The 72089-nt window shown below is 34.1% G+C and overlaps 1 long non-coding RNA gene across 1 annotated transcript; it reads left to right on the top strand.

The window, feature by feature from the left end:
- Positions 1 to 13938: 13938 nt before the first annotated feature.
- LOC148109286 (uncharacterized) lies at positions 13939 to 63382 on the top strand. The gene is made up of 3 exons (XR_015726015.1): positions 13939 to 14085; positions 45896 to 45958; positions 63223 to 63382. It is a non-coding gene; the product is annotated as an uncharacterized LOC148109286 (long non-coding RNA).
- Positions 63383 to 72089: the final 8707 nt, after the last annotated feature.

Genomic DNA, 72089 nt, shown 5'->3' with positions numbered 1-72089 from the left:
ACAATGGGCCCCCTGCTCCGTGGAGATCCACTTCTCCCTCTCCCTCTGACCCAACCCCCTGCTTGGGCTCTCACTCTCTTTCTCTCTCTCCCTCTCAAATGAATCAATAAAAAATATTTTTTAAAAAATGAATGGTATTCTATCTACATATGTAAGTGATAGATAGACGCAAACCCTTGTCAGTTCCTGCCTACTTACCCAGCATCTCTTGGTTCACTGAGACTCTCCTTTTCTTGTTCCTGTGGTATAAATGATACAAAATTACTTGTCTGGGAAAGACAGCTTCATTACTTTCCTGAAAATTCTACACTATCTTGAAAACCCTGATGACTTTTAATTGTGTCTTTTTTTCCTAGATGTTTTTTCTCACTTCTATTTTTATGAGATTACAATGACAATCTTAAAAACTGAGAGCACATAAATAACATGATTATATATCCCCCAATTTGATTAATAAAATACATTTTGGAGAGACTGAATGACATTTTCAAGGTCATGCAGTCTACAAAGCCATGGCTAAAATAAGAGAAGCCTCTTCACAGAAACCATTTATAAAATATACTTTCTCAATCGAGTGCTTTTATTTTTTCACAGACTATGGTTAAAAAAAAAAAAAAAGAATAAATAGATTGTAACCCCAACCATTAGATACAAATAATTCTCAGTCACTTTTAAGTAGAGTACAAAGCATTGCAATTGCTAGGCTTTGGTATTCAAAAAAAAAATAATCTATTTCTAGAAAAGATGTATTCTAGAGATTGAGAGAATGGTTATAGCAAGACCAGGTATGGCAATAGAACACTAACCCACAGCCTTGTCAGCAATCCAGCGGAGACAACAAACAATAATCTCTGTAGCAATTGGCCCAGAATGGTCAGGACTTGGTCAATGAGTGCCAACTTCTCTAATTGTTACCTAGCTCTTAATTCGGGATCAACCAGAGAAAGCCAAATATGCTCTTCAAACAATCACACAGGATGCCCTGCTCCTGGATAGCTTGCCTGCAGCTTCCGCAGGACAATGACCTCAATCAGACCATACTTAAAGCCTTCTCTTTTTATTGCTATAAAGCTCTTCTCTCCCCTGCCTGTCTTTGAGTCTCTGCAAAACCCAAGTGTTGGTGGCTGATTCACTTGCAGTAGCAAGCTCTGAATAACTAGCCTTTGTGTGTTCTCATTTGGGTTGTCTTAATTTATTTCCACCAGGTAAACCTTAAAGAAATGACCTAACCTGAGAGTCTATCATAAAATTTGAAAGAATAATTTTACTTAGAAAAACTTGCTTGACTTCCAAGGCCTAATATAATCAAAACTTCAAAGGCAAAATTTTCTTAGCTGTAATTTGAGTATAGCACCTAGCTAAGTGTTCTTATTCTATCTATAGATATGCATGGTCTGTGTGACTACACTTCCAGATGAGTTTGCCTCAGTAGACTGAGGTCAGACTAATACTAAAAGGGAAGAAAAAAAAAGATGAAAATAAAGCTCTTGAGAGTCAAATGGGCTTTTTTTAAAAAAGAAAATCCAAATTACAGCTAATACAACTGGAATTGAAATGAACCAAGAATACCTTTAAGCCTGGAACAAAGGCCAGTAAAAAAAAGAAAGATCCCAGCTATTGAAGAAAGAAAAGTATCCATCTCTAATGTGGCAGAAGTTGGTGAAATATTCAACTCCTGGAGCAATACAAAGCAAAGAAGAAATCATTTTTAGATAAGAGGACAAAACTAATGGATATTCTCAGCAAGCCTAAAAGCTATGTTACCACAATAGTGGAAAGATAATGGTTTCTACCTCTACAATTCCTTTCAGTGATTGTTTTGCCAATATACAGTGTAAAGGAAACAAAGACTAATAATTGCTTGTCAGTATTGACGAAGCATGACTGGCATCGTGAGGGGGAAGAGCTGGGGGAAGGTGGGTGCCACTTCACAGCTAGAGTGGATGCTAACAGGCTGTGCTATAGTCACACCAAAGGAATGAGAAAGGAAGGAACATTTGAAGGTCAAGTTAAATGAGCTGTTTACATCTTTCCAGTTAAAACACATTTCAAAGGCCAAAGGATTTGAGTCATTGAGGAAATTTTAAAAGGTGCAAAATGATGCAACACATCACATTAAGAGTTCGAACTCTGTGTGCCAGGCTCAGCTGCAAGTGTGTCGAGAAATCTTGACGGCAGAATCCTATAAAGCAAAATTGTAACCATCAGGTCTTTCTGGGCGAAATGGCCTATATTATACTGAAGACTAATTCCACACTGATATGTGATACGAAACACTCAGATTTAAGTAACCAAAAGGGAGCTGAGATTCCTCAATAAAATGAAAATACAGTACATAAAAATTAGCATCTTCACTTTCAAATAAAGTAGCCTTAAAAAAACAAGGACTAAAGAACCCTACCTTTAAGCAGGTACTGAGTTCTGGTTATATCCATCTAGAGATATAAAGACGGCCTGGAACTGGAGGGACCGACAGTGTACAGAGAGTAAAATTAGACAATCGCGAGTGGTAAATGTGTAGTTCGAGGCATTTAGTAGTTCCGTATTCCATAATAGGAATCTCGTCTTTCCCAGCAAGACCTCACAACACAAAGAGCTGTAAGGAGATGGATGCGTATGCGGAATTTAAGAAACAAAGCAGACAGCAAAGGGAAAAAAGAGAGGAAGAGGCAAAGCAAGAAACAGACTCTTAACTTTAGAACATACTGATGGTTACCAGAGGGGAAGTGGGTGGGAGGATGGGTGGAACAGGTGATGCGGATGAGGGGGGGCACCTATGATGAGCACCAGGTAGAGTATGGAAGTGTTGAATCACTATATTGTACACTTGAAATTAATATTCCATTGTATGTTAACAATAACAACCAAAGAATACATATAAAAATAGTAGCTTGATATCCAGTTGTTTAAAGGACTTCCCTAGGGATTTTTTTTTTAAAGATTTTATTTATTTATTTGAGAGAGAAGGAGTGAGCAAGAGAGAGAGCATGAGCGGGGTGGAGGGACAGAGGAATAGAGAGAAGCAAACTTCCTACTGAGCAGGGAGCCCGATGGGGGCCTGATCCCAGGACCTAAGCCAAAGGCAGAGGCTTAATCAATTGAGCCACCAAGGCGCCCCTTCCCTAAGGTTTTTAAACAAATTTATTTTTATATCTTCTGCCTTCCCCTGATGTAAGAGTTCCTGAAGTACCTGGAATTGAAAAGCATCATCTGTTTCTCACTAGATTTATCTAGTCATGTGTTTTTGTTGACAGCAATACCCAAACATCTTGAATATAAAAAATAATCAATAACATTTAATTATGTCATGGTCAGACTCGCCATACATTACCTTTGCCATTACCTACCGGCATATCAACAGTAAGGCTCATTTGAGAGGTATTTTTCTTCTGGCTCACCCTTGCTGCAGTTCACTCAAGGATACTGAGGCAATGGAAAAGTTAGCAAACATTCTCAGGAAACAAATGTGATGCTATGTAAATGTGCTGTTCTGTGTGTATGCTTACTCTGTGCGCCCCTCCTGTTCAACAACCATCCAGATCCAAGGAAGGTGAGAGTTAACCTCTCTAGGTTTTACTGCCTACAGAAAAATTCAACAGTAAAGCATAAATAGGATTTCATACTCCTGAAAATGCTCCTCTCCAGTGTTAACTGGAGATTCTTCTCTGTTAAGTTTTAAAATACAGAAAATACATTCATTTTATTTAGTGGCTTCTTCAAACAGTCTCAGAGGGACAGTACAAATAATGACATCATCCACTTTATGCCTAAACTTCACAAGAGTTACATTCTTGCTTCATAGATGAAACGCAGATCGAATTCTTCCATGTGCCAGGTAGCTTTTGTTTTTCTTTTAAGATTTTACTTATTTGAGAGAAAGAGAGAAAGAGAAAGAGAAAGAGAGCAGGAGCAAGGAAAGGGAAAGAGGGAGAAGGGGAGGGAGAAGCAGACTCCCTGCTGAGCAGGAAGCCCAGGGTGGGGCTAGATCCCAGGACCCTGGGATCAGGAGCTGAGCCACACACAGACACTTAACTGACTGAGCCACCCAGGGAACCCCAGCCAGCTTCTTTATTAAGCACACAGACACATTAAGGAATCTTCTAATACCTGCCTCCCCTTTTGCTTGCATTATTTCCCTATTTTCTTCTTTCCTTTACCATCAATATTATTCAAAGACTTGTGTCTATTTGGTATATTTTCTCAAATTACATTTACATTAAGGAATCAAAGTCTCTGTCTTTCAACAGGAAATGGCCTTCTTAGCTATTACACGAACGACTCTTTATTAAAGCACCCCCTTCTGCAAACTCTTTCTCATCCAGAATTTAACTAGGGTCCTCATATGTCTCACTGGGGCATTTCCAAACCCAACTGGCTGCTGTCTCTTTCTACGGAAGTCCACCGTCAACACTGCTACCTAAGTTATTTCCCAAAGACCAACACATGTTCATGTCACTTTCTGCTCAAAAACCTATTGTTGACTCTTTATCAACTACAGATGAAAATCAACATTTCAGGGCACCTGGGTGGCTCAGATCATCAAGTGTCTGCCTTTGGCTCAGGTCATGATCCCGGGGTCCTGGGATCCAGCCCAAATCCCGCTCCCTGCTCAGTGGGGAGCCTGTTTCTCCCTCTACTGTTCTCCCTGCTTGTGTTCTCTCGCTCTGTCAAATAAACAAATAAAATCTTTAAAAATAAATAAATAAAATAAAATCAACATTTCTTACCTTCACAAAGATTATCCCCAAGAATGCATTTCCACCTTTGTCCTTCTTTCCTGGTACACAGACATGAAACTCCAGCTAGCCGATACAATTCCACATGTGGAATATACCCATCCGTGGCTCAGTTGCAGATAGCAAATAGCATGGAATACTGTTCCTGAACTAACTCTCATTTCTCTTGCACATGGCAAATCTATTTTCACTGTAAGGATGAGCTCAAGTTTTACCTTTTGGTAGGCCTGGATCTCTTAGAATTTTATCTTCCTCTGATTTCTGAAAGAGCTTTTCCATACAAATACTCTAATATCTAGTTCCTGTAACTTTAATTTATATATGTCTGCTTCTACTTATTTCACCAATTGTAATCTTCTGAAAGGAAAAGCCTATTCATTTTTGCATTTTAAGACCTTGCTTAGAACATCCAACATCCATGCTATCCATAAGTATTAACATTGGAATGAATGAGCACGTGGATTAATTATTATCACTCTATGGCTACACACTGTGCACTAATCTTTACAGTCTTTTGATGACCACAGAAACCAGAAAATAGATGAAGCAGTGTAAGATCATCTATGTTAAGGATAAAAAAAAAAAAAAAAGATGACATCTGAAAATATGTGAGGAACACATACAGAATATACAAGAACTCTTTCGATTAGGAAACAGTAACTTTGGTATGTTCTCATATCCCTTGAAGGGTCTCATGCTTGTCAGCCCCTATCCTCCATACTGTATTGTCACTTTGCAAAAGGAAAAATCCAAAAGCTTTTCACAAAATTGACTTTCTCCTTTGGGACAGATGGATAAGTAGTCGTTCCTGACTTCAAAAAATAGGGACACTCTTAATTTGAATATATTACATACATTGTGACGTGAATATATTCTAGAAAGTATCCTAACTTTAAAACACTCAGTGATTTTAGGAGATTATTAGTAAAAGATGAAAGATCTACCAACAGCATTTGACTTGCTTTTCATTCAGAGCTAATTATTCTCATGTCATATGAGATTTCATGTATTCAATTTCCTCACTCCCATAATTCATTTATTACTACTTCAATTAAGCTATAATTTTTGAAAATAGTAAAATAATTAAAGTAGGAGAAATAGTCATAACTTTCAGTGTAAGCAATTTTAAAATACCACTTGTGTCAGTAACTTTCCAGAAATTTATTCAAGAACAACAATTCTTCTTAACAAGAACAAAACAAAACCATGGTAATTTTAGAAATATGTATTTATTCAAGCTCTTTTAGATGTCCATGAAGATACGGAATACATAAGAAATATGGATATCACATCACAGGAAGACTTCAAGAAAGATGGTAATCACTACTTATCAGGAGTGTGAAGGAGAAAAAGGAGTACAAGCAAACAAACAAACACTAATATCCAAGATTTTAAAATCACACTGAAAGGTTTGCCCCAGGATCCTAGTAGGTCCCCTTGGGGAGAGTGCTTGTATGCTTTTTTATATTTGGAACACAGAATCCGATAAATGTTGTTTGCTGAGTTAACAAAAACTTGACTTCAATTTTATTTGCTGGAAGTTTAAATTTGTCATTTTTATTTTCATTACCTTTTATTTTTCTACCTATTTCACACTTATATTTCTTCCCTTTCAACATCACGTTAAAGATAGCAAGCTTGAAGTTTTTGCAGGCCTTAGAATTATTTAAATAACATATCATTTAGTTTTCTACACAAACATATTTTTGATGATGAGTTAATTTAGGAGTTCATAAAGAGGGGAGGCATTATTTAAAAACATTAATCTAAAAATTCAAAGTCGTCTTTTCTTTCTTCATAACACTGCAATACAGTTTGTAACTCTTCATTAATACTCTACCACTATCAGGGTATTATTTCCCAAAGGGCTTGAGAAAGAAGCTACATAAACAATTTGATGATGACAAATTAGCATCATAGAGTACTCTCAATATGGAAGGCATTATGTAGGACAGACTTGCTAATTATGAAATGTCTCCATAATAAAGCAAATAGTCATAGTCATGTTTATATAATTCCTTGCCACCTCAGGATTAAACCCCACCAACAGAGGCAAATAGGCTAACAAAAAATTAAGGTGTTTCCTCTGTGGAGTGAAGACATTTTACCTGCTCCCCATATCTTTCAATAAATGTGGTTTAAAAAAGTTGAGGAAGGGAAAGAACAGATAAGCTTGTAAGAATGGAGTGAGTGGAGTGAGCAAACCTAGAATTAAACTGCAGGGGTAGCCATGAAGAAAAGGGCCTTCAAATATTTTGTATAAGACTTAGTAGTGAGAAACTTACTAAATTTACTAAGAGGCATAAAAAATACTTGAATCAATATAGGCAAATTAAGTGGAGATGATCCATGCTATAAATGAATAATCAATGCTCTTCAATATTATTGATTTTAGTTGCCTTAATAATTCAGATAGGTACCCCTCTGTACCACACAACTTACCTTGTGAACGTATGTTCATGGGCGCCCATTATCCTTCCATCCTTCTCCTTTTATATTATAGGGGAAGTTCTTCCCTGACAAGTTGTCTCTCCTCCCCATTTTTAGTAGATTTTGTTCTCTCCTGTCTTTTCAGGAAGCTTTACTATTGGATATTCTTTCTCTTAATTCCCTCTCAAAAAGACGTTTCCCCTTAGTTTTAAAAACACTGAATTCTTCCTACTAAAAACAAACAAACTTTGTTCTCACTTTTTTCTGTTTTCTCTTTGCATTCATAAATTCTTGAAAAGTCTTTTTTGAAAATATCTTTGTTTCCTTAGCTGCCATTATTCACCCCATTCACCCTTATCTTTCTTTTCCTACCCATCATAGCTCTTGTTAAGATCACCAATGACCTCGAGGTCCCTGGAACCAGTGACCTTTTATTCTCCACTTAATACATGAAACTATGCTATTGGCACACATTTCCTTGAACTTTTGTAACTATTACATTTGGCCTCTTTAACCATCTCTATGTCCGAAAGTTCCAAATCTGTATCTCCAAATTTCTCATTTGAATTATAGACCTAATATGTTCAATTACTTTCTCTCTTTAAATACCCCAAAGGTGCCACAAGCTGTACAAGTCCAAATTAATGATGCCCCGCTCCGCTCCGTCACTACATTAATTTTTTAAATTTCTGTTTATTTATGTACTTATATATTTATTTTTTATAGCATAGCATTTAAGAACATGAGCTCTTAGGCAAATATCTGAGCTCAAGTGCTTGTTTTACCACTTAAAAAGCTAAAAATTTGGATAAATTATCTATTCTCTGTCTTGGTTCTCTTCTATAAAATACTTTAAATTCATTTTCAAAATTAAGTGACTTAAATAAGTACAGCTGAGAACATTACCTGGCCTAGTATATACTTAATAAATATTACCTATTTTTAGTTCCTATTTCACCATTCCCCTACCTCTTTGCTAGTTACATGAGAGAGAAATCTGAGAGTCATGCTTGAAATGTGCCTACACTTACTTCTGTACTGATTCTACCACCAAGCCCCAGTGTTTAATGTCCTAAAGAACTCTCAAAAGTGTCCCCCTCACTCTCTATCAGTTCTAGTGTAGTACAGACCATCATTAGAAGTCACTTTATTCTTTCCCACTATTGCCAAACCGGAGTTTGCATTTTCCATATTAGAATCTTTTTGGAGGAAATAAAATCTGTTTAGTTTTTACGTAACTATGAAACCAAGCAAACACTTCAATTCAAAACTGTACTTAAGTAGTTCAAATGTATTTGCAGTATGTCATTTACATACATAAAATATGTACTTACAAAGAAAAACAAAGGGTTTTACGGTTAAGTAACTTTGGAAAACAATGTATACTATTCCCTTTCTTAGAGATTTACCATCTGTTAGTTCTAGAAGAGGCACTACTTATTTTGTGCGACCTAGTATGTCCCAGTGGATTTGGCCATCCTACTTTATGGTGGGGTAATATTATTAGCACATGTTGGGAGATGCCACTCCATATAATGAGGATCTATAAATATTTTAGCAGGGAAGAGACAGGAATAGAATTGTGTTTTAGAAAGACAACTGGCAGTGACATGAAGAATGGACTTGATGTTATATAAAAGATATGTACATCACTAAAGGCAGTATTGTACACTTTTCCTTACACATGTTCATATAAACTACTAATTCATCTTTTTCAAATGCTAACTAAACCATTCTCTCAGTCACTATTTATGTCTTGATTCTCCTGCATTTACCAGATACTTGCCAGTCCCACTGCTGTCACACCCTTTAAGCTCTCACTATCTTTAAAAAAAAATAATTGAAAAAAATCCCAATTTCAACCTCTGTCCATATTATACATCTGAGCTAGACTAACTTTATTAAAGCAGCTACCGAATAGGTGATTTCCCTATAAATGTCACAGACGGCTTTTCAAATTTGGCCTGTGGAAGGAAGGCAGGTGTGGGCTTTAGGTGAGGAGTAAAATCACTTTAAGAAGAGGCAGAGTGCTTCCATCCCCAGGGATTTACCATGGTACCAAGAGCAGCTCTGAGGCTCAAAAATAGGTGCGCTTCATTGCTGATACGGTCAAGTAAAGACCCCTTTGCCCCACAATCAAAGTTCACCACAGTCTGGCACAGTCTAACTTTTCAGTGTATATTTCCACAGTGACATAGCACAGACTCCTCTCTCTAGGCAGTTGTAGATGTCTGCAGGATAGAAAAGTCTAGCACAGATTCATATCCAGCTGTCCTTTCTTTCTTGATATCTTGGAAGATTAAGCTTCCCAGTGTCTTGCAAATAGGCAGGTCCTTGCAACAAGTTGTGGCCAATGAGCTGTAGGTAGAAATGATGTATATCTCGCTAGGCCAAGCATCAAATTGCCAGGGCAGTATCTTTCAGTTCTCTCTCTCTCTTGCTGCAGAAACTGTGAAAAGACACCTATTCTACATAGCCCAGCTTCGCAATGGTGGTATCTTGGCCAACCTGCATCCATGAGTAAAGCTGTGGAGCAAAGTGCCCCCACTGACCCTTGTGGGACATTAGAATTAGAAGGAAATACATTTTGTCCTGCTTAGCCACTGAGATGTGGGAGTAGTTTGTGATCTCAGTGGAACCTAGCCTACCCGGACTAATACAAGTACTTTATTAATATCACCTCTAAATTTTTATAGGAAATTTGGCTACAAATTATTTGCATCCTTTCCTTAGTAAAACAGGGTCATGTTGTTTGGGGCAAGGAGAAATAAGGTATCTTAACTCAGAAGAGAAAATAGAACAAGTCATGTTTAAAGAATCCTAGGATTATCCTGGGAAGTACCCTCTAGTAAAAGCCGGTATATCATCAGTAAAGAAGCATGTGAGATCTTTTTTTCTTGCCTTTTCTTGTATTTGTTTTTTTATGATTCTATACAGCTACAGAAAGAACATCAGTCTTAACAATATCAATCTTCAAAGTAATCAATTCTACACATTTTATTACCGTCATTTTACTTAAAGAAAAGAAGTTAGTTCTGAAAATAAAAATATCTGAAAGAAAGAATGTTCACAGGAGACACATCAACAAAATATCAAAAAGCCAGACAAATGAAAAAAGAGGACTCTTCTCTGTGCTTATAGGAATAAACCCTGCACATTCTTTCCTGAGCCTTAGGACAGTTTAAAGTCAGTATGTCCTTGTTATCAAGGACAGAAAACTTGATTATTTTCCTCTGGTGATTTTGGCGGTGTGTTGTCTGACATGAAGCAGATATTTTCCCCTCTTATTTGTATTTACCTTCTTAGGGATTTTCTTTGTATTTAGTTATTTGAAGTATTTTGGGGCAGAGTGATTTGAAAAAGATTACCACTCACTCTTTCTTCTTTCTGTCCTATTTCCTGGAGTCCTTTGCTAGTAGTAAAATGGCTTCATGCCTTTCAAGTATGAAATGACTCTCAGCCCACCTTTAAAAAAATTCCCATTACTTTATTAGAAATTACTTTATGTCTCATTGCTCTGCTGCCATGATGTTACATTCAACTATCTGTGCACCCAAGAAAACCAGCTAGGACATGCCCTAGATGAGATAAAGAAAGACCACTGCATGCTTCCATGGTTTCTCATTTAAGGATATGGGAAATAGAGAAAGTAGATCAGTAGCAACAACATATAGACAGATTAGGTAGGGAAATCTTTTCTACTGCAACAGCTCCAGCTTTCTCCTCCATATACGGATCCTATTAATTTGTAAAACTCTACAGCATCCCACCTCACTCATCCAGGGGAAAACTGGGTTGGATTATTTTAAAAGATAAATTGTCCTCATATATGAATATTGAAACAAAATTGGATCATTTTCTAAATTTCATTTGGCTTTAATAGCCTTAGGTTAAAAATGAAAATTTAAAATATGGCCTTGGCTTGACCTTTGCTTTCTTATTTCAGATGGTCATTGTGGAAGGTTTTAAATAAGAGATGATCATATTAACTGAGCCTTCTTCAAAGGTCAGGTTGTCTATTTGTCTGAATAGTTTTGTTATTTTAAGAGACAGTTGTGTTTTCATTTGGGGGCCATCCATATGCATGGCTAAATAGTATTCATTGTTTCAAAATTGCAATGCCATGGTTTGTTTAAAATATAAAACATCAGTTAGGAAACTCCAATATGAGTTTCCTGCATTCCTGGCTGCTATAAGAAGAAGCCTAGGCAATGAGGAAAGAGTGGCTTCCTTGGGAACCAGAGGAAGTGCCCAAAAGGATGTGCAGGGAGGACACAAAAGGAGGTTTTGCCTACTTCTCAATTCTTTTCAGGAATAGTTCTCGCCACGTTAACAGTGTTTCCTTATATATACTTACATGTAAATAAGTTGAGATTCACACAACAAAGAATGGCTCAAACAAAGTCCAACCTGAAAATTAACTCCATATTCAAGGAAATAGGACCATGAATGTGCTGGACGAGAGACAAGTTGACTTTAAAATACTTGGTTTGTGACTATTGACCAGAAATATTTATTCAATGTCCCCATGAGCATGAAGCTGTGGTAAGTTAAATATCGTGTGGGGGAAGAGGAAGGGAAGAACATATTTAGCATGGTTTTCTGAAGAATTTCCTTGAAAGGAGGAACCTCACGTAATTCTGCTTTTTAACCAAAGGAAACAAGTAAAATTATGTAACTATAGTAATACTCTCTTAACTTGAAAATATTGAAATTTTAGTGTTATATATTTCCATTCCATTTAGAAAACACTCACCAATGCTGTTGTTCAACATATGGAGTCAGGGGATAGAGATATACAGAGACTACCGTCCTTTCCCTCAAGGAACTTCAAGTAAACCATAACAACAGCCATGGCCACATGGACAATAAAGGACTTTTATTTTCAGGTACATAAACTCATCTTCCATGTGTAAGGCTTTTATGACTATGTTGTGAACTCTGGGATGCATCTTTTAAAAGTGTGGTAACTAAAGCATTCTAAACCTATCCTACTTGATTTGAAAGAGCCTGACCTAGCAAGACAGAAATAAAAAAGAACTGTAATTTTATACTGTTTCAAAGTGCTATCTGTGACTGCAATCGTGCCAACCTGAGAAGTTAGAATTGATTTCCAAATGACTTCATATTTTTTTCTTCTTTTGTTCGCACAATGTTCTGGGTCACAGGAAACGAAATAGAATTTGTCAGAAGAAAATTTTAAAATCAATCTATCCATATTTAGTTTTAGGTAAATTAAATTCTACTCCATTTTAAGGCAGGTACCAATTTCTGGTGTGTGGAAATAATTTATAACTAAAAATGAAAGCTATTTTGATATTAAAATTAAAAATAAAATAATTTCTTACATGCCATTCTCAAATTTTATATAAAGTGGGTTTTTTAATGCCTAGAAAATAGGGCTGGGGAAAATAATTTGAGCTTCCTTGCTTATAGTAGTACAATATAAATGTCTGGTTCAAATTTTATTTCAAGCCCATTATATTTTCATGTTACATATTTGTATTATACCCTATACACATTTATAAAATCGTTCAGTGTGAGTGAATCTATAGTAAACTGCCATTCTGAAGAATAGCACTGTTAATCAGTTCAGGAAAGGTCATGCTTTGTTTGCTGGTTCTATAAATCATGCATACATTTCTTCTAAGTGCCTTAAAAATGTGCAAGGTCTCAATTCCACCAAGCAAAGTAACTGCATATTTTTCAATGAAAATTTTCAACAGTTATAATGGACGAAGTGACATGGTTCACATTCTACATAAAAACAACTAATAGAACTTGCAAGGGCAAAATCAGCCTGTGAAGATGAAACCAAAATGACTGGAAACAGAAGGCACACACTAAGGTAGTCATTGATTGATTTAGTTGGGAGGGTCCCAGTAAAATGCTGACGTTGATTTATCTTTTAATCTAACAGAATAACAACAAATCTTAAAGCAATCAGTTTTAATGGTCTTAATAACTCCAATCAAATTATTCACCTTCCACATTAATATAGGAGGTTGGCTTCATATTTATTAATCAGATTTGTCAAATAAATATCACTGTGTGCCAAACTAAACCCTAGTCCTTCAGTTCTAATAGATTCTATTAGCTTTCCATTTTTAATTGCCGTCCCCTCATAATTCAGATGACCGTAGGTCCCAGTTTTCCAGGCATGGTCATGGTTCTTGTTTAGGCTCTTTGCACCAGCATAATTTTAAGAGACTCTCCATTTTCTGAAGTGTCCTGCTTTGAAAGAGAAGGTAGGTGGCCACCATGCTCGTAACTCTGCTTTTATCATTCCCTGTTTCTTTAGGGCCGATTAAAGCTAAAATTCTTCTTTAAGATTGGTGTGACCAAATGTATAAAAAGACCACAACTTAACAAATCTGATATTTCCACTCCTGCATGGAGAAGGATCTTTTCTCAGCTCTACCACATGTCTGAGTCCTCGAAAAGAGGAGCCTGGCAAGGTAAAACTTTGCCGATGGGCTGCTCTCTAAGCTCTTTATTTCAAGGACTCCATCTGAAAATAAAAAGTTGAGTTTTCTGTTTGCTTGTGGTTTTTTGTTGTTTGTTTTCTGTCCTTCTGACAACAGCAGAAACGACGGTGATCCTTGTGAGTGAATTTTTAAAAAGGAAAGCTGCTTGATTTTGTTTATTTGATCTGAACAGTCTTAATATAAACTTTAAATGTCTAAGATGGTGATGTAATGAAATCTTAGCACTGTTTACTAATATTGATTACATTTTGCTTTGGTTTTATGTTCTGTAACTACAGGGGTTCTATCAGTGATGAAAATGGTGAGCACACGGGAATCTTCAGGACTCTGTTGGAGTCACAATGAGGCTTTCACCATCAACGTCATGATTCCTCTTAGAGATGTGCTACAGGGGACACCTGCACCTGCGGCTCTCCAGGAGGAGATGATAGGTGAGTAAAATTGACAGATGGACAGGAAGGAGGGTGTGCTCCATGAATATAAGGCAAGGTTGATACCGGGAAAGAGAAATCAATGTCACAGCGATACAACTTCTACAGAGTTTCCAACCTAATGGATTTCTCATTTAGCTAGACTGTAAATTTGATCCTGTGCGACATTTACTTTCTTTATTTAGATCAGGATTAAAACGGAACACCTAAAAAGGCCACATAGGATAAAGAGACTGTGAGATGCCTTCAAAGGGATAAACATTTCCCGGAGGATATAAATAGATTGTTGTTTTGATCCATTAAAAGGTCATTAGTCAAATGTTCTGTTTCTTTCTCTCTCCCTCCCATTTTTCTCCATCTCTTTCTCAAGCACAGAGGCATGTATCAAAAAAAAAAAAAATTAAATCAACAAAGTCAAGCCATCCCTAGTTCTAACAACAAAACACAAATTTAGGATTACATTTTTAGTGGTTTCAAAATTCAAGTTCCACGTGGATTTTGGATAAAACCAATCTTTTTTATATAACTAAAATTCACTTAAAATAATTCCAAAATTAAGGAACTAATGAACAAGGGCCCTCTTTCAACCATAAAAATTTGAGAAATAAGGTTGGTAACTTCTATACTCTTTCTAAAATCATAACCAGATAAAGCCATTAACTTGAAGTGTTCTCCTCTATTTAAATTTTAGGGGTGCCTGGGTGGCTCAGTCAGTTAAGCATCTGCCTTTGGCTTAGGTCATGATCCCAGGGTTCTGGGATCTAGCCCCTCATTGGGGCTTCCTCCTCAAAGCGGAGTCTACTTCTACCTCTCCTTCTGCCCCTCCCCCCACTCATGCTCTCTCTCTCTCTCTCTCTCTCTCTTTTTCTATCTCTATCAAATAAGTAAATAAGTAATCTTTAAAAAAATCAATTTTATTTAAAGGATCTAACAAATTACTACTAGCTGATAATCATCAGGTTTTACCAGGTTTACAAAGCCAATTTTGAGGTGCTAATAGGCCCTATGGGGGAAATCAGTCCTTCAGTTAAATAAACAAATCATTAGGTTTGAAGTAGAATATTTAATATGGACACAGAGTGCAAAATGGATAATCTCATTTGTAGACTAAAATATTGCTCAAGTGAATGCTATAAAAATTACGTGATCACTATGTCAGGCGGATGGACAATGCCAAAAAAGGAGAAGATATAGTCCTTAACCTTGAGTTATTTATATTTAACTGGGGAGACATGCATAAAGCAACAGAGAATAATTTCAAGCAAACTGTGCTACACTAACATTTGATTATAAGCCCCCAGTGTGCATGACCTATGTCTTAAATAAACAGTATTTAATATTTAACAAATATTTATTAAATACGGATTATCAGGCACCGTATTGGGCACTGATGTTATGCCAGCAATCAAGGTAAAGTCCTTCTTATTGAAGAATTTACCTAACCTTAGTGGAGAGAATCCTGAGTCAACAGGAAGCTTCCCTGTGGAGGTGACACACACACTGGGACCCTAGGTGGGGAGTAGAGAGATCAGAAAAATAAAGGGTGTACATGGCAGGGCAGAGGAAGGGCAAATGAAGTGTACAATTTCCCAGAGCTGAGACAGCATGATTACCACCCCAGAAAATTTGACGCACCTTGAAAACAGAGTTGACGCGACACAATCTGTGCTTTTCCTTCTGCTGCAGCTCGGAGCAAGGATTATATTATAAAGTAGGTCCTCAAGGAAAATGTTTGAATTAAATTGTGAGACTTTCTATTAAAAAAAAAATACCAGGTAAGTTATATGGACACTTTTAAATCACCATCACTCTGTTCTGCCCTGGATTCCCAAACCCCCCTCCCATTTGTTTCCCCTACACTGAGCCATGGGTACCTTTGTAAGCCACATGTAGCCTCCTGAATGTCCCACTTGACAGGTCTAAAACCTGGGCTCATCATCTATTATTCCAATCCTGATCCTTCCCTGGTATGCCATATACTAGTGAAGACCACTTAAATTCATTCTGAATCGAAGCAAAAAGCCAGGTAATCTTCCCAGGGTCCTCCCTCTCCTTTATCTTGCCAAAACATGGGTTATCAAATTATTTTAATTTTACCTCCTAAATATAGCTCTAATTAGGTATTTTTCTCTCCATCTGCACTGACTATGTTGATTCAAGCCTGGTATCTGTGATTGTCTCCTAAAATTTAATGGTGCTCATTATTTTGCAAACTGCCCTGCCAGAATAATCTTTCCAAAACGTAACTTGATCAAGTTATTCACCTGGTGAAATGCTTTGGTGGTTGTGCAAGATCTAGAGGATTCTATGAAGGCTCCATGATCTGAATGCCCCAAGACATCGGAGTGCTGTTGCCTTGCACACCATGTCTCTTTGCCTAGAATCTACCCCATCACGTATGACAGTGCTCTATATACTTCTACAATAACACTGATCACGTTGCATTTATTTGTAATTAAAAAGTTTTAAAGTATATTATGATTTAATTTTAACATGTAAGGAAAAGTAAAAAGAATATAATCTTCATGAACCAAAAACCAGACCACTTGAACTTCAATATTTTGCTGTATTTTTTTCATGACTTTTATTCATCTAGGTTCTCTAGAGAAACAAAACTGGTAGGCTGGATAAGTAGATAGGTAAATATATAGATGGATGGATAGATAGATAGATAGATAGATAGATAGATAGATAGATAGACCCAAGATGGATGTGAGAAAGAAAGAGAGAGATTATAAAGAATTGGCTCACCTGTTTTTGGAGGCTGAGAAATCCCAAGATCTCCAGTCATTAAGCTGAAGATCCATGAGGGGCCAATGGAATGGCCTAGGCTCAGAAGTAACAAAACAACTCTCATATTTTTTTAATTGATTGAAGCTGTCATAAGCCCACCCAGATTCAAGGGAGGGGACATAGACTGAAAATCCAGGTGGAGGGAATGTCCAAAAAAGTTGTAGTCACATTTTAAAACTACCAAAATCGACATGTCTCTGATTATGAATGTGAATCTTTTCATATAATCTTCTCTATGTATGTATCCTTTCCTTCAAGTTGCTGCTCTTTATTGTTATTAGATAGTTGTTTATCATTCATTGATTAAAAGGAATCTTCATATATTTTATTTCATATGCTTTGGGAATGAGACAAAAAGAAGTATCTTCTTTTCATGTTTTAAGTTTGTGATATCTTTTCTGCCATTAAATCAAACTAACAATAGTAAAGTATACAACTTTATTCCTTTAAGGATTATACATTTTGTGGCTTGTTAACTATCCTTACTCAGAGGTAACAAAGTTATTCTATTATAGCTAATATCAAAATGTTTTAAGGTTTCGGTTCAAAAATTAATTTATTTTTGTGTTTCATAGACTCTATTCTGCTTCTTTGGTCTATGAGTTTCTCTCTTTTTCTTTCATAAATATATAGAGATATATATGCACGTACAGTATGTATAGACATATATACACGTTATAAGTGCATATACACTGCATGAATATATATTATCATGTGATGTGCATTCTTATGTGTAGTACAGTTATATACAAATACACATTTCTGTATATATGCATATTTCTGTATATATGTATGTGTGTATCTTTATACCAAAACTACTATATCTTTATCCTAAGTTTTGCTATCTGGTAGTGCAAATATTCTTTTATTCTTCAAAATTAACTGTACCGTTCTTTTTCATATGAATTTCAGGATTAAGTTATCTCTGCCTATTTAGAAAAAGAACTCTGTTAATTTTTTAAAAATAATTGCATTAAATATAAACATTATTTTAAGGAGAACTGACATATTTGTGGTATTGAGACTTCCCATCTGTAAGCATGGCTTATCTTTCCATTTAATAAGTATCCTTCAACCAAGTTTTATGGTTTCCTCCTTCCAGATGATTTTGTGGTTTTTTTTGGTAGAAATATTCTGAAAAAACTTATTTTTTGAGTAATGGGATGTTTTATAATTGCTATTATCTAACATTGTCTAATTACCGTTCCTGGTAGTAATGCTATTCATTTTTGCATATTGATTTGGCTAAAGTCTATTATTAGTGCTAACAGCGCGGCTAGCTTGTTGTTGTTGTTGTTGTTGTTGTTTAAGATTTTATTTATTTATTTGACAGAGAGAGAGAGACAGCCAGCAAGGGAGGGAACACAAGCAGGGGGAGTGGGAGAAGAAGAGGCAGGCTCCCAGCAGAGCAGGGAGCCTGATGCGGGGCTCGATGAGGGGCTTGATCCCAGGACTCCAGGATCACACCCTGAGCTGAAGGCAGACACTTAACGACTGAGCCACCCAGGCGCCCGCTAGCTTGGCTTGTTAAACAGACAATCCTCTATCTGTGAATGATGGCAATTTTACCTCATTCTTACTTAAAATCAGGCCTGTTTTCCAGAGGCATAATTCCATATTACACATAATATGCCATAGTTATTCATTGCGGCAATTCTGATTATAACTCTTTTTTATTTCTTTGTTCTTTTTGTTTTGTTTTACAGTGATAAATTAGAATTAGTGATACTAGATGCTATTGTCTTGGCCTTGTCATTAAGCAGGTTACTTCTAAGGATTCACCACTACCTATGATGAATTGCTAGGTATTTTTATTAAAAGTCTTCATACGGTTAAGGAAATTTCTGCCTTTTTCTATTTTTCTAAATGGCTTTTTGCATGAATGTGTGTTCTACTACCCTAAATAAGTTTTTTTTAGTCAATGGAGATGATCATACTTTTTCCTCTTTTAATCTACATAAATAAATAAACTGCATTAAAAGATGCTAACCCATCCTTGTATTAATGGAACAGATGCCACTTCATCAGGATATAAATATCTATTTTATATATTGGGAGATTTAATTTGCCAAAAATTTCACTCTATTTTTATTATTTAAGATTTCTGAAACTTTATGAGTCTGATTGGCCTGTAACTTCCCTTTCTTGCACTTTCTCCCTGTTTCTGGTAACAATGCAGCCTCATAAGAGTAACTGGGGAGCTTTGGTCTATAAATTTTTTAGAAATATATAACATTAACAACAACAACAATATCCACTACAATAATAATTTCCTAGCTCTATGTGCCAAACATTATTGTAAACTCTTTACATGTATTAATTAATTCATTCAATCCTTGTAAAAATCCTATGTCATAGATATTATTATTATTACTATTATTATTCCAATTTTAAAGATAAGGAATATAAAGTATTAAAAGTTTAAATAACTTGTTCAGAATCAAATAGATATAAATTCAGGTCTCCAATTCCAGGCAATCTTGTTCCAGAATTTATAGAAAAGAGAAAGCATTACCATTGAAGTAGACTAGAATCCTTCCGGATGGTAGAGGGTTAACTCCTGGGCACAGACCACATCACTCCCTACTTCTTTCTTCATAGTCAGATCTCTTAGGGTACGCTTATCTTAAAATGGTTGCATTTTGTCTTTGATTTCTGAAAGATAGATCATAGGGGTTATAAACTTGTCCAGCACTTTATTTTTTTTTCTGGGGACACTGGAACTTGAACATTACTACCTTGGCTCCTGGCTGTTAAAAAGTCAGCCATCCTCAAATACGTTATTTCTTTTTTATATAATATGCCCATTATCTTCCTCTCTCTCGTTTAATATCCTTGTTCTATTTCATATTTTCAAGTTTCACCTCCTGTACTTACATACGAATTGCTTTTACTTTTTATTCTTTGGCAAACATTGTGCTTTTTATGTTTGGTCTATACCTCTATTTGTTATATAATATTCCCAGGAATTATCACTTTGAATATTGGTTCCCCCCCATTCTCTCATCCCCGACTCTGTTTTGGAATTCCAATTAGATATTTGAGGACTTTTGCCAATCTAACCTTTCTGTCTTTTAATCTCCTTTTCATATATTCTGTCTCCTTATCTCTGTCTTCTTTTCTGAGCTATCTCTTCAACTTTATCTTTCAGTTTACCATTCCTTTCTTTAGAGATGGCTAATCTTATGTTCACCACACCCATTGATTTTTTTTAAATTTAAGAATTATAGATTTTACACATAAAATGTATATGCTTCTTTAAAAAAATTTATCTGATCATTTTAGATAGTCTCTCAGTGCCCTGGTTATCTTTCATTCTGTTGTTTCTTTGTACACATTTGAAAAATAGTACTTAATGGTTTATCTGATAATTTCATTATGAGAACTCATGTGTTGTTCTGCTGAAACTCAATCAGGCTAACTTTCCTTCTGGGTTTGGTAATTGTTTGTCTCATTGGGAACCCATATTTGGTGGAACACAACCTGTGGGAATCCGGAGAGCCCTTCCACCAGACAGGATTTGTGCTGGCCTCTGCTGAATGGCAGATAGTGTCCCCAGCCTAACACCGTGTTAATTTAATATCTCAGCTTGAGGTTTCCCTGACTAAACAGTTAGTGTACATTTGAACACCAGACTCATAGGAGAGTAGGCTAATGACTATAAATTGTCTGTAAAGAGTGTTATTAATAATATTTTCCCCTGTAGCAACCTTGGAAATGACAAATTTCCTGTTAGGATCTAGTTTCTCGATGGAATTTTTTTTTCTAGCCCACCCCTTCACTACAGGGATAGCCCCTTGGGGGGTCCAGCCCTAATTGAGGATCCTCAGGCTTGAATTCCCAACCTTGCAGGGGCTGCAAGGCTTGGTCTCCAGTTTCTCATGCTTTCAAAGTCATCTATAGTTCATGGCTCTAGTTTCACCTGCTTCTTAATTTTTTATTTGTGTGCTCACTTGTTTGTTTTGGTCTCTATTGAGTGCCGATATATTGTTCCTACCACAGCAGCGAATTAAAACATTATCCTGAATCTATTTATATGTGTAGCATGAGAACATTTTTAAAGAATCTAGCTTGCTCTGCAGCCAAAGCTAGAAGAGCTCCTCAAAGTGGGGGACAGTATTTTGTTTCGTTTCATTTTTTAATAATATTTCTAGTAATGTGGACCACAAGGTAAAATCAAAATGAGTTGAAATATATAAAGAAATTTTTAACATTTTTTGTTATGTTTTAAAATTCATTTTAGAAAAGTTTTATCATGTTTTAAAATTCATTTTAGAAACATTTTAGCAGCTTTATTGTGGTATCACTGACCTATAAACAATGTACTTATTTAAAATGTTTAATTTGGTAAGTCTTGACATATATACACCTTCATGAAACCGTAACTGCAATTTGGATAATGAACATATTTACCACACCTCAAAGTTTCCTTGTGTCCTTTTATAATTCTAGCTTCTCATTATCACCCACCCATCCCTAGGCCAACACTGATCTCTTTTCTGTCCTTATATATTGATTTTAGATAAATTGAATCCTCCTGTATGTAATCTTCTTTTGTCTGGCTTCATTTACTCGGCATAATTATTTTGAGTTTCCTCCGCATTGTAGTGTGTGTCAACTTCTTCATGTTTCTGCTGAGTAGGACTTCACCGTAGGAACATTACACTAGTTGTTTAACCCTTCCCTTGCTGCCAGACATTTTGGTTGTTTCCAGCTTCAGGCTCTTAGAAATAAAGCTGCTATGAAGATACATGTACACGCATATGGAGACACATTTTTATGTATCCTGGATAAATATTAAGGAGAAGAATGGCTAGACCATATGGCACGTGTGCATTTAACATCATAAAAGGCTGTCAAACTGTGTTCAGACTGGTTTTTGTCAATTTCATTCCAGTCAGAAGAATCTGAGAGTTCTGATGACTTCACTGCCTAGGGAACACTTGGCGTGGAACCATTGTAATCGATATGTGGGTGTGGCTCTTTGTAGTTTTAATTTCCGTTTCCTAATGATCAATGAGGTTGAGCTCTTTATCATACTGCGCATTTGCCATCAGTATGTCTTCTTCATTCAAGTGTCTAAGTCTTTTTACTCATTTCTTTTTTTTAATTTTATTTTAAATTCCAGTATAGTTAGCATACAGTGTTATATTAGTTTCGGGTGTACAGTCTAGTGATGCAATAGTTCTGTATGCCACCCAGTGCTCATCACAAGCGCACCCCTAACCCACATCTCATCTTCGCACCCCCTCCTCGCTGATAGCCGTCAGTTTTTTTTCTATAGTTAAGAGTCCATTTCTTGCTTTGTCTCTCTCTCTCTCTCTCTCTCTTTTTTCCTTTGCTTGTTTCTTTTGTTGTTATTTCTTAAATTCCACATCTGAGGAAAATCACATGGTGTTTGTCTTTCTTCGATTGACTTATTTCACCTACCATTATACTCTCTAGCTCCATCCATGTTATTGCAAATGGCAAGATTTGATTCTTTTTTATGGTTGACTCATATTTCATTGGGTATGTACATTTAGAAGAGAACACAGGCAGTCATTTCTCTGACATTGACCATAATGACATTTTTCTAGATATGTCTCCTGAGGCAAGAGAAATAAAAGCAAGAATAATCTATTGGGATTACTTCAAAATAAAAAGCTTCTGCACAGTGAAGGAAATAATCAACAAAACTAAAAGGTAACCTACTGAATGGGAGAAGATATTTGTGAATGACATATGTGATAAAGGGTTAGTGTCCAAAGTATATAAGGAGATTATACAACTCAACACCCCCACAGACACATAGAAAGATGCTCAGCATCACTCATCATCAGGGAAATGCAAATCAAAACTACAATGAGATATCACCTCACACCTGTCAGAATGGCTAAAATCAACAACAAATGTTGGCAAGAATGTGGAGAAAAGGAACCCTCAATGCACTTTTGGTGGGAATGCAAACTGGTGTAGCCACTGTTCCTCAAGAGTTAAAGATAGAACTACCCTATGATCCAGTAATCACACTACTAGCTTTTTACCCCCAAATACTCATTTCTTATTAGATTGTTTTTCTTATTATTAAATTTGAGGGATTCCTTTATATGTACTGTAGTAAGTCCTTTACCATATAAATATTTTATCCCATTTTCTGGCTTCTCTCTCTATTCTCTTAAAAGTGTCTTTCAAAGAGAAGAAGTTTTTAATTTCAGTGAAATCAGGTTTAGTAATTTGTTCTTTTATGCATTACATTTTTGGTGCCATATCTAAGAAATCTTTACCTAACTCAAGATCATACCTTCACTTTTAGAAGCTTTTAATTTTAAATTTTATAGTTAGGCTCATGATTATTTTAGTTCATCTTTGAATATGGTGCAAAGTATAACGTGAAGTCCATCTTTTTGCATGTGGACATGGAATTATTCAAGCAACATTTGTTGAAAGACAATAGAAAAACCTTTTCTGGTGATTCAAAACTTATAATGGAAAGTAAGGACAATATTATTTGTGGTACATTCATATTACAGAAACTCTTGGAAGAGGATTTCTCTTCCATTTAGTAAATTGTACGTAGAGCTAAGAATTGTCAAGAAAATCTGTGTTCCTTCCAGAGAAGACCATGGAGAAGTCTATGTTAGAGGAATTTGAATTCGCAAAAAAAGTACATATGCAATCACTGCTACATAAGGGTGTTTCATCCTAAGTTCAAAACACTAATTTTAGGTCATTTTTAGAATAAAACATAGTAATGATTATATCTTTTCCATTTAAATTTAAAGTCAATAACTTTGCAAAATATCTCTTTGTTCCTGCATCTTTATCTAATTCTTTATTCTATTATTATATTCATCAGATTGGAGCTAGTATCACAGACAGCTCTTTTTCCTCACTTACAAACATCCACAATTTGCAGAACCACATACTATTGATTGACAGTCCATCCATGTTAGAAAAATATTGTGTCTCAGAGATGTTAAACTGCCCGAAATCAGTCAATTAATTATAAAATAAAGATGAAAAGCCGAGTGTAATAGTGTAATAAGACACTTAGAAATAGTATAGTCTATCTCTCTTTTTGTTTTCCACCATTTTTACTGAGATATAATTGACATATAATATTGTACATTTAAGGCTTATAATGTGGTAATTCGATAAATGCATATATTGTGAAATGATTACCACAAGAAAGTTAATTAATACATACATCACCCCCACATAACTAGGGTGTTTTTTTGTGTGTGTGGTCTACTCTTTTGGCAACTTTCAATTATATAATACAGTATTACCTATAGTCACCATGCTGTACATTAGATCCCCAGAACTTACTCATCTCACAACTGGAAGCTTGTACCCTTTGACCAACATCTCACCACATCCCCCCCACCTCAGCCCCTGGTAGCCACAAATCTACTTTCTATTTCTATGAGTTTGGTGTTTTTATTTTCTAAATGTTTTTATAGCTTCATTTGTATTTTTTTATTTTTTTAAATTTAAATTCAATTAATTAACATATAGTGTATTATTAGTTTCAGAGGTAGACTTCAGTGATTCATCAGTCTTATATGATACCCAGTGCTCATTACATCATGTGCCCTTCCTCCCTTCCTCTATGATCCTCTGTTTTGTTTCCTAAATTCAACATGTGAGTGAGATAATGTGATAATTGTCTTTCTTTGATTGACTTATTTTGCTTAGCATAATATCTTATAGTTCCATCCACATCATTGCAAATGGCAAGCTTACTTTTTTGATGGCTGAATAGTGTTCCATTATAGATATATACCACATCTTCTTTATCCATTCATCTGTTGATGGACATCTGGGCTCTTTCCATAGTTTGGCTATTGTGGACATTGCTCCTATAAAAATTGGGTTGCAGGTGCCCCTTTGGATCACTACATTTGTATCTTTGGGGTAAATACCTAGTAGTGCAATTGCTGGGTTATAGTGTAGCTCTATTTTCAACCTTTTGAGGAACCTCCATACTGTTTTCCACAGTGGCTACACCAGCTTGCATTCCCACCAATAGTGAAGAGGGTTCCCCTTTCTCTGCATCCTCGCCAACATCTGTCATTTCTTGACTTGTTAATCTTAGCCATTCTGACTGATGTGAGGCGGTATCTCATTGTGGTTTTGCTTTTTAGTTCCCTGATGCCAAGTGATGTTGAACATTTTTTCATGTGTCTGTTGGGCATTTGCAAGCCTTCTTTGGAGAAATATCTGTTCATGTCTTCTGCCCACTTCTTGATTGGATTATTTGTTCTTTGTTGAGTTTGATAAGTGCTTTATAGATTTTGGATACTAGCCCTTTATTTAATTCCGCTGTATTAGTGAGATCACAGAGTATTTGCCTTTTCTGTCTGACTTATTCTACTTAGCATAATGCCCTCAAGATGCATCCATGTTATCACAAATGGCAAGATTTCCTTTTTTTTTAAATGGCTGATCAATAGTCCATTAACTGTGATATATATACTATATATGATATGTCTATAATATATGATATATATTATATACTATGAAATTACTATCTTGAAGAGATATCTGAACCTCCATGTTCATTGCAGGATTATTTACAATAGCCAAGACATAGAAACAATCTGAGTGTCCACTGATAGATGAATAGACACACACACACACATATATATATATGTATATGTATATATATGTATATGTACCATATATATGATATACCATATATATGTATACACATTACAATCCAAGTAAAAAAATTGAAAAGAGAAACATCTGAAGATATTGGCTAAGATTTTCTGAATATTTCTGAATTTTAAAATCAATAAAGCTGAATCTGTTCTAAAAAATTTAATTATCTGTATTATCACTCTACTTCTTTTTTGGTTATTTTAAATTTTGGTTTAATATATATTTTAATGTATTTAATTTAAAAATTAATAATAAGTATTATTTAAAGTGTGTGTTGCAAAGCATTACTTTATATTAGAAAGTCACTATCTAGTCAATAAAACAAACAAATGAAAATGTACTTTCTTCAAGATCCTGGTTATTCATCAGAAAAATCCAAAATACTCAGTTATATTATATTTCCTCAAGCTTTAATAATTATCTTAATTTAAATTAATATGAACACCATTCCCTCAAAAGATTTAATGTTTGCCTACTGTGTGAAAAATTCTTTGTAAGACTCGAGACAATAGAAATAATAACAGTCTCTACACCTGAGGATCGTACAGTTCAAAGGACAGATGAAAAATTTCATCAATGGCTGATTTGCAACACAGCATGTGGTTGGTAGCACAAGAAAAGGAGAAAACATCTTGTGGATGTTTTTGCAAAGGGAAATTAAAGAAGGCTTCATAATGGATGAGAAATTTATTTCGATTTACCTTCAAAGTCTTTTAGCACATTATCTATACCACCTTGAGCAATCACTGAAGAATCTGAGGTCTGATCAAAACACTAACAGAAACAAACCAACTAATGAGAAAAAAAGAAGTTGTTGCTATGGGCAAGCTGTACCGTGCACCATCTCACCCACAGAACCTGGCCTCTAAACTTACTCGGAAGACCCAAAATCAGAGAAACTGTTTAGATTGTATGCAGACTTCTTTCTGAATGTATTCCCTCTCTTTTTTTTTATGTTATAAAGAAATATTTCTATAAAAGTGATATTAGGAGATATCAATATTCAATAATGATATTGTACTACGTTATTGGTCCCAGGTATTTTCCATGTTTTTAATGGCTTGTCATGTGGACCAGAAGTGTGACAGGGCAATGAAGACTTAGAATAACAATTCTGATTTGTTTTCTGCCCCAATGCATATTAAAGACCTACTTCCAGGGGTACAGCAAGGTTTGCATGCAGTTGCAAAATCTTAGATAGGTTATAATTCCACAGATTTCTTTCCAGCTCAAAGATGGTTTATTGAAACACAAGTAAGGTAGTGTTATTATATAAGTAAACTTGGACCCAAGTTAATTTGTAAAATGAAATCACTCATAAAACGTCAACACTTTATTATTAATAACAAATGACTTCTGATTTGCTCCACCGATGTTAAAACATACCATTTCAGCATCACTGCTGAGAGACAGAGGAAAGATGCCAGGATAAGCTGGGAGACTGCAGCCCGTGGTGAACTCACAATGATCCAGTTTCTGGTATTCTGCCTTTCAAACCTACAAACGTATTCCTAAATTAACGTCCAGAGGATATTGAGCCTAGAGAAAAAGAAGTCACGTTAGCCACCCTGATAAGAGATTGACATATAAAGCCAAGAGTCAAATGCACTAATTTACAGAGAATAAGCGATTAAATGATCAGGATTATTAACTTTTCCTCAAGGGCACATTCTTTCTTAATTTTATTTGATTTTTTCTTTAAGTCTGTATTCATTTATTTGTTTTGTTTTGTAAGTTTTAATTTAAATACCAGTTAGTGTACAATGTAATATTAGTTTCAGGTATTGAATTTAGTGATTCAACACTTCCATAAAACACCAGGTGCTCATCACAAGTGCACTCCTTAATCGCCATCACCTATTGAACCATCCTGCACCCACCTCCCTTCTGGTCACCATCAGTTCGTTCTTGATAGTTAAGAGTCTGTTTCTTGGTTTTCTTGTGGGATTTTCTTTCCCCCTATGTTCATTTGTTTTGTTTTTGGAATTCCACATATGAGTGAAATCATTTGTCTTTCTCTGACTGACTTATCTCACTTAGCATAATACTCTCTAGTTCCATCCACATCATTGCAAATGACAAGATTTCACTCTTTCTTTCTTACAGCCAAGTAATATTTCATTATATATATATATTATATATATACACATATAATATATATATATACACACACACCACAACTTCTTAATCCGTTCATCCGTTCAATATATATATTATATATATATATACACATATAATATATATATATACACACACACCACAACTTCTTAATCCGTTCATTATTTCATTATATATATATATATACACACATAAAATATATATATATTAACACACACCACAACTTCTTAATCCATTCATCCGTTCAATATATATATATTATATATATATATATACATATAATATATATATACACACACACCACAACTTCTTAATCCGTTCAATATTTCATACACACACACCACAACTTCTTAATCCGTTCATCCGTTCAATATATATATTATATATATACATATATATGTATATATATATACACATATAATATATATATATACACACACACCACAACTTCTTATTCCGTTCAATATTTCATTATATATATATAATTATATATATATATACACATATAATATATATATATACACACACACCACAACTTCTTAATCCGTTCATCCGCTCAGTATATATATTATATATATATATACACATATAATATATATATATATACACACACACACCACAACTTCTTAATCCGTTCATTATTTCATTATATATATATATATACACATATAATATATATATACACACACACCACAACTTCTTAATCCGTTCATCCGTTCAATATATATATTATATATATATACACACATATAATATATATATATACACACACACCACAACTTCTTAATCAGTTCAATATTTCATACACACCACAACTTCTTAATCCGTTCATCCGTTCAATATATATATTATATATATACATATATATGTATATATATATATACACATATAATATATATATATATATACACACACACCACAACTTCTTAATCCGTTCAATATTTCATTATATATATATATATTATATATATATACACATATAATATATATATACACACACACCACAACTTGTTAATCCGTTCAATATATATATTATATATATATATATAATATATATATACACACATATAATATATATATATACACACACACCACAACTTCTTAATCCGTTCATCGGTCAATGGTGATTTAGGTTCTCTCCATAATTTGGCTTTTGTTGATAATGCTACTAGAAACATCAGGATGCATGTATCCTTTTGAATTAGTATTTTTGTATCCTTTGGGTAAATACCTAGTAGTGCAGTTGCTGGGTCATAAGGTAGTTCTATTTTTAACTTTTTAGGAAACACCACACTGTTTTCCAGAGTGGCTGCACCAGTTTGCATTCCCACCAACAGTGTAAGAGGGTTTCCCTTTCTCCACATCCTCACTGACACCCGTTATTTCTTGTGTTGTTATTTTTAGCTGTCTGACAGGTGTGAGGTGATATCTCATTGTGGTTTTGATTTGCATTTTCCTGATGACGACTGATGCAGAACATCTTTCCATGTGCCTTCTCGTGCTGAATGTGGAGTCAGAGGAAAAGTGAATTACCAGATCAAGGAAACATCTGATTAGACTTTCTTGTCCTCTCAATCCAAACTTTCTAGTTATCTAGCAATATTTTTATCCTTTTGATGCAAATGTCTCCAGTTGGATAAAAACATTTTCTTTTTTGAATTTGGTTTTCTACATCGCAAGTTGACTGTTTCTTTATAAATCAATATAATGTTGTAATACCAAATTCCTCTCAAATCTGTGTGGATTTTAATAATCAAAGAGTCCTTTCTGGGAATGTTTTACTCTTCTATAAGAGATTTTACAATTGGAAAAGCATCCAATTACATGTAATTATGGTCAATAAAACAACCTATAGATATATTTTTGTTAATGGGTCTTGTGGATATCTTACAGTGAATTTTTTAACCACTCTCTGACCTCTTCATTCTTCAACATAGTCCCAGCCTGCTTACACCCACCTGTGAGTGCTAATGGAATTTGAGTTATTTTTATTAATGGTCCAAACAGAGGAAACAAATCTAAATCCAAAGATAAACAAGAATAGTTGTGTGTTCCAAATCCAAATGTTTTAACTGCTCTATTTTTTTGCATTTATATACAAAAATACTACCATCTCTTACCATACAGAACTGAATATTAAATATATTTACTTTTTATGGGCTTAATGATGACCAAAAGAGTCTTAGAAGAGTTTAAGAAAGGAATCCCATAGCACTGTCCTAGGAGTTCTGGGCTCATGAGCAGCCTTCATTGGTTCAAGTGAAGGTTGATAAATCACTTAATGACCATTTATCTTGGGTCAATTTAGAAAGGTGGCAAAATCTCTTTAAGCTGCAGTTTCTTTACTATTAAAAGGAGATAATAATTACACTTCCATCATTGAATTTATTAAATTAAAATAATAATATATATTGAGGATTTGGTATAATAAGCACTCAACAAATGCTAGCTTCAATCATTAAAAAAATTTTATACAAAACAGAATTCCACAAATTCACCTGAATTTCAAACATTAAACAATTTCTTTAAAGCCTGAAAGACAACATATTCATATTTTTATCAATTAAACCCTTTACTGTTTATGGAAAAAAAATTTGTTTCTCTCACAGTAAAAATACTTTGTCCATAAGTAAAACAGAATCCAGGAATAAATTTCTTTATATGCCTAAATTACATTGATCATATAATCACTAACTGAGATAAAGATTAATAGTAAGCCATGAAAAGATAATATGAGTGAATAATGTATCCAGCAATCCTAATTAGCTTGGAAAAATAAAACTTATCTTTAAATTTAATAATACATGTTTGTAAAAATGACTGAGGTACAAAGCATTCAAACACCTGATCTATGTTCCATATTGATGGTATATATAATCACTATGCACAAAAGAAACAAAACAGTTTGTAAAAGGCTACTTAATTTCTGCATTTCTTCTAAAGAAAAATAATTCCCAGCTTTAAACATTTGTATACATTGCTTAGTTACAGAATAATCTTCATGTGAGCAAAAATATAAGTGCTTGGAAAATGACCAAATGCAAGGCAACATGAAGACAAAGGAAGGAGGAATCCTAAAGTAAAAGAAATAAAAGAATTCAATTTAATCCCTCCTTTCAAAGACTATCAAGTCAATATTCCAGAAATTCTCTCATCACCAAGAGAGATGATTGAGAGTCCAAAATATGATACTGTTCACAGTAACTCAAGAAAATTCTACCTCCATTTTTTAAAAAAGATTTTATTTATTTATTTGAGAGAAAAGCATATGCACAAGCTAGGAGGAGGGGCAGAGGGAGAGGGAGAAGACGACTCCCTGCTGAGCAGGGAGCCCTACTCAGGCTCGATTTTAGGACCCTGGGATCACAACCCGAGCCAAAGACAGCCACTTAACCAACTGAGCCACCCAGGCACCCCTCTACCTCCATTCTTTAACGTAATTTGGCCAAACAAATCTAAAGCCATGATGCCTGTCAAAAACAGAACCAAACCTAATTTGATGTAACTTAATAAAAGCATAGCTTTAAATGACTATCTAAATTTCTATATTTTCTCTATATCTTAAAACACAAAAAGCTATTATTTCTCTTGAAGGCTTTCTTGCAGTTTTAGCTCAACTCTCCTGATTGATTACTATAAGCAGCTCTAGTTTTACCTCTAAAGGCAGATCAAACAAGTCTCTATATTCCAATTTACAAACTCTCACTAATGGATGCTTTGAAATCAAGATTTGGGATCATGCTTTCCCCAGAGTTATGTCTGGGCACAACTAAAAGAATGCCTCAGAAAAGCCTGCTGGGCAGGCAGGTTTTCAACATATCCTCTTGAACTCCATGGTGTACTTCTACTCTTTCCTCCATGTGTGTTAAGGACTACCCTTGAAGCTGAAGAAGACTTTGGAGAAGACTTATCAATACCCATGTTCACAGTGCCCATCATGGAAATACCAAATTCCATGCCAACCAAGGTTGATCTCTCCGGACACTCTTAAAACCAGCAGCAATCAGATGTCAGGACAGTCTGAGCATGGAGCATGTCTGTCTCCATGTAGACTGCTGTGGGATTTAGAAAAGTCAATGAAACCTCAGATTTATAATCCAAAAAATACATAATTCATAGCTTCCTTTGGTTTTATAATAGTGCTCTGAGGCTATAGAAAGGTGTAAGAAAAGGAGAAATTATGTGTTTTTCAACTAATAAGTCATAGGGTGGAGAATTCAAACCCATGTTTTCCATTTTTAATTTTTTTGTTTGTTTTTCACCCTTAAATAAACTAAAATGTATTGGTAGTTTGAATAACTCTTAAATTTCACTTTAGAAAAGTTGTCTAAAGAAGAAATTAGTAGACATCGATCACTTGGAAAACATAAATTATCACATTAATATATATTTAAAATTCTCAGGAAAAAATCTTGATGCAATAATTAATAAACTATTTTGCCAATGTAACATTTCTTCTGACCTTCCAATATGCAAAAATTTTTTTAAATAATTTTCTAAAATCACTGTAATTTTTGTTACAATTTTTCTGTGAATAATTTTAAATGTCTGTAAATCATTTAAATACTTCAATAAGTGAAATAACTTTAACAAATTTAATCATTGTAAATTATTTACTATGAATGAAAACGATACATTTCCTTTACAAAATACAGGAAAAAAGCATTTCTTCCTAAAGGATTTATTTCCTTATTGGAAAAATACAACTTACACACCTGAAAAAAAAAAATCTTCATGATTCTAGGCATTAACTGGTAAGTTATACCAGTGTGCATGGGCAATAATGTCTTATTAAGAATTGAAAAGCATGTTTTATTTACCTGCAGCTGGAACACCTCATCAAAAAATAGGGAAACAAAAGTCCAATGTGAGTTCAGTTCATTTAAATTGTGGTAAATGAAATTATTTAGTATGGTCTAGAAAACTGTGTATCTATATATCTATATAGATATAGATATCAAGATACACACATGGATTCAAAATAGGTATTAAGATATAGCTATTGAAAACAAAACTACACCTACGATAACTTCTACATAATCATGTTATCCCAAGTCAGAGGGTCCTGCTAAAACCATGATAGCCTAAACTTGCCTTTCTAGCTTGACACTAGAATGAAATGACCTCCTTTGCCCTCTTGCCCGGGGAAATATGCTTCTTGAGAGAAAGGTGAGCCTTGTGATTCTCAGCCTTTTCAACATGCTCTTTGTCTTCCTATTGTGGATGCTGCTTTAATTCTAATATACTTCCCAAATGAGATCTTATAGGTATCAATTGATAAACGTTATTACTACTGTTATCTATGAATGCCTGGTTCTGATGTGCTTTTGAAACTGAGAAAATAGCTGATTATACATCGAAGCAGTAAAAAGGTGAATTGGTACCCTAGATACTCAACATTGTACTGGCACCTTCCTTCCTATTTTGCAATCTCACAATAGGTGTGAATCACTACTGTCTGGTTTAATCAAAACCCATTCAAATATGCATTGCACAGTTTTGGAAATGTGATGTATCTTACAAAATTGAAACAGTTCAGGCCTAATTTGATCACTTTAAGTGGAAAATCAGTCATCACAAAAGCAAAGCAAAATTACGTTGATCAATAGGATTTTTTTTGGATTGTCATAATAACTGATTTCTAAAGGCATATTAAGTCAAGAGCCTAGCAAAGTGTTTTTGTTTTCTATTCATCTTTCAGCTATCTTCAACCTACACTCTTTAGAACTCTATCTTTCCAGTTGAACATACTGAGAGCAGCGCAAACAAAACTCTAATTTGATTTTCATGGCACTTCATTCCCAGTACTAGAATGTTGGATCTGCTATTGCTATTATTGACTGCAAGGCTAAAGGACATGGTGGGGTCTGAATTCTGGTAGAAATGCATCATCTAGGAATGAACACGTATCTGGCATGTTCTTCTATGAAATATGGCCCGAACAAGCTACATCCTCAGTGAGTTCGCATGAAACATTGACACACAGGAGATTCATCACCACACTTCATTTAACATGGAGGGGAAAAAAGTTGTTGGGCACTAAATTCATAATTCTGAAAATGTGGAGGTTTTAAAAAAGTTATTGTATAAAACTTTCATATATTTTCAACATGACAATATAACTCAATGAAATCATTATTTTAAAGCTATCTAAGTCTTATTGTTTTCATTGGCCAGTTTATATCAACAGATAACGAGAGCTTGCTAAAAAGAATCATGCTATGATAAGGGAAAAGTAAGAGAGAAAAGAAAAATGAATTTAAAACATTTTTAATCTCTATATAGTATTAATATGCCATCAAGATTGAAAACTGGACTGAGGGCTTAGGTGGCAAAAGAGAACGTAGATATAGGTGGAGAGAGAGAAAAGAAAGGAAAGGTTTTATTTTGTTTTGTAGTTGTTATTTTCTTGCTGTTATCGTTGTTCTTTATTTTTAAGAGCAGAGATTCTCAAACTTGATTTTAGCCCAAAGCAAAGGAGCAAGATGGTGAAAATATAGTACAAAGAAGGTACCATTGATGGAGTGATGTACCTGGGAAGATGAGCGTAAAGAAATCCATTGGAATGATTGATCCTGAACAGAACAATGAACACTTCTCATCTGACCAGGAGGGAAGAAGCACTATGGACAGAATGCTAGGAGTAGGGAAAGACCAAGCATTTGAAGAGATGTAGTTTGACAGTTTCATATTTTAAGAAATCAAAGGCAAAATCAAGTGGTAAAAGAAGAAAGCTAGAAGTCATTTTTAGAAATCTTTAGATAAGTAGTAAAAATATAAAATAGCTGTTGAAAAGAATGGGAGTGGGATATAAATAAAAGTTAAAAAATTATACAAAATAAACCACATTGATATTTCAAAAGAAAATACAATATATTCAAAGAAATCTATCCTTGTATAAGTAATAGATTCAATGTTAATGCCTGAGTAAATATGTAGGTACTATAACTTCCTGCATAATTGGAAAGGGTAGAAAAACAAATGATAAAGCTATTTAAAGGAAAAATGTTTTCAAAATTCGAACCAGGTATATTTATGTTTTGTCTTTTTTAAGTGAATATATAACAAGAAGAAGAGAATTTGTACAGTGAGAAGAGCATGGAATTTGGACAGAAAGCACCAGGATATTTTACATATTTCATTCTATTCAGAGCTTTATATTCTTGAGTCATTTATTTAAACTCCCATTGTCCTCAGGTTCTTAAGCTGTAAAATTAAGAAAACATCCACCCTTCAGCCACTACATAAGGTTATGGTAAATGTTGCAGGATAACCTAGAGCTTCACAAAAACCGAGAGCAAAATTTCTTGTAGGCTTATTTTAAGCTTACAGCTAATTTGATAATTGACCTCTGTACTCTACTTTTTCTGTTGGTAAAACCTACTTAAAAGATGTTGTGCAAATAAATTTCATTATGTATGTTATTTTCTGTATTAAAAATTTAGTATAAATACAGATACAGTAAAATTCCAAATTTGTATTATAAAATAATAGTTAGCATTAATGCTCTCCTTGAATTATTTTTTGAAAACTGCATGAAAATTTCAGCATATCAAACTGTCAATGAGAAACATTATACTTCTAACAAGAAAACAAAAAGTTTTGAAAGTAGCTCTTTATCCTCCCCTTTTCTCTTTTAGAACACAGAGTGGAATTTAAGTATTTATTTTTGTCATGTGATAGGGACACAGATGATTGGTTTTTATTAAGGTGATTTGCATAGACTGAAAGTCACCCTTTTTTAGTGTATATTTCTCCATGTTTTGACACATAAAGATACAAAATAGCTCCATTACTCCAAAATATTAACTTTATAGCCAACCCACCTCCCTTATTTCCCAGCACCTGCAGGCCCTGATTTGTTTTTATTTTTATTTTTATTTTTTTTTTTAAAGATTTTATTTATTTATTTGACAGAGATAGAGACAGCCAGTGAGAGAGGGAACACAAGCAGGGGGAGTGGGAGAGGAAGAAGCAGGCTCATAGCGGAGGAGCCTGATGTGGGGCTCGATCCTATAACGCCTGGATCAGGCCCTGAGCCGAAGGCAGACGCTTAACCGCTGTGCCACCCAGGCGCCCCCCTGATTTGTTTTTATTCCTATAATTTTGTATTTGCAAGAATATCATAAAAATGGAATCAGTCACTTAGAGCCTTTTGAGTCTGCTTCTTTTGCTTAGCAGGACGTATTTGAAATTCATCCATATTGTCAGGTGTATCAGTAGCTCATTCCTTTTCATTGCTGAGTAATATTCCATTGTATGGATATACTACATACAGTTTGTTGATCTAGTCTCCAGTTGAGGGGCATTTAGATTGCTTCCATTTTTTTTTTTGCAGTTACAAATAAAATCAACATGAATATTTGCCTAAAGGTTTTTATGTGAATATAGATTTCCTATTTACTTATTTACCCATTCATTTTGGTAGGTTTCTGTTTCACTTGGACAAATACTTAGAAATAGGATTGCTGGCTCATGTAATAAATATATGTGTAACTTTAAAGGAAACCATAGTTTCCCAAAGTAACTATATTATTTTACAATCCCATTGATAATATATTAGAGTCAGTTGCTTTGTACCTTGTCAACACTTGGTATTGTCAGTTTTACTTTTAAGAGGCATTCCTATAGCTATGTCATGGTTAGTGTGGTAGGTTAATTTTTCAAGTTAATTCCCTATATTCAAACTCCTCCAGTTAATGCAGAAAAGTTATCAGGAATCTTCAATGAGGGGAATATATCCAGGTACAGGTGAAATGTTAGTGACTTCTCTTAAAATGTAACTTGATTGCCAGTGAGACTATTTTTTCTGTAGCTTGTCCCATAGTGTTTAAGGCACCACATATCTTGTATGATTAAATGTATTATATATGAAGCATGGGTTTAGTTTCTCTTTAGATTAGCTGAGAGAAGCAGTGGTTTCCTGTAATGTACTGTGTAATGACAAAAGGTAACAAATACATAGAAATTAAGAAACTTTGGGATACCTAGGTGGCTCAGTCAGTTAAGCAGATGCCTTCAGCTCAGGTCATAATCAAGGGTCCAGTGATCGAGTCCCGCATCAGGCTTCTTGCTCAGTGGGAGCCTGCTCCTCCCTCTGCCTACTGCCTCCCCTGCTTGTGCACTCTCTCAAACAAATAAATAAATAACCTAAAAAAAAAAAGAAATTAAGGAAATTTTATAGCCAAAACTAAGTACTACAAATTAATTTCTGATTATAAAATTCAAGACGCATAAACTACCACTGAATATAAACTTTAATAATAGAATCTTCTATGTCCTTTTCCTAGTGAGATGATCATACAATACTTTTTAGAATATTCTCTTACGTGGTAAACACATTCTTTTGTTTGCCTTACGTCTCAACATGAGCTATGCATCTGCATAACTTTAAAAAACATCTCCTACAAGTCTCCTTTGTACATGCTGATATGAAGAGAACATTTTCTATGGAATATCAGTCCCAGAAGTCAAGTTGCAATGATTTGGGAGTGTCAAATATGGAAGGACAAAGGAGAAAAGAGCAGAGCCATCAGTCCTGTTTTCGTTACCAAGTGTTAATTCAAGAGTCTATTGTGACTTCAATGACACATGAAATGCAACTGTTTATTTATCCAGGATCCACTTTAATCAATGTCTAAGTGCCTAATTTTAAAACTCAGGTCCACAGATTTCAGGAGGTTCATAAATTCCCTGAAATCGTATGTAAGGATTATTTTTGTGTCCATGTATATGTTTGTTTTTTGGTGGTTTTTGTTTTGTTTGGGTTTTTATTTATTTGTTTGTCCCTGAAGGGAAGATTCTTGACTCTCCTAAAAGAAGTTTAGAATCACCACTTTAGGAATTATCAAGGTGTATTCACATCATGGTTTTCCAAAGGTCTAGCATTGCATTAACATCCAGGATATGGCAAGAGCAGTATTATGGGAGGACTGGCACAGTGGTCCAATAGCAAATCATCCAGAGGGTAAACACAGGCTTTCATGCCCGAGTAGCAAAGAAAATAAATGTAATGATAGTAGGCACTGTCCGTCTCTCTCTCACACACACATGAATACACACACACACACACACACACACACTCATTTTGAAGTTTCCCTTCTTTTCCTGTTTTTTTTTAATACTGTAACTCTAGCAACCATTAAACAATAAAACAAGAAAATATGTACCTGATAGGATGTTTTTTACCCCTATTTTGCTTTCTCAGGTCCTTCTACATAGAATGAATTTTTCTACTGCATTCTTATTTCCCTACCACCTCTGTACAGCTAACACCAGTCATCATGGCATCTATAAATTATTTCATCTAGCCTGTCCCCAATCTTCAGTTATGTGGCCCACCATACTTTGTGTACACCCCTATTTTGGGGAGTACAGCATCATTATAGCATTTTCTTTGATGAACTAGATGTATAATAGGTAATGGCTTGTGGCAGTGAACAAGTTAGAAAGAATTTATGTTTTCACAAAGCTATATTCCATGGATAAAGACAAATATTAAATGTGTGATAATTATAGCTAAAGAGAATTACTATAAAACTAGGTTTTATTTATATTTTTCCCTATTGCCTAGTCCATTTTGAATCATAGAAAATGCTCAGTAAATAATTATTGGCTGAGTAAAGGAATGGGGGCATGATTTAAATGCTCTTCTCTGATAAGGTCTTTGATTTCTCCAGGACATATTAGCTTCCACAGCTCTTTGTTCATGTCACTTCTTAATATCCCTTCATAATATTGATGGTAATTTATCTGCTTAAATAACCATGAGCTACTTGAGGGCAAGTCCTGTACATTTTCTATGAATAATCTCCAAATTAATAAACCTTTTGAGCTCACCCTTTCTTTAATATTGTTCTGAATTACTTTGACTGATTTTTTTAATGGGCAACCACCCTTGTGTTAGTGAAATAAAGTCCAATTGTTCATTATGTATCATGCGTTCTGTTTATTGTCAGAATCCATAGCAAGTAAGGAACTTTTTTCTCTATTTTATATGCTAAGGAAGAATGTGTGTAAGATTGGTATTATTTCTTCTTTATATATATGCAAGAATTCACTGAGGAAAGCACATGGACCTGGAATTTCTTTGCATGGGTATTTTTAATAAGACTTTCAACTTTTTTCATAGATAGGAGGCTAATTAAATTTCTGATTTCTTATTGTATCAGTTTGGGAAAACTGTAGTTTTTGAAGAATTTGTCTATTTCATTTAAATTATAAAATGTAATGATATGAAGTGGCTCGTATTATTTCCTAAATAGCATTTTAATGATTGCAAAAACTATATTGATGTTATCTTGTTATTTCTTTTTTTTATTGAGGGATAATTGACATATTATATTATATTATATTATATTATATTATATTATATTATATTTCCTGTTCTTTATTATTGATTGTTAGATTCAGTTATAATGTGCATAGGATGTAAATTGTGATACTCAGTGACCACTTAAAATACGTCTGGACATTAGTAGCCTTGGAAATTACTTTAGAAAAGAAATCATATTAAATCAAGATAAAAGGATCCTTTATAACTTTGGTGATTGATGACATAGTTGGGTAACATCTACCTGGGGTGCTACTAGGTGCTTGTTGAAGGCTTAGGAATAATTTGTTCAATTTCCCCAAAATTTTAGTTTCATGCTAAGGAACACAGGGTCCGATTATAACACACTGTTTTCCCAGTCTGAGTTCTGAATCATTTGCTAAGTAAGAAAAATAATTAAAGTAGATAAAGACCAAAATAGGACTGATTACCAATGAAGGCTAGGTTACAGAATATGGCAAAAATATATTTTGCAACAATGATCATCCTAATGATTAATGCGTCATTTGATAGACATTATATCCCACTATACTCTCAGTCATAGCTAATGCCATAAAATTCCTCCTTAATTCTTTTTGTTAATAAAACTTCCTAAAGTCATGGTAGGGTGGAGCAGCACAGAAGGTATATTCCTTGAGCTGAAGGGAGGAAGAAAAAGTGCACTGTTTATCTCTCAAACTCATTTATGAGGTAAGTCACTCTTCTTTCCCTGGGAGAAGCCAAGAGTGTTATAGAATTGTAGATCCCTCTGCATGAAAGGAAACATCACGTGTGACAAATAAGTATTGTCCTCTTACAGGAAAGTGTCTTACAAGCTCTGTTAACCCCAGACCAGGAAGGAATGGAGTTCCTAACACAGCTGTAGATCCTAGCTCTGCTTTCTCCCAGCACATTATTTAAAAAGTTTTTGCAGATATAGGAAGAAGAGGAAACTACTCTAACCCCAGAGCAGCTGACTGAGCTACAATCACCAAGTATAACCACATCTCCCGGGATTTGCATGATTTGAGAGAGCAGCTGCTATGTTATTCTAACATTGGTGTAAAAACATGGGTTCAAGGGAAAGTCAAGAAAATTTTCTCTTTTGAATTCCCCAAGGAGAACTCATAGCTAGCATCTTCATAAGCTTGAAGTGAGGGGAGAGGGATAGCATTCCTCAAACTGAATTTTAAAGAGTTCAATCTAGATATTCCTATAAATGTCTTTCTAATATTTGAGAATATCTACCATTTTTTCTTCTACTGCTTAACCTGAGTATTGCTTCTTACATTTGAACCTATTGCTTTTCTGTTCTGCCTTGGTAACTATAGTAAACAGGTGTTTGTTATCCATATTACCGCAAAAAAAAAAAAAAAAAAGTTTTACAGGCTTGCGGTTTGCCATTAGGCATCTGTCTGGACATATCTTCCCATTGCTCATATCATCCGTATGCTGTACTTTCTGTTATCCTAAGACATCATAGAAACTTTATTAAGAGAATTTGGTGAAATACTATATTTAGAAAGAAAGCATTTATTTGTCCATTCTTCACATGGCTGTTTGATTATCGTTGTAGTTCAGAGTCACACATGAGTAGATTTATATCATGCAGTAGAAATGTCGTGCAGAGTAAAAGTACTGATAGAAATAACCTAGACCCAGAAATGAAGGTGAGAATCTCAGAAATCAACAGGGACACTTCCAAATTATTTCTGGTTTCTGTTTTTAAAAAACCTATAGGGCTTTATCAAATGGACACTTCAACACCATTGCCCTAAGGAATACAAAAACTGAAATAGAAGATAAATGTCGGATAGAAGGTGACAGACTGCAGTAATGTTCTTAGCCAAGATTGGTATAAAGAAGGCTGTGCTGGTACAAGCAATCATCTCCCTAAGCAAAACCAGATATCCAGCCAGGAATTGTTTTAGTCTATTCCTTGAAGATCCTATCAGTGAACTCGGTGTCCAGCTACTATCTTTTCCATTCCCAGTTAAACATTAGCTTTGTTCTGTCTCATGGAACCTGAAAAAATTAGGAACGGATCTCTAAAATTGTAGCCTGACAAATGTCTCTAATCTTAGAGGGTCAAGCAAAAGGATACAATTCTGAATGTGTGCAAAGCTAAAATAATCATTATTGGTTATATTCAAAGGAAGAAAAGCAACTTGGGCAAAATCGTATTTAATCTTAAGGGGTAATAGTAAAATGTAGTATAGGTATAAGTATCCTTAGTCCTATAAGTATCCAATAATCCTATACATTTAATTTTTTTGTAATAATATCTATGAGAATATAACAATTCCCATGCAGTTGTTTCATGGGCCAAAATCCAAATTAATATATGAAGATTCTGTTTCTACTCATGCTTTTGGAAAACAAACAAATTCCTTACATAATAGAAAGCTATAATTAACCTATTTCATTGATTTTGTTAGAGTACCTAGATAACAGAGAAAATGAGAAAGAGGTTGGCTAGTTTGAGTAGCATAAAACCAGACTATCAGAAAGATCCTTGCCCAATTGGAAAATGGCTCCTTCAAGAAGGAGATATGCTGAAATAGGGGTAGTCTAACACCTCCCAACATTCATATTACATTTGAAACATAGGTACCCCCAGTGTGTGCTGAAACTGTCCTTGGAGTGACTTGGAGTGACAGTTGTTAAATGTTCAGAACTGTGAAGACCAGTTGCTGTCACTTTGTTGGTTCAAAATAGGCCAGGATGGGAATATGTACATCTTGGGAAAAAAACAATACTACAAATCAAGGCCATATTTTTTTTTTCTTTAAGAGAGCTGGTTGTTAAATATTTACCAGCATAGCAATGATAATATCTCATCCTAAGACAATTAATTATTATATTCTTTAGGAGATATCATAATATGTACAACATAACAGCTACATTAAATAGCTAACATATGTGTTCTGGTTAGCCAAACAAAAGGGAATATTTGGTTCTTCCTCAATACCGAAGTGAAAATTGGCCCTATTCAGTCAAAGAGAGGTACTAAATCATGTAAGAATATAATTATAAAACTCTCTAAATGTGTTAGAAAATAGTTGAGTAAAGTAAAAGAGGAAGAATGGTACCCAGTGGGAGTATAAATAACACACTGTGGAAATGTTACAAGACTTCACTTGTGCCCCTCCCTCAGGGTGATGAAAATGTGAAAAACAAATACACCTGCACATGGAACTACTTGATCCAACTGTTGTTAGGAATTAAATAATGCTGAAACCAAAAGATTGCTTTATCTGGATTTTATCCTACATGTAAAAGTAACAAAAGGTGTTTTGTCAAGTAAAATCAGTACAAAGCTATTAACTTATAAGAATAGTAGCATAGAACAAATATGGCAGTGTTGACTCTCTTAGAACAAGTCACTTTCTTACAAGTCATAAAAATTATGCAGAAATATTTCACACCCTGAAACTCAGAAAATACTAGAAGAGCTTGTAACCTGAACATACACTATTAAATAATGACTAAAAATTAATTTTATTAATCTCAACTGAACTGCTACATAAAGGTGAAATGAAGACCATTCACAGAAAATAAATATATCAAACTGAGAAAATATAAAAGAATGACTTTTGATTCCCTTTTAAAGTCATGGTCGTAGAAACAAGCCCATTTATTAATAGAGTGAAATTTATCTTCAAGGAGAAGAAAAATATTGCAGGAGCAATAAACATTTTAGATTAGTCCATAACAGATCCACTGTTAGGTGCCTGTTAACACACTATATAAACTATCAATTGATTCAGACACTATGCCCAGTATATTTTACTGAATACCATTAAATTAGCATTTATTTTGGTTTGGGGGCATCTGGGTGGCTCAAGCATCAGATTCTTGATTTTGGCTCAGGTCATGATCTCAGGGTCGTGAGATCGAGCACCCATGTGGGGCTCAGCACAGAGTCTGCTTGAGATTTTCTCTGTCCCTCTCCCTGTACCCCTCTTCCCCACTCACATGCACTCTCTCTCTGTGTCACTCAAAATAAATAAATAAATCTTTTATAAAAATTAGCATTTATTTTGGTAGTTTAATAAAGTTAGCCCATTTTGTGGTAATAAAAATGAAATAATAACGGAAAAAAGAACTAAGCAATATGGAAGGGTATAAGAAAATAATCCCAACTCTCTTTACAATTACAGTAACTAGATGTACATGAATCCTTTTTAATGTATGCACATGCACACACACATACACTTTCACATACATTATTATAAGTATTTTTTCCATGTAGAATTTTAATTATATGTAATTTTTTAAGTTAATTGAAGTCTATAGTTCACATCGGAGCTCACTTTTTGTGCTGTGCCATTCTGTTAGTTTTGACAAGCATATGTTTTATATCCATCGTTACAGTATCATACAGAATATCTTCTACCAGGTTAAAAATCCCGTGTTCTGCATTTTTATCCTCCCTTCCTTTCCCAAGCCTCTAGCATGTACTTTAAATGTTTCTATAGTTTTGCCTTTTCCAGAATGCCATATAAATGGAATCATATGGTAGGTGATATTTCACACTTAACTTCTTTCATTTAACAATCTACATTTAAGGTTCTTCATATTTTGTTCATAGTTTGGCAGTGTTCTGTTTTTTGCTTTTTGCTTTTTTTTTTTAATAATGATTTTTTATTATATTATGTTAGTCACCATACAGTACATCCCCGGTTTCCGATGTAAGGCTCGATGATTCATTAGTTGTGTATAACACCCAGTGCACCATGCAATACGTGCCCTCCTTACTACCCATCACCGGCCTATCCCATTCCCCCACCCCCCTCCCCTCTGTGGCCCTCAGTTTGTTTCTCATAGTCCATAGTCTCTCATGCTTCATTCCCCCATCTGATTATCCCCCTTTCTTTATCCCTTTCTTCCCCTACCGATCATCCTAGTTCTTATGTTCCATAGATGAGAGAAATCATATGATAGTTGTCTTTCTCTGCTTGACTTATTTCACTTAGCATTTTCTCCTCCAGTGCTGTCCATGTTGTAGCAAATGTTGAGAACTCATTCTTTGCTTTTTGCTTTTGTCATTGAATAATATTGCATTGTGCCCAAGAATCAGTTTGTTTTATCAATTCAACTACTGAGGAACATTGTTGTTTTTTCCAGATTTTGGTAATTATAAGCAAACTGTTATAAACATTTGTGTGCAGGTTTTGTGCAGACTTACATTTTCAACTCATTTGGGTAATTATCTATGAGTGCAATTGCTGGATACCTAAACATTGTTGTTTTAATTTGCATTTCCCTGATAACATATGATGTGGGTCATCTTCTCATATGCTTACTTGCCATGTGTGTATCTTCTTCGGAGAGATGTCTCTTCAGATTTCTTACTCAATTTCTAACTAAATTGTTGTCTTGTTGATTTTTGAGTTCTTTGTATATTTTAGATAACAGTCATTTTTCAGATGTGCCTTTTGCAAATATGTTCTTCCAGTCTATTTTGTCTTTCATTCTTTTAAGAGTGTCCTTCACAAAAAAAAAAAAAAGTTTTTATTGTTATTGAAATCTAACTTTTAAATTGTTTCTTTCATGGATAGTTCTTTTGCTGTCGTACCTAAAAAGTCAGCACCAAACCCAAAATCACTTAAATTCTTGGGGATCCCTGGGTGGCCCAGTTGCTTAAGCATCTGCCTTTGGTTCAGGTCATGATCCCAGGGTCCTGGGATCCAGTCTCACATTGGGCTCTCTGCTCAGTGGGGAGCCTGCTTCTCCTTCTGTCTGCTCTGCCTGCCGCTCCCCTTGCTTGTGCTCTCTCTCTCTGACAAATAAATAAAATCTTTAAAAAATTTTTTTCTTCTTTATTATCCTCCAAAGTTCTATACTTTTGCATTTTATATATAGCTCTCTTTATGTTCCATTTTGAGTTAATTTTTTCTAAAAGATGTAAGATCTGTATCAATATACTTCTTTTTTTTTTTTTCATGTGAATATTCAGTTTTCCCAGCACTATTTCTTGGAAAGTTTATCTGTTCTTCAATGAATTGCCTTTGTTTCTTTGTCAAAGATCAATTGACTATATTTGTGTGGGTCTATTTCTGAACTCCATACAGTTCCATTTGTTTGTCTATTTCATCTCCAATACTGCGTTGTTCTTATTAATATCTTTACAATAAGTCTTAAAGTCGGGTAGTGTCAGTCCTCTGACTTTGTTCTTCCTTAGTATTGTGTTGACTACTTGGTTCTTTGTCTTTCCATATACACTTTAAAATCAGTTTGTTCATATCCACAAAATACCTTGCTAGGATTTAGACCGTGTTAATTCTATAGACGTACTTGGGAAGAACTGACATTTTAACAATACTGAGTCTCCTTATTCATAAACATGAAATATCTCTCAATTTATTTAGATATTCTTTGGTTTATCTCATTACAGTTTCTAACAAATTATTCTTATGGTTTTGTTACGTTAATATAAATGACATTGTGTTTTTACTTTCAAATTCCTATCAGTCATAGTTGTCATAAAAAAGCAATTGACTTTTGCATATAAGTCTTTAATATTGCAACCTTGCTACAAACAATTCTTAGTTCTAGGAGGGTTTTTTGCTGTTGTTGTTGTTGAATTTTGGGGATTTTCTACATTGACAAGAATGCTAACTGAAAACAAAAATAGTTTTATTTCTTCCTTTCCAATATGAATATTTCTTTATCTTATCTCATTAGCTAATGCTTACAGTATGATGTTGAATAGGAATGGAAATAGGAGATATTCTTGCTTTATTCTGGATATTATAGAGAAATTAGTATCACTGAATATCATGTTAGTTGTAGGCTTTTTGTATATGTTCTTTAACAAGTTGAGGAATTTCCTCTCTATTCCTAGTTTGCTTAGTTTTTTTATGAATGGTTTGGGATAGTGTCAAATGATTTTTCAGCATCTATTAATATTGTAATTTGATTTTTCTTCTTTAGCCTGTGGTGTGATAGATAACATCATTTGATTTTTGGAAGTTGAACCAGACTCACATACCTGAAGTAAGTACCACTTGGCTGTGGTGTATAAATTTTATACTTTGCTTGATTTGATTTGCTAATGTTTTGCTGAGGATTTTTACACCAATGTAAATAAGGGATAGGTCTGTACTTTTCTTTTTTAATAATGGCTTTACTTGGTTTTATAATTAGGGTAATTCTGTCTTCATTGAATGAATTAGAAACTGTTCCCTCTTCTATTTTCTGGAGGAAATTACAGAATATATAATTTTTCCTTAAATTTTTGATAGAATTCACCAGTCAAACCACATGAACCTGGTCATCTGTTCTGTGGAAAGTTATTAACAATGACTTGATTCCTCTGATAGGTATGGGTCTTTCAGGTTACCTGTTTCTCCTTGTGTGAATTTTGGCAGCTGCATCTTTCAAGAGACTGGCCAATTTCAGATAGGTTGTCAAATTTGTGGGCATAGAGTTGTTCATATTTAATGTCCATGGTATCAGTAGTAGCGGTTCCTTTTAAATTTCTGATAAATCTAATTTATTCTCTCTCTTTGGTTAGCCTGGCTAGGGATTTATCAATATTATTGAACTTGAGTTTTGTTGATTTTTCTCTATATATGTCCTGTTTCCTATTTCATTGACTCCTGCTCTAATATTTATTGTTACTTTTCTTCCGCTTGCTTTAGGTATATATGGCTTTTTTTTCCCCTCAGTTGTCTAAAATAGAGGCTTAGATTATTGATTTTAGATCTTTCTTCTTTTCACATATATGCATTTGATCCAATAACTTTCATTTTAAGGACTACTTTGGTTGTATACCACAAATTTTGATTAGTTGCACTTTGATTTCCATTTAGTTCAACATATTTTAAAATTTCTATTGAGACTTATTCTGTGACCCATGTGTTATTTAGAAGTATATTGTTAATCCCCCAAAAAAGGAACCTATTTTCCAGGAAAATAAAAATTATCGAAATTTATCAACAAAAAATAAGAACGACATGGACAAAATTTAGTAAAGTTCTCAGAGTCTCTCCAAAGACTGGCAGGCCCAGATGATTGTCTTGGTGAAATCTATCAAAACTTTAAGAAACTAGTAATTGTACTATGAATTTTAATCTTCCAGAGCATATATACAAAAGAAAATCTTTCAGATTATATTTATGGGACAATTTAAATATTAATACACAATTCAGAAAAAGGTAGGAATAAAAATTTAATGAAATTAAAAGAATGTTCCTAAACAAAATGTTAATTTTAATGTAGTAGTAGCATATTTAAAAAAGTAAAATACCATAATCAATTTGTTGCATACTTTTCAATTTTAGAACAGCTGTTACCAAAATTCATCATACTAATGGGAAAAATAAATAAAACAATTTTGTCAGCTTCACGAGTTCTCAAAAGGATTTGGAAAACTTCCACATTTATTCCTGACAAAACTCTTAGTAAAAAAGAATAAATGATCTCTTAATATAATCAAAATACATGTGTATTTCAAACAAAAATCCTGCATTATGCTTATGCTTAATAGCATGATAATATTAGGCAGTTCTCTAAGTCTGGCCCCAGAGCCAACAACTTCAGATACACGTGGGAACTTGCTAGAAATACAAATGCTTGTATCTCTCTCCACACCTATCAAGTTAAGACTCTGAGTGTGGAGTCTAGCAATCTGCTGTCACAAGCCTTCCATATGAACTGTTGCATGCTGAAGTCTGAGAACCATTTATATGAGTAAATAACATTAAAATCAGAAACAACACAAAGAAACTTTTAGAACCATGATTGTTTAACATTATAATAGAATCATTAGACAATTTAATGGAGAATAGAATAAAAATATGAGTGTAAAATTGGAAAACAAGAGAAACATTATCATTTTTAAATATCATATGATTATATAGCTGAAAACATGAGCAAATTAACTTTAAAAAGCCTTAGAAACCAAAGAAGACTTAGTAAGATGGCTGATTATAAAATTAATGTATAAAAATAGTTTTTCTATTTGGAAAGTAAAAATAGTTTATTATCCCATCATGCTTTCTATTTATTAAACTGAAGTGGTCTATTAAAAATTAAAATACTCTTTCATTAGATCTCAATAAAAGTGTCAGCATCATCTTTTTGGAAAAATAAGAGAAGCTAATACTAAGTGTTGTCTGAGAATAATTTAAAAAATTTTGAAAAATGATGAGTAATGAATGGGGACTATCTGAATTATACATTATAACATAAGGAGTTATAGCAATCTAAAGCTAAGAGACTGGCTCAAGAATAGAAAGATCACTTGAACCAAATAGAAAGACATGAAAATATTTAAATATTTAATTAATGATAAAAATAACATTTCAAAGCAGTGGGCAAATATGGTTCATGCAATAAACACTTTCAGGTCCACTAACATTTTTGTTTTGAAACTAAAAGCTTGGTTCTATTTTTTTTTAAGATTTTATTTATTTGTTTGATAGAGAGAGAGGCATCGAGAGAGGGAACACAAACAGGGGGAGTGGGAGAGGGAGAGACAGATGCAGGGCTCCATGCGGGGCTCAATGCGGGATTCGATGCGGGACTTGATCCCAGAACGCCGGGATCATGACCTGAGCCAAAGGCAGATGCTTAATGACTGAGCCACCCAGGCACCCCTAAAAGCTTGGTTCTTAACTTACAGTTTATACCAAAGTAAGTTCCTAATGAATAAAATATTTAAATATAAAATAAAATGACAAAGTGTTAAAGAAAACATTAGCAATTACTAAGAAATGCCAATCATGGAAAAAGAAGTCATAAAAGATACATTTCACTACATAAAATTTAAAAGCCTTTAAACAACCAAATATTATAATAGAAATTATAACATATAAATGAAAAAGCAATATAGACATACTGTTAAAATAGAATGTCTTTAATATATTTGCATTAAATACACATAATCACATACCATTGTTGAAAACTTATACTGGTATTATATTTACATTTTAACAATAGGTTAACAGTCTCTATAAGACATTTAAAAGACACCCCTCAGTAAACCAGAGAGTTCAATTGCACGAATTTGTCCAACAGATTTATTTACCCATGTATGCAAATACGTACACACATATTATCACAGCACTAATTAGGTTAAAAAAAAGGAAAGAAACAACTTAAGAATCTATAAATAAAGAGGCTAGTTAAATTTACACAGGGCTGCTATCAGTAAGAAGGAGGTCCTCCTAGATTTGGTGAACTATAAAACTGTAAAGATGGGGCACCTGGGTGACTCCGTCAGGTAAGTAAGTATCTGCTTTGGGCTCGGGTCATAATCTGGAGTCACGGGATCAAGCCCCACGTTGGGCTCCCTACTCAGTGGGGAGTCTGCTTCTCCCTCTGACCCTCCCCCCTCTTGTGCTCTCTCTCACTTTCTCTTTCTCAAATAAATAAATAAAATCTTAAAAAAATCTGTAAAGGTATATTAAGTGAAATAACAATAAGGTATAAGTCAGTCTCTATGAGTATGCTCTAATTTGTGTTAGAAAGAAAAGAGGAAGTATATTAACATACTATATGTATATATGTGTGTGTATATATATATATATATGGATATATATATGTGGATATATGTATATGCATATATATGTATACATGCATATACTTTATCTGAGATTATGCCCAAGAAAGTGTTAAGTGGCTGTTATTTTTGGAGACTGTAACTGAGTGAGAGGAGAGTGGATCTCTCTTTTCATTTTATACTGTTTTGTATTAGTCTTTGACCATGCATAAGATATAAATATAATTTTGAAAATCATAAAATCATATAATATTTAAATACTAAAATACCACTGTACATTTTAGAAGTATGATAGAGCAATAGGTAGTATTTGTTGAGGTTTACTATGATTAACACTGTTTTAATGGTTCAGATACATTAATTCATTTATTGTAAAAATAATCCTAAAAGTGGTTACTTGTAACTAGTAGTTACATATTTTATACTTGGGAAAAACAACACATAAAAAATTTAAATCATTGATCAAAGTCAAACAGTTAATAACTGGTAAATAAAGAATTCTAACCCAAGTAGCAAAATTCAACCATAAATTCCTTAGTTGCTAAGCTAACCATGGAGCAAAATCCTGGCATATGTTAGACTGTCAATAGATGTTTGTTCTGTCTTTATTTCATGATTGGTTCATGGATCAGTGTCAATCTAGAAGAGGAGATCTATCAGCAAACCACCGTACTGTCCAGTTTAACACTTGTATTAACTAGTCGGATAAGAACACAGAGGGGAAGAAATTAATTTTATTGGAAGGTATTAAAAACATGAAATAAACAGAAGTTTATTCAAATACAAAAAATAAAATATCATGAGATATCCAGTGTTTAATGCCATGAATGAAAGTAGATATAGAACTTTGTTAAGGAATCATAGGCTAAATTTGAACAGATATATGTATACTCAAGGTCACTGAAAGCAAATAAACAAACTTCTACTTTATTTACATATCTTTGGAAGAAAGATTAAGTAAAACCCATACAGGGAATTTAAATAATCTCATTAATCACTCTAGACATCTTTGATGATGATATGACTCGTGAAAGAAACATTTTTCCAATTTAAAGAGCTTATGTGATTCACAATACAAGATATAATAAAAGTTGAATTAGTTTCTATAGTGTTGAACTATGTGGCATATTTAAATTCAATTCACAGTATCAAAAGACTCAGAATCAAAACTTTACAGAAAACTCAGCAAATTTGATTTGAGAGAATTGAAATAATTCTGTGAGACACAATAGAAATGTTGTGACTTTAAATAAAAATACTCATCAGATCCATGTCCTAATACTTTACTGGTTGGTTTTGGCCAACTAACCCAAAGGGGCCAAATAGCAGCATGGATAGGGGCTGACTTAAGTTCTCTTAGTCAAGTCTCTCATCTAGAAAGTTATATTTCAAATAAACTAAATTATTATGGAAAATTTCTTTTAAATATATCTGATTTTTTCAATAGTGCTTAGCTTTTGGTTTTCCCTTTTATAAATAACAGAACTTAAAATTAATGATTTTACTATTCCTCTATGAAAGACCTTTGAAAATAATAAAAAATTACAGGTTAATGATCTTGTATAGGAAAGGTCAGATGCCAGAAACTTTTTATAGCACTTGCTAAAAACAACTATATATTACATCAAAACACAGTCAATGAAGCCAGCCCATAAATTTGCAAGGTGCTTAGGTTCAACAGACTGAAAATCAATAAAGCCATTGAAATCAATACACTGTTCTCATGAATACAGTCTGTTAACTAATCAGGGTTTAAGTGATCCTGCCTGCTGGAATATAAATGCCTCACTGCTTTAGATGTAATATTTGGATCAAACCTTTATTCATTAAACATGCCAGATTCATTAGAAATGATCTATTGATTCCACAATCAATAAAATATATTCACAAATTCCTGAAAGAATTATTTATTAAAATCCTCTATTCTAGACAAATTCAATGATCTCTGACCATTTGGGCAACGAGTAAACTAAAGGTTTTCCTATTTAAAGTCCTGATATGCTGGAGAAATAATTTATTACTAGACTTCCTATGTCTTCATAGCAACTGTTTTGATTCTAAATTTAACTAATGTTGATGCAAAATTTCTCTTGTATATATGGAAAACTATAAAAGAATACAAAGTTTATGAATGGTCCCATCACATTTCAAAGAAAGACACATACATACTTATGCTTAAATACATAGATGTTTACATGTGTATAAATGTGTATATGCATATGTATACTTTAAAATTAAGCAAAAATAAGTTTTGATTTGTTTTCCCTAAAATTAATACATAAATTTGCAAACTCTCCTCTAACTGTTCCTAAACAGAAGTTAAGACTTACTTAAATTTAATTTATTTTTAGTAAATTTACTTCAAGCACATACAAAAGGAGAAAGTTATTACACCATAACACCCTTGGTGCTCATTCAATACTCAACTCCATCATAAACATTTTTTCCAATATTGATTTATCTATCTCCATATTGCTGTTTTTCTGGTAGTGCTTTAAAGCAGACTCTAGATGTCATATCACTTAACATATCTTTTAATGTAATCAGATTCTTTCTAACTATTTTTGTTAATAATATGCTAAATGCAAAATTTTTTTAAAAATATTTTATTTATTCGACAGAGAGAGAGACAGCCAGCGAGAGAGGGAACACAAGCAGGGGGAGTGGGAGAGGAAGAAGCAGGCTCATGGTGGAAGAGCCTGATGTGGGGCTCAATCCCGTAACGCCGGGATCACGCCCTGAGCCGAAGGCAGACGCTTAACCGCTGTGCCACCCAGGCGCCCCTAAATGAAATTTTATAGTGAAATATTCCCATGATTTCCAGTGGTTGCAGAGTATTTACACTTATGACTGTAATATATTTAACTTTCCCTATTGTTGAGCATTTCATTCGTTTATTTTTCACTATCTTAAATTCAGTTTTGATCTATATTCTTGTCATTAGACCTTTGCATATACTCATTATGATTTCCTTAGAATAAATTTCTAGAAGCAAAAATTCTGGTCAAAGGGCATACTAACTCTAAGGGTTTTTTTTTGATATATATTTGACATCAGGCTATATTTAAAATGAAAAGGTTAATATTAATGGATTAAATGTTGAATTATTCATTAAAGAAAAAATTCTGACAGATAACTTTTAGATTGAATATCTTAGCTTTTTAAATACAGCATGGCTTGTGGTTTGAAGGAATGTTTGCATTTCCTTTATTATGTGTGCATTTCTGGGGAAAAATTAGACTATTTAAATTGTCTTTGCAAGTATTAACTAATTAGTTTTCCCAATAAACCTCTTAGCTAGACAATATTATTACTAGTTTCCCATCTTGAAACTACGTTAATGAAATAGTAGAGTTGACTGTCCTGGGGCCATATCCTATTGATCTTTTAATGCAGATGATCAGAGCACAGATAGACCACATAGGAATAAAAACTTCATAACTGGTTTTTAGTTAGGTTTCCACAAAGAGAAAAGCCAGAGCAAGGAATCAAATTGGATTTGGTTATCAGATCAGAATGAATCAATCCATAACTAATAAATACTCAAAGTGAGTGGAGCCCTTTCAAGCTATAAACCATAGGGGTACATGAGAAATGTCCTCAACAGCTTAAAACATAATAAAATAAATAAAATGTAAACAAAGCAACATTAATTTTGGTATAATTAGCTTTAACCATTTTTTCAGCTTATTTGTCAAAGTAATTTTTAATAAAAATATCATGAAAAATTTAATCCCCACAATGTATATATAAATACACAATGTAATCAGTAAATAATTTTCTCCTAGAAATTGGTACAATTTTCAAGAAACCACTTTTTTCACTTAAAACATTAGGTCTGCTTTTAGTATTTATTAGTTGGTTTTTGGTGACAGTTTCAGAACAATAACAGAATGAATAGTTTGTGCTACTCTCTGTTCTTTGCTAAACTTTTCTACAGATTTCTTCCAGTACTGCAAATACATCTCCTTAAAAAGCAATTAAAAAAATAAAAAAACACCACAGAGACTAAATGTTCCTTGCAAAATTTGGTGTAGGAGTCATAGGGAGCAGGTGGTTGATTCAAAGAGCCTTACACTTGTGTATTAAACTATGCAGTACTGAAGTGGGAAGTAAATAAGCGGGCCAGGGAAGAGGGGCTTCTAGAAAGCCAAAGGAAAGAATTTACAAGAGGTGGTCAAAGCCCTCTTGGGCAGGTGACTTTGTAAGTACCTATTACATACTGCCTTCTCCTGGCCACACAAGGAGAATAGAAAACAGCCATTTATGAATAGAGATTAGCATAACCCTTTAACCTGAGGAAGTGTGGGAAACTGAAAATCGGAGACTCATTCATTCTCCACAGCCTGTATGAAAACAATATGACAAGAGGGAAAAATCGAGTCAGTTTGAGAGGAAGGGGCAGGGTTTGGCCATAGCTGTGATTCCTTGAGAAAGACTGGAAGTTAACACATTTCCTCGTGTATATACAATGTACGCTAATACCCCAGGACACGTACATTTTGGAAATGAAAAAAATTCCATGTGAAAACTTTTGTAAAAGGGCTGAAATTACATCATTATAATAAAGATACTCTACTTGGATCAATCTTACCGGCAGTCAGTATGGGTCACTTGCTGAGACTTCAGATTCCATTCACCAGAGTGAATGTAGATAACTACAACCCCACTCAAAAATACCAGTTTAAGCTTTTTGGATATACCATTGTCAGGACCTTAATTTAATTTGATTTATCTGGGATTAACTTAAGGAAATCAAAGAAAAGCAATAAATTTTGGAAACCTTGAACAACAAAATAAAATAAGATAACATGAATTGAGTGTATTGAGTTTTCTGCACAATAACTGGACTCTGGGCATCTCACAAATATTTAAAACCATTAATAAGGATGTAATACAGTGTCTTCCATCGTCATAGCACAAGTTGGAATTTCTATTACATTTTACATGGACTATTTCAACAGCTGCTCACTTTACTCTGATTCCATTTTCACCTTGTAGTCAGAATGATCTACTAAAAAGTATAAATCAAATCAGTTAAGTCCCTTATGTAATGTTAGCTGTTTTGTAGTGTTGCTGTTATGATTTATTGGGATAATATGTAAAAATTGCTGAATAAGGTGCCTCATACATGATCATGGCTATAGTCATAGCCGCTGGGACAGGAGGATTTTAGCATCACCATCCGAACACCATCGTCATCATTTCTAGCACTTACTAGCTGATCATTTTAGGTTGAAAGTAGGCACCTTAATGTAAAGCAGTGTGTAGGGTCCAAGGTTTTATTCCACTTGCAGGCTAACAAGTTAACCTGTTATTATTTCAAGGATATTGGTTAAAGACATGAGATTCCTAGGTAAGAGATCAAAGATTTTATTAATCACAGCAAAAGTAATAGAACTTCATTTTTTTTTCTTGGACAGTTCCCTATCCTTCTCATGCTCAAATTCCACTGGACCAACCCAAAGGGCCTGTATTATTCTGCTCATACTGCTATAGTAAAATACCACAGGATTGGATGGTTTAAACACTAGAAACTTACCTTCTCATATTCTGGGTGGCTGGGAAGTCCAAGTTCAAGATGGTCAGTGTCTGCTTAGACCTCTCTTCCTGGCTTTCCTTCTCTCTGTGTCCTCACGTGGTGCAGAGAGAGAGTGATCTCTCTCATCTCCTGAAAAGCCCACAATTTTATCAAATTAGCTTCCTATTCTTATGACCTCAGTTAACTGTAATTACCTTCTAAAGATCTGATCTCCAGATATATAGTCACATTGGCGGGTTAGAGCATCAATACTTTTGGGAGGACACAATTCCATCCACAGCAAAGTCCATAAAGGATATCTATCTGCACCTACAGTGGGTTGCATTGTAAGAAAGAACACTGATTGTGGAGGCTCTAGTCCTTTTTTATTTTATTTATTTATTTATTTATTTATTTATTTTAAATTTATTTATGTGACAGAGAGACAGCCAGCGAGAAAGGGAACACAGCAGGGGAGTGGGAGAGGAAGAAGCAGGCTTCCAGCGGAAGAGCCCGATGTGGGACACGATTCCGAAACACCGGGATCACGCCCTGAGCTGAAGGCGGATGCTTCAGGACTGTGCTACCCAGGCGCCCTCTAGTCCTTTTTTAATAAATGGAAGAAAGGCTGCTCTGTGCCTGGAGATGGATGTAACCCCATCCCAAAAGGTTGCTCACTACAAACACAACCCTGAGAAATCCAGTAAAGGCATAGCCAGGTCTTGGCATTCCCAGCACTTAGCAAGAATGAAAAGGGAAGCTTGGGGTTCATGGAAGACCCTTTTCCTGTACCAAGGTGGAGTTGAACGTAGGTGCTTGAGTTTCAACCTTTCTAGTATTATCAGTATAGTCCTCTCTCTACTTGAATGTCAATTCATGTCAGCAATGCATGTCTTTATTGTTTTATGAAGGAAAGAGGAAGAGAAGCATTACCAAAAAGTTAATACTCCCTAGTGCCAAGTTGTTCACAGTGATCCAGTGAACAAAGGATGACTCAGAACAAGGAACAACAGAGAAACCAGTATACTCTTTAGTCTCTGTCAGTTTGTTCATTAAACAGAAGACTTCTCTTCAAAGAGAAACTGTTAGGAAGAGGAGAGATATCTAGCCTGCAATGGCAATGTATTTGTTTATTATATTATTTCTTTTTCTAGAGTGTTTTATGTGAGTCATAAAGTTTCTGTTTTCAGAAACGTAAGTGATCATTCCAATTAGGATCTGACAGGAGCTTGAAAGTAAAATCACACATATAACTAAAATAAATAGATTGGTAGAAAGAACCAATTATTTGGGGTTGTATGAGTTTATTCTTAGCAATGATTTAAAAGCAGTAAGCCCTGCTGGTGATGAGCATGGAGTGTTGTATTAAGTCATGAATCAGTAGGTTCTACACCTGAAATAAATGTCATGCTGTATGTTAACTAACTAGAATATAAATAAAAACTTGAAAGACTCAAAATAAATAAATACATAAATAAATAAAAACAGTAAGCCCTACCAGACTGAGTGTTGTATGGAAGTGTTGAATCAGTATATTATATACTTGAAACTAATATTACACTGTATGTCAACTAACTGGGATTTAAATAAAAACTTAAAAAAAAAGTATTTGAAAACATTTTAACCAAAAATCACTTCCCTAAGTTCAAAAATTGTTTTATGTAACAAATCTTATTGGTGTATTTTTAATGAATATAAACCATTATTTATTATCTATTACTTATTTACACGCAAATCCTTGTACAGATAGGGACTGATTATTGGAATAGACCATGAAAGGTATCAAGATGAATGGAGTTTCTTGTCTGATACCAACTTTTCGAAATCTGATCTTTTTACTTATTTTTTAAATATTTCATTTAAATATAAATGCTTAAATTTTAATAACACTTTAATTTGCTTCTCTGTAAGTTAATAGGAAATATAAAATATAAAATTCCATTATAGTTATGTCATATCATCATCATCATCATCTTAACATAGTAGTGATACGTCTATAACATTAATAGAATAATTACCCGTGGGTGTTTACACTTTCCTGCTTTAACTTACTTTATATTTTGATCCAGTATTCCTGGACTATTTTTTGCTATTGTAATATCTCTGGGCACAATAATCAGTATTTGGTTTGGATGCTTATTTTTCTATCCATTGGACACAAACAATGTGTCACTACTCTTAGTCTGAAAAGCTCTAGTTCTGATGGTCACTCTATAAGCAGAAAAAAACCTAAAAACCTATCTTTGAGTATGGGTGAACTGTAACATGGGTTTGATTTTTAAACAAAAATAATATGTCTAAAATTGTTTCTTTTCCCTTAATTATTTCTTGAAGTGCTTTTCTGTGTTTCTACAAGTTTTATAAGAACTAAAGGTCATATTCCTCAAATAATTAAATGACACAAGCTAAATATAATACTGACATAAAGACCACCTCTATGGGTATGATATAAGCATGCAATGAACTATTGGTTAGTTGTATAATTTAATAGAACCTAAGTTTTTGAAAGTTAAAAATTAAATGTGAATAATTATTTCCATGAAGATTCAAGTCCACTGAATTTAAAGTTTACTTAAAATATATACACCAAACTAACTTTAAAAATATTTTCTTATAAAATTCACAATAATAAAGCTTTATACAAAGTTTTTGTTCGTAAGTGTAAATGTGTGTGGTTATAAATGTGTGTTTTTTCAACTTCTTGACATATCTACTTACTCTAAGGAAAGAAAAATTAACAGGTAATATTTTAGAAATATCAGATAAGAATATTTTTATACAAATATATATTTATTTCTATGTATGCTACAGTGTCCCAAAATTATGCTTTTTAATATCTGAGAAACCACACACACACACAGAGTAAAAAAAAAAATTCAATGAACTGAGTTTGAATTATTCAAATGATTCAAAGGAAAGCAGGAAAAGAAAAACAAGGAAATGAAAACAGTAGAGGAACAAAGAGAAGGCTAGTAATAAAATGGTACATATAAATCCGATCACATAAATAATCACATTAAATGTAAATGTTTTAACACAAAGATTATAAGACATGTTTCAGATCAGTTAAAAAAGAAAACCAGATCCAAAAATATGTTACCTATAAGAAAACCAGTTGAGGGGTGCCTGGGTGGCTCAGTTGGTTAAGCATCTGCCTTCAGCTTAGGTCATGGACCCGGGGTCCTGGGATTGAGCCCTGCATCAGGCTCCCTGCTTGGTGGGGAGTCTGCTTCTCTCTCCCCTCTGCCACTCCCCTTACTTGTGCTCACTCTCTCTCTCTGTGTCAAATAAATAAATAAAATATTTTAAAAAACACTAGAAACATAATGATGAACAAAAGTTAAAAATAAAAAGATGGAAAAATATATAGCTTGCAAATGCAAAAAAAAAAAAAAAAAAGCTGAAGACAAAGCAGACCTCAGAACATCCACCACAGCATTAAAAAACAAGCACTAGGAATAAAGAAAGATACTACATAAGGTTAAGGGTCAACTGTCATTTTCAAGAAAAGATGACAATCCTGTGTGTACACACCTAATAATAGAGTTTCAAAACACATAAAACAAAACAGAGAGGAGGGAATGAACAAATAGACAAAGCTTAAATTATACTTATAGACTCTTCTCTCAGTAGTTGATAAAAGAAGTAGAATGAAATCAGTGAAAAATATAGAATATTTGAACAATACCATATAGAACACTTCACCTAACAAGAGTGAAATTCTTTTTATGTGCACTTGAAACATTTACCAAGTTAGCCTATATTCCAAATTACAAAGCAAGCCTTATTAAATTTAACACGCTAGGAATTATTCAAAATATGTTTTCAACCATAACAGAATTAAACTAGAAATTAATTCCTCAAGTATTGGAACTTAAACTTCATACTACTAAATAATTTATAAATAAAGCAAGCTCAAGGAAAATTAGAAAATATTTTTCAGTGAACAAAAATTAAAATGTAACATCAAAATTTGAGGGATATAAGAATGTTTTGAAGGATGCTGCTAAAGAAAAGCCTACAAGAAAATATACAGGCATTAACGCTTACATTGGAAGAGAAAAACAGTTTCAAATGAATAATAAAAGTTACACCTTAAGAATCTTCATTAAAGAAGAGCAAACTAATACCAAAGAGCAGAGGGAAGGGATTATTATACACATTTGACAAAACTCAACATGTATCTTTAATTTAAATATTTTCTTTAGAAAATTAGGTGTAGAAAAAAAAAAAAACCTGCCTCAATCTGAAAAAGAACATCTGCAAAAATCTACAATCACATCATATTCTACAGTGAAAATTGAGTAGGCATAACATTAAGAACTCTATACAGATGTTCATTCTTTTCACACCTACTCAAAAATGTATGGAAAGTTATAGCCAGTGCAATATGACAAGGAAAAGAAATGAAAGACTTTTCCATAGAGGGGAAAAAAAAAGCAAAAAAACTGTTCTTATTCTTAAGTGACATATTTGTCTTTGTACAAAATCCCTAAACATCTACAAAACAATTCTTAGAACTCAATCAGCTTAGCAATGTCACAGGATAGAAGATCAATATTCTTTTCAATACAGTAGTATTGAACTATTATTGAAACCAAAAATTTTAAATACCATATAATTTATAATACCTTCAAAATACTGAAATTCTTATGTGTAATTCTAACAAAAATTTTTTAAAAATGTGTTCATGATCTATATACTGTCTACCAAGCTACTTCCCCCGGCATGAGTGGATGAATGGAATATAAACAAGTAGTTTAAAAATAGAAATTTCAGGATTTTTGAATGACTAGATGAACGTAAAAAGAATAGGGAAAGAAATCAAATGAGCAGATAAAAAGATAAAGGAGAGGAAGAGAAATCAAAAGAATGTGAAATTTTCAGCTAAGGTATGTGAGAAGGTTTTCCTTTAAAAAATATGGATGTGAAGAGGAGGGGTGGTTACTGTTGACAGATATGAAGGAAATAAATGCCTTAATTTTGGATATTTAAATTTGAATTAACATAAAACATCTGGATGAAAATGTCTGATTCATAGTAACACATAGAGCTAGAATTCCGAGAAAATGGATATTACATGGCTTGAATTATGTTAGTATCTCCATGGCAAAGAATAGGTATTACTCAACCTTTACCTTTGTCTCTCCAGGATCTAGCTTTGCATCCCCCATACCATGTTCCTAGTAGAGTCTCAGTGAATGTTTTTTGAAAAAAAAATTACTAATTTTCTAGAAATTTTTATATAATATTTGATGTTTATAAATATTTAAGGGTATTTCCTTTGTGAATAACTATGTAACCCAAGTGGAGATATTTAACTGAAAATATTTCACACCTTCAAGGCTAAATATATGAAGGGTGCTTATAGGTTTTTTTGGGGAAAAGAAAATACTTCTCTAAATTAAAGTACAAGAAAGGATTTGTACACAAGAACTACCACATTTTTATCCCGTTGTGACTATTAAAACCTTTGAAGATGAAAGATCTTTTCTAAACCAACACATTTATTTCATGATTATTATGCATAATACTTTCTTTGTTTATTCTTAAAACCTCTGAGTAACTCTTTACAACACCTGCTTGTGAAAGAAGTATTAATATAGGATTTTGCTTTTAACTTTTTATTGACACCACAGAACTTTTAATGCATCATATTAACACTGAAGGTTTCCTTAAATTATACTACATAACAAGTGTAAATTATGTTGCATAATTTTTCTTAGTATTTTACTTTTAAAGACATTGTACCTTATAAAAGTTGCTTTATTTATTCAGCTTTCTTCTCTGTGGATGTTAATTGGTTTAAGCATTGTGGCAAATTATATAGAGAAGAAAATATCTGTTCCTTCCACTGCTAAATTTATTTCCTGGCATCACTTGGACACTAGAAGAAGCTGGATCATTCTACTAAGTACAATAACACCCAAAGGAAAAGTTGGTAAATTCCCATCATGCCATATTTCTAAACAGTTTTCAAGAACATCAGGAAACCAATCTTCCTTCCTTTACTTCTCCTATTATATCCCCAAAGGAGGGCCAATTAACTAACCAGTCACCTGGAAAATCTCCAATATTTCTGTAAGTAAGTCCAGCCCTGGTTGCAGTTATGAGTGGTAAGGTTATGCTAAATAAAGATCTCATGCTCTGGGAGCACACATGATGACACTTAAAGTATGTTTATGTCCCTTTAATTGGGCATTTCTCCTTGCAGGAGACTAGCATTATGCAGACCAAATTAAGCACCCCCCCTTCCCCCAACAAAAACAGGTTAGAGTTGCCATACCCCAGAAATTACCTAATGAAAGCAATTATCAAACATTCCTGCATTCGAACACAACTTACAGTCTTGTATTTCTTTGGAGGCTTGGTTGTGGTTTTCATCTAGGCTACAAGTTTTTCTTTCTTATTTAAATTGACCTTCTCGAGATGATATCCCATGATGATATATTACATTACATAGAAATATTTCTACTGACCTTAGCTTGATGAAAAATAAACATGTTGATTTTCTTCATCTGGTTTAAATACTATGTATCTATCAAATAAGTTACATTATTGGCACATCCCTCTTTTCCATGGCATGGGGCCACATCAAATCAAATTCCCCTTTTTATACTAAAAGATGAAAAGAATAAATCACACTTTAAAGAATCCAAAAGAAAAACTGGACAAAAGTTTTTTTGTTTTTTTTTTTTGTATTTGTCAATGATTTTAAAACATATAAATGGTCAGTCTTTTTTGTTTACCAAGTCAATGTTCCTAAGATCATTTCTGTTTTTATTTTATTTTGTTTTGTTCTTTGCATATTATGACTTAAAATATTTGATTATATCTAAAACCATCCATGAATACAAATCTTTCTTACATGATTTTTTGTTGTTATATGTGATTGTTTGTTATATGTGAGGTAACTGGAAGTGAGTTATCCTAAGGCCTAATTTTAGCAAGGCAAAAACATTCATTATTTATTATTGCTCAATATAATTATTTTAATATCAATTTATCCACATGCATATGAGAATGCTATTGTTTAGGAATGCAAACCAAGATCCAGCTCTTAATCTCCCAAGACAATTTGACAGTGCTCCAAAACTGTGGGAGAAAAAAAAAAGGATGATAATCTAGCATTAGAAATGTTAGAACAACACAAAGAGAACAACTTTAATTATTAACCACTTCAAATTCTTATTGGGAATCAGGTGGAAAATAAAATGCAAACAGAAAGTTTAAATGATATGCAAGAGATGGTGGGGAAGAAGGCAGAGGAAGGAAGAAAAGACAGAAGGAAAAGAAGGAAAGAAGAAAAAGAAATCATTTTCTATCTCAATACTTATGTTTGCATCTAATGTACCCACCTATAAAACCCAGTCCAAATTAGAAACCTCATTATCATTCTCCAAACTCCTGCTTCCACACCACCTATGCCTACTTGTAAGTCGTGACATTTCTATCACTGAAAACCTTGTATAACTGCCCTTCTTCCACCTTTTTCAACTTATCTCAGTTTAAAATCTCATGATCTATCTCTGCAGACTCTTAAGTGATCTCCTCTTTTACTACAAACTTAATCCTGTCACCACTATCTCTCAAAAAATGCACTTGATCATGGTATTTCTCAGACCAAAAGACTTTGAGAACTTATTAGCACACGGCTCAACTTTCCATCGTATTTCCCCTTATTTCCATTGTCCCTTGTGTTTTAGCCAACTCACAAAATTTCAGCCTTAATGCATTTGCTGTCTCATCTAATTGACAAGCTTGTCCATATTCTTCTCCACTAGAATTTCCTGGTCATCCTTCAAGACTTCGTTCCAGTGTCAACTCACTGAATTCCCTTGGACTCACACAGCCAAACCAAATTCTTCTTATTCTGTACCTAAAATCACTTTGATTACTCCACTAATACATAATTTTTTTTCATCATTTAGTAAATGTAAATGAATCATGAAACAGTGTGACTTTCGAGAGTACAGAAACATAAAATACTTCTTCTCTAATTATTGTCTTCCAGTTGGGCTATGGTATCTCTTTCCTTCCTGTCTCTTAATATCTCAAACATATTCCATATTTTCCTGGTCACTTTTGGTTATGAAAAGGATGTATCTAGTCCAGTACAATTCTTCCAACTTACATGTGATTTAACAGCTCTCTGCACCCTATCTCTGGCCCAAGGAACTCAGGTGGGTTATGGAGCTTGATCTGCTCTTTCATTCTTGTCTTCTCCTGTAGGTTCTAGTTCCTTTGTAATTTGGACTTGCCCAGAAGAGTGAGATGAAAAGGTCAAACACTTACATACTTAACAAGGAAATACAGTCGTAATTCTTGCTGCCTCTTGTTGTGCTTGCTGATGATATCCTTCCTTAAGGGCAATCTGTGGGATCTTCCCCATTGCACAGCTCACTTGCAGGTAAGATTTTTTTTTCTTCTGACTTGATCTCTTGCACCCTCGCATCTGACCTGGTACTGAATCTCTTAGGTGGGGTAAGGGCAGCCTAGCCAATGACTTTCCACAGGAGAACATGAATCTTTGTCATGCTAAAAGGCAGTGCAGAGGTGGAGAAGGGCTTGCTACCTTGTTTCTGACCTTTCTTTCTTTCTTACTCCCTCTCTCTCCAATTTTCCAGTTCCTCTTTCCAGTATTTTTGTAGGCTCAGAGCATTTCATCAGGTCTGCTGCATGCACAACTAGGGCTTGAGATACTAATCTCTTCTTCATGAATAAAACTTTATAAACGATTATTCTGCATACTCTTTACTGAATTTTGGTAGAAGAGGCAAGTATCTCCCTCCCCTGTCCAAACTACTAGCACTGACTCCAATTCAATAACTCAGACCCTGATACTGTTTTCTAATTTGTATAAATCCCCATAGGCTTCTAGTTTAGATAAATAGGGAAAGAGAGGGTACAAGGAGTGGGGAATGGTATTTGAAGAGCAGAATTTTGGAGATCTCTTTTCTTCCTTACCAAGTAGACTGCTCCTCACCTTCTGCTCTCCCCAGTTTCAATTTCATTTTCTGTTTCCGGAAAAAAGGACATTTTCTACTCAACAGCCTCATCACAGGCAATAATTATTCCTTCTGTGAATGAATGAATGGATGAATCAGTCAATCAGTCAGCCTTCTAAGTTTCAATCCTTAGAATGTATACTTGCAGAATGGAATTTACTACAGGGAATTAGGGAACTCACAGAGTTTCTGAAATGCCCAGGGAAATAAGTTTGGAGGCTATAAAACCAGGAACAACACAGACATTAAGTAAACACAACTGCTTTCCTGAAATTGTTGTAATAGAAAACCCACTGCCAATTTGCAATATCTACCACAAAACAAATCTTTGGTTACTCACTCCCAAATATACCCACCACCCCATATTCAAAAGCAAATCAACAACTCTAGCGAAAACCATGTAATCCTGCCTAATAGATGTAACTATTCACCATACAAATAAAATATCTGTGGAAAGTCTCACCTCCCAAGGAAAGTGTAGATCCATAGTTTACATACCATATATACATACTCCCTAACACTACCTACCACATCCACTGCTAGGTGATTTTTTTTTTTTTTCTGTCCACAGTTTGGTCACAATCTTGGTTTTGATATGCTCTAGTCTCTGTACAAAATTATATTTAGTTGTTTTCCACATAATCTGTGTAATATAATAAGGAAATGGGTTTGGAAAAAATATGCATATACCTAAGTATATATATAACTGAGTAAAGAAGAAATTATGGGTATCTACTATGACTTTACTTTTTGGAATTATTCACAAGGGTATGGTTTGTATTTATGACTCTTTCCACTAGTACTATGCATTTTCCATTTGCTCTCAGGAAACATCACTTTAAGACTTTTTGCCGGTTGGTCCAGCTATCTACTGGTGTGAAAAACAAAAAACTGGCTGGCTGAATTTCTCAATTACCCATTCAACTGCTACAATGCATCCATTGTTGGAAGTATTGATTCCTTGTCTTCTAAAACTTCATAATTGGCACTGTATTGAGTCACAGGAATAGAAGCAAAAATTTGAGGAATGGGTCATTTTAGTGCTATAGTGAAAGTACCACTCTCTCTTCCATCCCTTGGTTTCCAGACTCATGCATTCTAAGTGTGGGGAAAATATTATCACATATTATTTGCTGTTTAAGAATCTGTTGTGCACTGTATAGGACAGCACAAAACACTAATGCATTGTTTCCCATCTGGCTCCTTACTTAGTCTTAAATAAACATTTTATTTTCTATAAAGCAATTGGAAACTTGGTGATAGAATACATTTTTTAAAAAAGTTTAAATTAATCCCATGAGCATTTAACAATTTCCTTCTTTTGTGGTAAAATGAATCCCTTGGTCAGGAGTTATGCTTTGTTTTATTTTGTTTGGTTTTTGGCGACAGAAAAATAAGAAAATAAGTGAGTCCATGAATAATATTGCTAGCAGAAACAAGAAAGGGAGAAAGAAAAAATCAATACCAAGAATAAGTCAATTCCAATGGGGACAAATCATTGCACTTTCAAAATGGAAGGGTCCAACATACCTGACCCTCTCCCAAATTCTTAGTTGGTCTTTCCAAATTGTTATGCTATTTTAGCTTTCTGTTTATGTCCCTGCTCTTGGCAGGTTGAACAGTCAAGAACAGTAATATAAGTAACACCCATACGGAGGGGAGTCTCATGTTAATAAGCCTATGTACATACTTTGCCCTGGCTATCATGACATTTTGTTCATGATCACATAGAATAAGAACTGGGAGAGTACAGAAAGGGATTACCTGACAAAAAGTGAGTCTTCCAGCTGATTACTGAGAGATTCTCCTACAGACAGAGGGGGAGATCATTCACATGGGGCATTCACATGGGGCACAGTATTTCAAATTTGGGACCCATTTATATAATTTTCCTTCAAACCTTGTCATTAATCTTCCAAATCCCTGATCATCTGGCCAAAAACTAGATACAGCTCATGAGTTTAAATGGTGCCACACCCTGTTCATCACTCCTAATCAAAGTAGAAAAATCATCTGTATTCCTCAAAGCGTTGCCTACTGGGAGGACTTTTTTATGTGCTTTCAGGAATGATCATGAATTTGTATTTCTACAGTATTATACTCATAATTGGTTGCAGAACACCATACAGAGCTCTCTACAACCAGGTTTCAAATGTACTATCCTCAAGGAAGCTATTAAGTAGAGGAGGTTGAGGAAGAGACAACAGTGTCGCAGGGGTTGGCGCATGCCGAACATGAGCGCCTGTCCATAACCCTTTCTAACACCTTCCCTATCTTCTTGAGTTTGTTCCCATATATACAACAAAATTACATATCTGTAGATTAAATGACACAGACCACAGTGAGAAGCTAAGGTCACATGACTACTTGGTGTTTTATGAATAATCTTAGAATATCTAACAGGGGCCAGTGCTATTTCTCAAAGTAGTGTAGTACACACCACAGCTCTGCTTCAAAACCTAGCAGCTGAGCTCTGGTTCTGTTATTGGAGCTTATTACTACTCCCTTTCAGTCTCCCAATCGGTCACAGACATCTCAAACATCACTAAATCTGTTGAGTCATAAGGGCTAAGTGTCAAAACTGTTTATACGACAGCCTGAATAAGCTAGAAAGTCTTTTTCTGTGTTTAGGCCCAATTAAAAGCTGATAGCTTAATTATCCAATAAATAGGTTGAGATTACACAAATGCCAAATGTCACATATGTTGCCTCCAAAATTCAAACTAACTTACTTTCAAATATTAGGCAAAGCAAAATATAATGGTTTTACTCTGTAAACAAATTTCCAGTATACTCCAAACTATTGTATCCTTGGAAAATTTGCTAGGCTTTTGAGATTTGAATTTCCTTAGTGTATGACTCCTATCTTCCTGTATGCATGTGTCTAATCAAAGCATCTTGGTACCTGCTATTTCTTGCTTTCTAGATTCTATTCACATGTGTCATTAATGAAAAGGACTTCTTTGATGTTCTAGGGGATGTCGAAATGATGAGGATCTCTGCAGATGAAATTATGGCTCAGAGTTAGAAAAATGACATCTATCTAAAGTTAGGCATTGAAGGCTTAGTATTTTCCCAGCCAAGTGAAATAAATTCTTTCTGGTGTTCTTGCCTCATTGGAATAGAGAGGTGGCTAAATCAATAACTGTATATCAAGTGCTAAGGTGCATGGTGATACTTATTTGTTTCATTAAAGAGTCATATAGTACATAACATTTTAAAGGTGTTATTTTACAATAATCTACCATCATTCTCTAGGACCAAGCTGTCTCCAAAAGAAGCAAGCAAGTGACTTAAATTTGGGAAGGATAGATCAGGTGTCTTGCATCATGTAAGCCCAGGCTGAACTGCACTTGTTACTTTACTCTCATTAGCTCTCCCTGAACAAGGGAAAAATGATTTTCTTGGTATCCAGAAATTAGCAATTGTCCAACAATCAAAAACATTCTAGTTATATTTTTTCTTACTGCACAATTATTTTGGTAAATGGTCATAAATTCTTTGAGAAAGGATAGGAAGAGATCTTATTTTAAATACTTGTAATGTTTTAAACATCATCCTCAAACTGATGTGACTTTGCATTTTGTCAAGCAGCCTTATATCTTTAAACTTACTCAGTTCTGGCAATTGAGTGGATGGTAAAATTGACTATTTTGCAGTTCAATGCAGGCCTCTATTTTTTGCTATACCTAAAGTAGTTCCTTCCTTTCCCTTTTTCTTTCTTTTTTTCTTCCTTCCCCCTTCCCCCTCCTTCCTTTCTTTCTTTCTTTCTTTCTTTCTTTCTTTCTTTCTTTCTTTCTTTCTTTCTTTCTTTCTTTCTTCTTTCTCTTTTCTTTTCTTTTCTTTTCTTTTCTTTTCTTTTCTTTTCTTTTCTTTCAAATGAGGGAGCACTTACAGAAATCAGGTAGGATGTTAAAGGTCTGCCCATTTATTTTGGTACCAAAGACTCCATGATAAACTAAAGGTCAACAAAGACCTACATGGACAAAAATATTTTGATTACCATTCTTTCCCTGCTGCCCATCATTATAACCATGGCATCTTGTCTGGCAGTGGAATACTGATATTTATCCTCTTCCACTATGAAATGAGAAAATCCACTTAAGTGGCAGCATCTCCCACCTTCATCCCAGGTTACAAAGAACAACTCTTACAGTACTTTTCAAAGATGCTGGTCCTCTCCCAAATGCCTTGGAGAACAGTATATCTTTGGGATATCATGAGGACTGTATTTGAAGGTAGATGGGTGGGATGCACATAATAAATTCCTAGATCTCTAAGTTATTGCATTCCTTTCTCTGCATTCTTCCCTAAAAAGATTTTGTTATTTACATTTAATTCAGTACAAGGCTCTTCTGAGACCTGATATAGATAAATTAATTAAGCATACAGAATCCCTCCTAGCTTTTCTTTCAAGCACATGAGTCTAGAATCTTTGGTAAGTACCCTATAAAAATAAATTTGTCAGTATTATACTTCTCTGTCTTTTGCTTCAGAATCCATTGGAACTTATACACAACAGATTTTTGCAGGTCTTTCCCAACTGATGCGCTATTTTACAAGGATGTGAATTCAACCAACCAATCGTTGTAATTTAGCAATCTCAAAATTAAATTCTGCATCTTATTTTTGGTGATATCAGTATTGCAATTTTGAGATATAAGAGATTTCTCTTTCTTTCTTTCTTTCTTTCTTTCTTTCTTTCTTTCTTTCTTTCTTTCTTTCTTTCTTTCTTTCTTTTTTTCCAATCATGAGAAACTCTCTGACAGTTACATTTTCCCCTAAAATTCCTACAGCATTTAGAAAGAGCCAACTCATCTCACAATTTGTCTCCTTCCTGCCTTTAAACATGATCTTTCACAGTGTCCATTCAGTCTACTAAAGCCTTAGCTTTATGAGGAAATTCGTTCAAAATGATGAGCGGGATAATTTAAGTAACTATGTGACCTTGCCCTTCATGGACTACCAGTAACTCATTCTCTAATACTAACTGGATTCTCATTGTTCCAAACACAATCTAGTTTGGAAAAAAACCAAATCTAAGTCCCAAATTCTCGAGGTTATGGCCCATGAAGAAACTTCTCTTTTGATTAAGATCCTTAGTTGCAAAAAAAAAAAGAAAAAAAAAAAAAAGAAGAAGATCCTTAGTTGCAGAATATTAAAGAACAAAAATCTCAACTGAGTCAGTTTTAAGATCTAACTGGGTTTATTAAAGAATTCATGAATCAGGCAGCATCTAGCAAATCGAAAGGAGCATCATTGAGCTGGAGAAAAGGAAAAGTTTTTAAAAGAGAGATTGAGCAGGGAAAAGAAGAAATTATTAGCAAAGAATGCATTTTTTTAGGCAAGGTTGTCCTTCTAAGTGGAATGAAGGGATCTATCAATAAATTTCTCAGTACTGGCCAGGAAATTCCATGCTGACTGATTAAAGTTTACATTCCTGGGGTGGTTAAAACTTCAGTTAGGTTAGTTATTAAGTCTTGGTTTGCTGACATGGGACCTTTACATAAGTGACTCCATTTGAGGCCTGTGTTGTTTTGTTTTGTTTTGTTTTCTGTTTGTACCAAGACAATTATGCACATTTTTAATTAAAAAAAAAAGGTTTTTTAAAATAATCTCTATGCCCAAGATGGGTCTTGAACTCATGACTCTGGGATCAAGAGTCTCATGCTCCCCTGAGACAGTGAGGTGCTCTACAATAGTATGCACTCTTGACTTTGCTTAAACTAGCTAGGGGTTATTAAAAAGTTAAAGAATGTCTTAGATGCCTGGGAAAATCAACTGGGTTTCTACACAATCAGAATGTTGAAAACCCCCACTATTCCTGTGACCCATTAGCATCGATACCACTAACCCTTAAGTTTGGACAGTAGAAATGCTAACAAAGCTGCCCTAAATATTTTCTTCTCGGGTGTGTTTAGTTATGTGCCAACTTGGCTAAGGCTGAGGTACCCATTTGTTTGGTCAAACACTATCGTAGATGGTATTTTATAGATGTGATTAACATTTATAATCATTTCACTTTGAATAAAGCAGATTACCCTCCATAATGTGGATGAGCCTCATTTAATAAGTTTAAGGCTATATAAGCAAATACAAGCTTCCCAAAGAAGAAGAAATTCTGTCTTAAGACTACAATGTAAAAATTCTGCTTGAGCTTCCACCCTGTTGACCTGTTCTGCAGATTTTGGACTCAGATTGCAACATCAACTCTCCCATGATTTCTGGTCTGCAGATTTCAGACTTGCCAGCCTCCACAATTACGTGAGATAATATATATGTCACATATCATGTTTGTTATTGGTTTTGTTTCCCTGGAGAACCCCGAGTAAAAAACTAGGTATAGCTTCCATCTCACAATCTCACATTGCTTATCTCTGGCTTCCCACTCTCTTATGGATTTGAGTGTGAAAATTTCCTTGATTACATGCAGAAGCCTAGCTGCGAAGCAATTATACCTAATAAGGGGAACCCTCTTGCACTATTGGTGGAAATACAAACTAGTGCAGCCACTCTGGAAAACAGTATGGAATTTCTTCAAGAAGTACCCTATGATCCAGCAATTGCACTAGCAAGCATTTACCCAAAGAATACAAAAACACTAATTCAAAGGGATACATGCATGTATCCTTATGTTTATAGCAGCATTATCTACAATAACCAAGTTATGGAAACAGCCCAAGTGTCCATAGAATGATGAACAGATAATGAAGATATCTCAAAGAACATAGAGATAGATATAGATAGATATAGATATAGATAGATATAGATAGATATCAGCCATAAAAAAAGAATGAAATCTTGCCATTGTAACAACATGGTTGGAGCTAGAAAGTATTATGAGCAAAGGAGGGGAAGAAAGGAAGAGAGGCAAACCTAGAACCAGAAACTTAACTGTAGAGAACAAACTGATTCAAACTGATGGTTACCAGAGGGGAGGTGGGGGGGTAAAATAGGGGATAGGGATTGAAACACTATACTGTACACCTGAAACTAATATTACACTTACTTTAGCTGACTGGAATTTAAATAAAAACTTATAAAAAAACATACCTATTAGCTTCTAACAGGCTGTTAGAAGAGAAAAGCATGTTGAAGGGGAGTGGGAATGGTGGTTAATGAGTCAATGTGTAGTATCTGCTACATTGATATATGATTATTTATTTATATATTGGCTTTCCCTGGTAATCAGTTAGTCGTGAATCTGTAGTTATATCTTCATACCATCTATCAAATTTGGCCATATATTTTATAACACACAAATGAATAAGATGTATTAGCCCCCAATTTATCATTTACAGAAGATATAAACATTTAGTTTCTGCTTGTTTGCTTACTTGATGACATACATGCATATATATCTCTAAGAAAAAGAAAATGAATAAAATAATTCATAATTTCCATTTTGAGGAAACTGAGGGGAAAAGGATAGAATAATTTAACATAAGTCATTTGACAATTTAACTGAAGGAAGTTGCAGAGCCTGGCCTAGAATACAGGTTTTGTGAGTTCCTGATTAGTGTCCTTTCCATTCCACCGTGCACAAATAAACATTATAATCCACAAGGAAATATTCACCTAACTACAGCCTGACTTGCCCATGTGTAAATAAACCAAGGCAACAGGAAGAAATGTGGAGTTGAGACTGGAGAGATTGCAAATAGACAAAAGCTCTCTGGCCAAACCTCAAACTTCAGTGTTTTATGGAAGGATGAAACCCATAGAGCGTATTCTTTTCCTTGAATGTTTAATTTGTTATCCTTTTATATGTAGAAATTAGAAAACATTCCAAAAATCTAACAGCAGTCTGTGCTCTTTCTCTGAATTCAAATAGTCCACTTTTATTGAACATTTTACTAAGCTTAGATAAATCAGAGAGATTATCCAAACGCATTCAGCTCATTGTAAAAAACACCAGAGAGACCTTTAAAAGGATTGTAAAGACTCTCAATCAAACTAGTTCTCACAGAAAATGTGTTAAAGGACATAGGACATAGTTAAGAAGCTGGAAGCAGGATCCATTTCCACAGCTACCATTTAAATTCACTCTTTTGTTACCTCCATCTAGAATTCTTTAACAGCACTCCCAAT

Source organism: Ursus americanus, chromosome 11, assembly GCF_024610735.1.
Source record: "Ursus americanus isolate L20-20 chromosome 11, mUrsAme1.1.p, whole genome shotgun sequence".
Classification (NCBI taxonomy): domain Eukaryota; kingdom Metazoa; phylum Chordata; class Mammalia; order Carnivora; family Ursidae; genus Ursus; species Ursus americanus.
This window is presented reverse-complemented; position numbering and strand designations above follow the sequence as displayed.